The sequence below is a fragment of the Stegastes partitus genome, unplaced genomic scaffold (genome assembly GCF_000690725.1).
Source record: "Stegastes partitus isolate 25-593 unplaced genomic scaffold, Stegastes_partitus-1.0.2 Scaffold838, whole genome shotgun sequence".
NCBI classification, from domain to species: domain Eukaryota; kingdom Metazoa; phylum Chordata; class Actinopteri; family Pomacentridae; genus Stegastes; species Stegastes partitus.
The window spans coordinates 124,039-194,255 of NW_007578569.1; the positions used below are offsets into that span (position 1 = coordinate 124,039).

The following is a 70,217-nucleotide window of genomic DNA, read 5'->3' on the forward strand; positions in this document are numbered from 1 at the left end:
AAGAGATGAGATTGAATCATCCGTTTGCATGGAACACACACCATTAACCAGTGCCCGACACACACACACACATATCTGAATGCTAACTACGTCAGCCCCTCCCACAGCCAACACAATCGACGGAAAACTCTTCTAAAGAGTCCATCCCCTGATGGTCCCCTCAGCTGTCTGCCGGTTTGATGGCTTTTTGTGGCTCTTTGAACTCACATGCTTCTATTCTGTCTGCGACCATAAACTGTACATCAGCACACATCTCTGAGCTTTATCTGAGAGAAGCGGGCTAGTTTTATTATCAGCTGCATTAATCAGTGACTAACACACACATGAGAGCAGCGACATTGTTCACCTGCACAGTGATCGTTCTGACTGATAGATGCAGTTTCTGGATGAACTCGCTGCTCGTTCTGTCATTTAAATCCCATCCAGCTTTTCTAAAATTCTGTCTTGTATTTTTCTGGGTTTTTTTTTAGCTCACCGTGAAATTAAAATTTTGGTAAAAATGCAGGACATTTCCTTCTCTTTTAGAGCACTTTAATTAATTAGGGTTCATTCCAGCAGCTGTCAGAACGCTGAGCTGCTGATCCAGACATGCAAACACTTGTTTATTTAAATTGCTTTAAGTTCCTGGATCCTAGAGAAACACTCTTTCGTCTTACCTGCACTGCTGTGGATGTACAGCACCATGACAATCAACTGGATTTGATCTGATTTGATTTCATTTAGGTTAGCTTAGCATTTTTTAGGCAGTTAAGTGCACATGCATGAACGTTTACGTAGGTCGGGCCTGTCTAATGACTGGAAGGGACCAGATTAATCAGTGTTTTGTTGCATAACTTCACTGCAAATGTAACGCATGTCTGTGCTTGTTCTCCTGTCATTTCTGTCGCTCTGGAGAGTAGCGTTGTCCTTACTCTTAAACAAACTGGGTGCCTGATGGTATTTGTAGTTTTATATGAACGCAGATGCTGGTTTGGTCATAATGTGAATATGTTCAACGGATATAAAATTTTAATACAATACATCCATCATCATCTCTACACCTTAATCCTCACCAGGGTCATGGGGGGCGGAGCCTATCCCAGCTGACTCAGGGTGAAGGCAGGTTCACCTGGACAGGTAACCAGTCTATCACAGGGCTACACTTAGAGACAGACAACCAAGCACACTCACATTCACACCTACGGACAATTTACAATCACCAATTAACCTCAGCATGTTTCTGGACTGTGGGAGGAAGCCGGAGAACCCGGAGAGAACCCACGCTGCACGGGGAGAACATGGAGACTCCACGCAGGAGGATCCCGGGTGTCCTCACCGGGACGTGAACCGGAGACCTTCTAGCTGTGAGGCGATGGTGCTAACCACTGATCCACCTGCAGCCTGTAATACAATACATGAATACAAAAATGATGTCATGTCTTTCATGTCATCTTACGCATACATAAGTAATCTGGTTGGCCCTAAACGTAAAATATAATGAACATAATGCCCTGAATAATACAGAATACAGTTTTTTGTAACACACTACGTACATACTGCATTTTGGCCAAATCAGTACGTATATTATAGTATCGTAGGTGGCTTGTGTTCATATAATGTATATGTTTCAGTTTATCGTTTCAAAAGTCTTCACCTGAACAGATATTTCTTGCTCGTGTGTATAAGATTTTTCATAACAAGCTTATTAAATGGGGTTCCAGTGTGCTGTTAAGGCCACATTTCTTCCTGATTGGAGACATTTCTTACACTTTGTTAATACAAATGAGTACATCATTGGGTTGAAACTACCCAGTAAAAACACAGGTGGAACTTTATGATCAAAATTCAACTTAGTCATAAATTTAAGAATAGCTGATGCAGCCCAATCCGACCTGCAATCAGGAAGTCGCTCTGAACAGACAAAAGGCAAACTGCTGCTGTTCACTTTTATCAAAAAGCAGTTTCTTTGTTTCTTCTTGTTGTGCTCTTTAGAAATCATTCCTGTGCCAAGCATCACAAATTCATTTTGGCAAGTAAAGCACAATCCCATCTCCCAGTTAACACTAATCACTCATAGCAGCCCCACTTTTAGCCAGGCAAGTTTTTCTGCAAGTTCACAGAGCACGGTCCTTTCACGGAGAGAGACGGCCTTGTGCAGCTTTAAATACACATTTGTCATAAAGCTACAATGACAGACGGGTTAAAGAGAGATTTTAATTAAGTCTGCGGTAATGGAAGCAGATATTGGCACACAGGAATGCGTCTCACTCTTCCAAAGGCCTTGACATTGTGTGTAATCTGAGTTTGGAAGTGTCTGCTGTTACCTGTAGCCTCCCAGCACACTTTGCTGTCGCCTTCATAACCAGATATACGGATTAAACACCCGTCTCTCTGTGATCCGTCCATGCAGCAGCTGTCTCCAGCTCTGTTCCTGCCGCGGAAAAGCACTTTTACTGCTGCGTTTGTGCAAATCTCAGGCGTCCACAATTACAGGGACAGTTCACATATAGTACTTAGGACGAATGTTCACTCCCAGACGACAAAAACTCGTAGATAGAAAACAATGACTCATAATAGTTTTTTTTATTGCCTTTTGTTCACTATGTTTTATTATTTTTTTGAAATTTCATGTAAGTCCCTAGACTTCATAGAGAATGGATGTAGCCTCCAGGTCTGAAACGTAAAGCCAACACACAAGTGGATTAAACCTGCATTCTTTCTAACAACCAGCAGGGGGCGACTCCTCTGGTTGCAAGAAGAATTCTGATTATATTGAAGTCTATGAGAAGTTGACCCCACTTATCCTCAGATGTGTCACCTCAGGAAACATTTTCTTCATAAGTTTATGGTCTCAATCGCTGGTTTCACGTCTCCATCAATGCGGCATGATGTTTATTTTGTAACTTATTCTCCCATAAAGAGTAAAATAGACAACAAAGCAGGGTAAGCTTTTGAGTATATTCATTATGATGCAGCTATAGAACGTATGTATTTTGTTAAACCAGTCCCTGTTGTATTGTAGGTGGAGCTAAACCAAGAATCAACAATGTCTTATTAAAAATAGTGACGATGAAATGGACCAACAGGGCAGATAATAGAACAGGTGGAGTAATAAACAAGGCTGATGGCAGGTTTGTGTCCACATCCAGTGACTCAGACCACTGGCGCATTGATTTGAACAAACTGCATGTTCGCTTTAATTTGTTCCAACTTGACTCTCTGTACAAGTGACAGCCTGAACATGTCGTGCAAATTAGCGTTAAAATTTCAAGCAGAAGCTGAAAATTCAGACTTGATTGGATTTCAAATTGTGAGCAGAATAAATGCTTAAATATACAATGGGTCCCACCACTGAGTTAAGACACGCTTAAATCCTAGTACACTTAGCAGCATGCTTATCTCATGGAACATAATGAATGTTGAAAAAGGGATCAAATGTCTCATACAGTCGGTCATACATCGCTACGACGGGCTCCAGTTTGTAATGCACCATGGGTATGGACAGTGCATCCTCAGCCAACGCCCACCCTGGAGCTTCCACGTTGCTTCTACACACATGGCCCAGACCTGTTTGGTCTTTTTTGAAAAATTAAAACGTATGCACAGTAGTTGCAGTGTCATTATATCTTGACTTCTTTAGATGGGACAGAGACAGGAAAGTGGGGGAAGGGCCTGCAGCAAAGGGCCATGAGTGGGACTTGAACCCATGACCATAGCCCTTATACATGGGACACCAGCTCAACCAGGTGAACGATAGCAGCGCCCCAACATAGCTTGATTTCTTATAAAATTGTCAGTCATTCTCTCTCATGAGCATCTCCATGAGGCCATCATTGTAATGAAGGTTCGCTCTCTGTACAGTTGCTTCAGAATAATGTGCACTTTAGAATATATTTTAAATGAATAATGTTTCTGTTTGTCTTCTGTCAATGATCCATAATGTCAAAGCTACGACATGTTTTTAGAAACTTTTGCAAAAAGTCAACAACTGAAATCAGTCCTTTAAAAGACCCTTGATCAGTAGAAGTCAGTGTAGGTTACTGAGAGGAGCTGCTCGTTGTCCATTCAAAATGACAATAAATAAACACAACAAACTTGACTTGATTTCTCCCTGATGCTGAACACACAATCATTTAGCTGCCAACAGCATGACTCAGAACTGGTTGTGTAAGAGTAAAGAGATGCACAAACAGGAGGAGAGAAATGACTGAATCTTTTACTTCTGAAGATAACTCCTCATGTGTGAGGCCTCCGTTTCATTTCATCAGCAGTGGAATACTTTGAAAAGCAGGAAAAGCTGCTGATCCTCCATGAGAACTATTTCTGTCTCCTGCAAACCGAGCAGCACTTCAGAACAATGTCTCAAAAAAGCATTTAGACTTCCAGGTTTAGGTCTTACATCACTGACAGTGTGCTGGACGTGGACGGGCCGTGATCAGAACCAGCTGGGTCTGGCAGCGCCTTCCTCTCCATCTGATGTGAACTTTTTAGTGAGGTCAGAATCAGAATGAGTGAAACGAGTCACCGCCGCTCTGTAGGAAAGACCACATAGAAGATGTAAGTCATGGCAGGCAGTTTCTTATTGTCTATTCAACAAGAGTAATTGTGGTTGTGAATTGTGAAAAAAAAAAGATTAACAAGGCTTACTGTTCGTTGTCTGGCTGCCTAACAACAGCTTCTTTCAATGTCCTCAATGAGACGTGTCGGTGGTTTGAAATGAGGCAGCTGCACAGCTGAATGTGTGGAGCAGCCAGCAGACCTGCTCCCCACCCGGAGAGGACAGCGTATGTTCTCAGCCACATTAGGACAAGACAGTGATCTTTAAAAAGAAATGTTCTGCCTTTGCCCATCAGCTGTGTGTGACTGAAGTCATTCTCTGACTAAGAAGGAAGAGCCAGGAGACAGGAAAGCAGATGGAGACGAGAGTTCATGAGGACGCAGTCACGTTCTGCAGAGCGCTCATAAATCTGACCATCCATCAGTAAAAAGTAATCAAATAAGATTACAAATAAATGATCAGAGATGGCAGAAGTACTCACATTCTTTACTGAAGTAAAAGTAGAAGTACTGACTCAGCTCCTTTACTCAAGTAAAAGTAAAAAAGTACAGGTTCAGACATTTACTGAAGTACAAAAGTCAAAAGTAAGAATGAATTTTTAGCTCCGATGACACGCGATGCCTCTTTAGACAACTCTGTAAAACAGAACAAGCTTTAAGCACACAGCTCAGGACTGTTTGGATCCTCAGAGTTCTCTGGATGGAGACGGGCCCTTTGGGTCTCAGAACCGGTCCTGCAGTGCTGAACAGCCTCTGGCAGGCAGCTGAGGCAGGCAGGCTGTGCTGAGCTTCACTGTTGGTAAAGATAAAGACGTCTGTTGTTACGTCTTCTGCGTCACGTCTTCATCCGCCGAGGATGAAACACGTAGCGAGCCCGTTTAGAGAATGTACGGAGCAGAAAGTCCAGATGTTTGTGTTCAGATGGAGGGAGTCAAAGGAGAAAGTCGTCAGAAACATTAATACTCAAGGAAAGTACAGATACCTGCAGAATGGACTGAAGCACAGTAACAGAGTATTTGTACTTCATTACTTCCCACCTCTGAGAATGAGCAACACTCAGGTGGACAGACAACGAAGCAACAGACCAGCAGTCCTGTGTTACATTTAAGGTTGTGTTTTGACCTCTGAATTAGATGTTGGTTTGTTTACAGTCTGTTTCCCGTCACATCAGATGTTGTTCTAACAGTCTAATTGTTATCCAGCATTGTGGTTAACCAAGCTATCCCAGCGACTTGTTATTTCTATTTACTGACCGGTGACTTGAGTTATGAGTGTGAGGGCTGCACTTCCTGAGCTAAACCGCATCAGTCAGGTTCAAGAGGTCTCAGGAGACAGCAGAAAGCTGGGGCCAGCTCATGGTCTCTGATGAGGACTTGGTTCACTGTCGGTACATGTCAGTTTCATACTGAATGTTTTTTTACAGGATACAGCAGCTGGTTCCAGGTTGGACTGCAGCACATAGTGATGATTATTCCTGAGGTATTCTCAGCACAGTGGGCGAAAACAGCACATGATTTGTTTGGGCGCTGTCCATAAAAAGCACTTAGCTACAAATCAAAGCAGCTCCACCAGCAACTGCTTCAGTTACAGCTTTTTACCTGAGAAATCACAAAGGTGTGGACGATGCTGAATCTCCTCTCCCAGTCTCTCATAAACATCTATTTGGAGCGCCATTTGGTTTCCTGGCTCGTGTGCATTTGGCACAGTGGCAGCGTGTTGGGTCCATATGTTCTCAGAGGGGTCTGTGCAGGCCCATGTTCACTTTGGCAGAAGACTGAAGCCTGCAAGCTGACAAGATTGGTGCTTTTAGTTTGTTACATGTGAAATACTGGTGCTCTTAATCCATGTTGTTGAAGCTTTCATCAGTACACTGCAGTTAACAGACAGAGCTCTGTGGCCATGGTGTTGACTGATTGTTTCACTCAGGATGTGTTTTCTAGCTTTTAATAGTCCTTTACTTTTCCAGTGTGAAGGTTTACAGAAAAACATCCAAAGCACACCAACTTAAACTATATCATCTACTGTCCCATAACTAGTCCGTGGTGATGTTACATTCCAGACCTGCAGCCTTAACTGGATCCAGAAAGGCTATGATGTGGACCTTCCCCAGTATTCCAGGTTTACTAAACTAAAAATTACATAAACTAATCTCATCAATAAACCATGGTAAAGCACACGCAACTTGAGTGTGTAAATATTCATGTGTGTGTGCCATGTTGGGAACAGCAGACTCAGCAGTTAGGATGTGAAATGAGGCCTTGGAACCAAAACAAAGAGCTAAAACTAAAATAGTGCTTAAAGCTGAGAGGAACTGCAGAGTTCCTCATAATCCTCTGAGGGGGATGCGCATTCTGTTTTCATCAGTTTTTATTAGTCACGTGATAAAATATTAATCAGCTTTACACTTAAACTGGCCTGTATTGTTTGTGTGAACGATGAAGGGAAGCCAAACACTGACTGACCTTTAGGAGTTTCTGTCCTCGCTTTGTGCTCATACTGCTGTGACTCCAGCAGCTGGATGGACTCTGATATCAACAGTTTCCCTGAGGTTTGCACCAAAGGGATCACTAAAGTTCTATTCTATTCTATTCTATCCTATTCTATTCTATTCTATTCTATTCTATATGACGTCCGCTGGCTGTTAGCAGCAGAAAGCCAAAAAGCTTGACCAGGCGAGATGCTGACAGACTGAGCAGCGTGTGAACGATTTTCTGTCTGTCGAGCATTTGGCCGTTTCCTTCAGTCTGTCTGTCTGTCTGCCTCCTCTGTGTCTTGCATCTGTCTTTTTTCCAAATGGCTTGTTGAGTGTTCATGATGTTGGAGGGAAATAATGAGGTCTCGCTGAGGTTTTGCTTGACCTCCACGCTGTTTGCCATGGTAACACACACACACATGGTGTACCTTGTCTTGCTGTCTACCTTCCTGCATCTTCTCCTGCCCGTCTGTCCGCCAGCCTGTCGGTGTCTCGGCCGCCTGCTGACTGCCTGGCTGTCGCTGCCACACCGACAGATTTATTGGCTGCCTCCCACCTGTGCTCTGACAGCCAGCAGAGAAAGAAGTTGAGTGTTGACTCAGGTTGTCAGTTCCTCTCTGCTCTTTCTGTCCCCTTCATTACCTTCATCCGCTCCACCTCACCAGCAGCGAAAATCAGATGGGAAAGTATATAAATCCTGTAAAAACAAAACGGATATAGGGTAGAACCAGTGTGAAGCTGCCACTGGGCAATATTTGGAATTCTGATTTCCTAGAGATGATGAAGCTATTACCTGCATAACTGGACAGAACCCCCGTCAGACCACTTATTGCTTGTTCCAAACCCATTTTCCAGCCTGTCGGAAGTCATCGATTTGCCAGCTTGGAGCTCTTCACACTCAATCACTGGAGCTTTTGTGACTAGAACTTTATACACAATCAGCTGTTGAAGAAGGCTCTGACGGCAGAGGAAGGTTTCTGTTACGTGGTGAAAGCTCGGGGAGGCAGCACTACAGAGACCTACTTGTAATGCAGAGCAGCTAAAACGAGGGTTACCGTCACCTCCTGAGGGAAATATCTGGCTGGTTCAGGCTCCAGCGCGGTACTGTGCTGGTGCTATGCAGAGCTTTGTACATCTACCTGTTGTAACTGTCTGCTAATACTTACAGGCAGTGGCAAAAATATGTGGAAAATGTTTCGGCTGCTCTTGTTCGTGTTTGTGCTGTTGTTGGTCCTTTATTCTACCCCAGTGTAGCCACACTCTCAAAGAGAACCTGCTTTATCGTCTGTTTTACTCCCAGTGGGAACACATTTTACAAAATGAACATCATGCTGTTTTAAAGGAGACTTGAACCAAGTGATTGAGACCATGAACTCATCAGGAAAGTTTATACTGAGGTAATAAATTGAGTGAGAGGAAGGGTCATTTTCTCATACAATCAGTTATTTCTGCAACCAAAGGACTTGCCCTCTGCTGGCTGTTAGAAAGAATGCAAGTTTAAATCACTTCAGTCTTTTATAAACAGTCTATGCTTTAAACCAATCAGCATTCGACCTCCGTAGAACATCACTGCAGAGGGTCAGCGAGCTGTTGGCTTGTTGGAGGACTGCTTACAAGTTCGTCTCTGTTGACTCTGCTTTGGTTAAATTTGTAATCCTTCACTTTGCATATTGTGCCGAGATCTACACCGATGATACAGAACCATAAATCTGCCATTAGCTGCTAAATGCTGCGCTATATTCACCTGCTAGTTGCTAACTTCGTCTGCTGTTTGGTGCAGAGCAAGTAATGTTGCTCTAGGAGGCAAATGATGTGCATGTACACAAACGAGCTGCATATACATGAATGTGTTGCATAAACAAATGCAAAAGGAAAACACTGCATATCCAGTCACACAACAGAAGTGCCCTCTATAGGCCTCTAGGGGCAGTAGTGAGCTGTTCACCTGAGAGGCAGACAGGTGACGTGAGTTGAAGGAAAAGCTGCATGAAAAGGTTTGTATTCTCTGGTCTCCATGAGAACACAGGGAGGCGGCAGTAAAACAGCCCGTCAGCACCAGATAATCACAGTGACTGGAAAGATAAAGACGTAAACACTGCCCCTAGAGGCCTGGAGCACTTCTGTTGTGTGACTGGATGTGCAGCGTTTTGTTTTTGCAGCGCGTTTCTCTTTGTGCACATCATCGGCCACTGGAAGAATTTCTATAAAACTAAGATAAAGAGCTAAATGCATGCAAAGGATGTGCATGTGCATCCTATTTCACTTTATTTCTTTGTTTAATTAGCTTTAATTTAGGCATTTTAAATCATAAGAAAGCAGCTGTTGCTGTTCCTGTTTCCTGGTAGCGTTGACACAACTGGAACCTTTTCTAATGCCAAACACTGCAGATATCTAGACATCATGTCAGCTTTTCTGTTTGAAATGTCATCAGTGGGGATGTGAAAAGTACAGCAAGACAGTTTTAGAGTTTTATCTGTTCCTCAAGCAGGACTACGGCCCTGGCTTCCTTCTTGTCTTTCTCCATTGCCCCTATTGTCTTCCTCTTGCCCTTGTGTTTTCCTGTGCAGGGTATATATGTGGTGTTTAATATGATGACAGTGCAGTGCTTTTTCACTGGTCTCCACCAGACCTGCAATGCTGTGCAAACAGCTGTGTTAATGTTTATCCTCAGTCTGAATAAGAACTCTTTCCTTGAAGCCCTTTAAAAGTCTGTTTTGTATTTCAGCTGTCTGACTTCCAGTTGTTCACCCAGATGGGAACGTTAACTTCAGTCCTGAAATATTAATGCAGGCTGGAACTTACAATCAGGGTATAATGAAGTTTCAAAATTAATCTCAGCACTTCAAAAGCACTTGGATTCATATTCTTTCTCTGTTTTAATCCTAATCTTTTTTCCTCCATCCTCTGACTCCTGCGTCGTGCCCTCTGTGCCAGGTCCAAACTGTACGCTGTCCTCACTGAGCAGAGCGACCCAGAGGCTGTTGCTGGCTTTACACTGACTCCATGTGTTCACAGCACCCAAAGGAGAGCCGAGGAAACAATGAAACTCCCATTTCTAAAAATATATGAGATTATGACAGAACCAGCGGCGATGCTGTGCGAGCAGGAGACAACACAAGATCCAGGAGGAAAGGTGATTCAGGCGGATTATGCTTGTGATAAATTTTAATGATCTGCTCTCAGAGGGCTTAGAAGACACTGGCCCTTTCTGAATTTCTGGGTCCAGATGGCGGAACAGAGCTCCTGCCTTCAATCTTGCTTCAAAGCACTCAGAAATAGAAAAGGCTGTGGACTGTCCACTCTCATCTGTGTACTGGTTTAGGAACGTGATCCTTCTTCTTTCATTATGCAGCCCAGTCATATGAAGCCATGTGGTGACGCAAAGACGCTCAGATGTGACCTTTGCTGTCTGTGTCTGTGATGTAAATACCAAAACTGCACGCTGGCGCAGATTCTCACCCGTCATGCTTTCAATGCATTGGCATGTCTGAATATGAATGCACAAGTCTATCAGAATCAGAAAAAGGGGGGATTGATGCTTCGCCATTTCCATCTCCAGCCCGGCCTCCTCCACACGACAACGCCGTCATGTGTTTGTGACTCATGTTTATTCCCAGTGGACCAGTGACCTCTTGTAGCCGTGTGAATAATGGTATTATAAACTGAGCCCCATTGCTGCCTGACACAGATAAAGGCACTTTGTACACATCAGCTCTCGCCTGATCTCCATGTATTTTGTAGATGCGTTGCTGGGTGGAGGCCTTCTGCTTGATCACACTGTGACTTCTTCTGCACATCATTAAGTTAAAAGATGATATCTATAGTTTGCACGATAATGTCAGAAAATCTTTTCTTTAAAGAGGACATCACAGGGGTTCTGTGTTTGAACACTTCATAGGCAGCATGGTGGCGTTGACGGACAGAAGGCGGGTTCCTCCGGTGATGTGGAAAGCTCAGAACATGCTGCTCTATAAGATACAGAAACCAAGTGTTGACCACAAACATGTTTTCTCCTGGTCATGTAAAAGTGTGGCATAGTAGGAAACGTTTCTGCTCTCACAGAGTCTTCAGGTTGGAAGGTTGGGGAGACGTTAGTTGTTCTGTGTGGGACCTTTAGGTTTGGACTGGCCGATGCCTGGCTGTACGTTCAGCCACCAAAACTGCTGTGTTAGGCTTCGGACAATATCAGTGTTTGGCTTGAAATATACTCTTCTAGATCAGTTTTGTAGATGTATTAATGTGAAAAGGCTTTTATATAGTTTCTTTTTTTTAGGGTAGATATTTATTTGACGCTCTCCTCCAGCATCTGAATCTGTGTCATTTAATATACAGCCGTCCTCTAATGTCTTCATCCCCTTCCGTTAAAGAAAAGGCAAAATTCACAACAGTCACTCAAATAATAAAAATAATAATAAATAAAAATTTGCTAAATTATAATTTAGTTGAATAAGACGTTGATTTTGAATTGTGGTTGAAAAGAATAAATAAAAAAAAACAAATGTCCTGGACCAATGAGAGGCCTTTGCTGATGAGCAGCGGACCAATGAGAGGCCTTTGCTGATGAGCAGTGGTCCAGAACACCTGTCAACAGGTGCAGAAGTCTGACTGAGAGTTACAGGAAACACCTGATGGCAGTGATTGGCTCAGAGGGTTGATCAGGTAGATGTTAGTTACGGGTCCCATCATGCTGGTTTGTTTGTTTTTTTTATATTTCTGTTGAACCACAATTCAAACCAACGTCATGATTTTCATTAAATTTTTATTTATTATTACTTTTGTCACTTTCAACTTATTCCAGCTGTTTTTCCGTCTTTAGTGGGAGGCTGTGAACACATCTGAGGACGACCGTAGAACCGTTTGGGTGGAAAGGATCAACAGCAAAGAAATAAAATAAGTCAAAAAGATATGTTGATTACACATGTATTAAGGAATCATAAACAAAATTTAATGTGGGAGAAAATTTGTTTTCTTCTGAACATAATTGAAATTATAGTTTAGTTGTATTGGAGCTTAATATTTTGGACACAGGGTTCACTATCTTCGCAGCTAGAAGGACGCCGGTTCACGTCCCGGTGAGGACACCCGGGATCTTTCTGCGTGGAGTCTCCATGTTCTCCCCGTGCAGCGTGGGTTCTCTCCGGGTTCTCCGGCTTCCTCCCACAGTCCAGAAACATGCTGAGGTTAATTGGTGATTGTAAATTGTCCGTAGGTGTGAATGTGAGTGTGCTTGGTTGTCTGTCTCTAAGTGTAGCCCTGTGATAGACTGGTTACCTGTCCAGGTGAACCTGCCTTCACCCTGAGTCAGCTGGGATAGGCTCCGCCCCCCATGACCCTAGTGAGGATTAAGGTGTAGAGATGATGGATGGATGGATGGTTCACTATCTTCCCAATTCATTTATGATATTGTCAGTTTTTTAAGCAAAAACTGGAAATTTTTGGTGCTAATAGCAGCTTTTCCTTTGACAGTAAAATGAAAATCATTTTGGTTTCCCTGTTCAAAACAAACTGAAGACACATGACTACTGCTGCTTTTTAAAACTGCACTGTTTACCATATTTCTAAGATGAAACAATGAATTGTTGAACTGAGAAAATTAGTGAAGTCCCACCCCATTGATTCTGTCAGTATTCATATATGAAAGAGAAAAAAGGAGAGATTGCTCATTATGCGACCAGTCAGCCGTCAAATTACTGTTCTCCCAAAAGCCAGCCTTGTGCTGTTTCTTCAGCAGCCTGTTACCATCTATAGTTATCCAACTTTCATCGAGCCCAGTCGTGACTGTAGTCATAATAACAAGAGTGGAGGACAAAGGGAAGTGGTGTAGGGATGGAGCCATGAAGACCACGGATATATGTAGGAGGTTGGGGTAGATGGATGGGTTGGCTAAACATTGGACTTTATCATGTTCACCACTGTTCATCCTCAGCCTCAGGGTTATTATTGTAACCATGACCTGTAGCCTTTTTAGCCTTTCCTCTGATCCTAGCCAAACAAGGGAACAATATGTGTTCTAACTGGATGTATTTAAAGCCAGGGAGAGTGACCGACATAGTCATTCAGGTCGGAGGACTTGTTGCTATTCTTATACACACACCATCTGATAATAGTGAACGGCTCCAAAGCAACTAAACTAAGCGCCGCGTGAGTCACCTGCATTTCTGTGATTCAGCCACTTGACAAAGTACAGCAGGAAGACACTCATGTGGGTCGCCCAATCAAGACGGAACAAAGGACAGGATGCTTGATGAGAGGACGATGCAGCAGCTGGTAAGTGGTGTCCAGCCTGAGTCATGGAGAGAGAGCAGCACGTTTTCACATCAACACTCCAGCGGCTGATTTCCCTAGCTCCTCCCCTCTGCTTGAAATTGGCCTAATCAGTGTAATCAGATGCTGTAGTGATTGCTCTGAATGTGACTCTGCATAAATGCAGCTCCAGATGGCACATGATTAGACAAAGCTCCAGAGCAAGACGATTGCAGGGGAGTCGGCGACGTCTCTGGAAACATGTCACAACTGCTCATTCAGACTGAGAATCGTGTTTAGTGTGGCATCGGTGAAAGATCCCCCCTGCTGTGTTGTAAGGTAGCCGTGGGCAGACATAAATCGAAGCAGCATCAACCTCTGTGCTACCTCTGTAAACCTTGTTGCACAGGAGGCGAAGGAGAAGATTTTTCTTTCTCACCTTCTCTGTCACAGAGCTGAGGAGAGGTGGAAAGATACACCAGCTGACTGGGTGATAAATGATCTCCGAGGTCGACAGAAACTCAGGCACACAGGCAGAGGAGAAATAAGGACAGCCAATCTGCATTAAGACCGTATTCGAGTATATAAATCTCGGCATAATCTGCCTCCCCGCCTTATTTACATCTCATGTCTGAAGAGGATTCACCTTGTGGATCTTTTTCAGGAAACAAGTGGGTGGTTTCAGATCTTTCAGAGGAAGGGATCAAGCAGAGAAATGAGTTGGTATGACGTGGATTTGTGGAGATGCATATGAGGCCGGACAGATCACACTGAGATGCAGTCAGACAGACACGAACACAGAGAGGATGATGCAGGGACGGAGGTGAAACACAGTCCAGCCCTGTGGTGATGTGCTGAAACGAGTCAAAAGCGCCATTTGCAGAGATGCAAAATGAAATTCAGGCAATGACGACGTCCCTGTGTGTTTGTACAGACTAGTTTTGTGGGGAGGAGTGGAGGAGTAGCTTGTGACTCACCAGATATTATTTGAATGGTGATAATTAGAAGTGTGAACGGGCATCAGACTATCAGCAGGGAAACGTTGGAACTGTTGGGTTGCAAATAGATTTCTGGAAAAGTTTCATCCAACTTTGCTCTCATTATAGTAATGCTTCATTAGGACGTACGTGTTTTGTTCATGCCCAAGAATGACAGAATGAACGTGTCAACAAGGCACAGAAACACAGGAGGGCTTCAAAGACCACACCAGTGTTTTTGCATGTTGAAGTCAAGCCTGCTTGCTTATTTCCTTACTGCCAGACATTTCTCCAAGCATGCAGTCATGTTTTAGCGTTTGCATTATTGTGTGAGTTTGTTTTGGTTTATAGACACATGTTAAGGGAGATATACTCAGCAAAATGTCAAATTCACTGTAAAGGTTTATCATGAAGGTAATTTCTAGGGCAGGGAGTTCCTCCTTCCATAAATACATGAATAGTTCACATTCATGTGGACCAGCTGCAGCATTACAGTTCTGCTTTAGGCCATGAGGTCTTCATGGTTTACACATGGTTGACGCAGGCTTGTACAACAGACAGAAAACACCCACGTGGTTCTATTCATGCTACAATAGGTATATGTCGGTCCTGTATGCGTACAGTTGTATAACCCCTCATACCAAACACAGAAAAACACACACAGGGATGTTTCTGAAAAGATGTGACGTTGCATTCTTCACAGCAAAGAGCATCTGGTTCCAGACTGGCCTGTAGCACCGCGACAATGTGGTGATTGTCAAAGTTTACTGAGCACAGCAGGTGAACGTAGAAATTTACAGTGTTTTTGTACCACTGAGGAAAACCAGTCACAAGTCAAAGTACAGCAGTCGACTAAGTCTTTGAATGATGAATTATATATGTTGGAAGCTGAGAATCAAACAGTTTCATAAGATAAGATCACCTTGTATTGATCCCTCAGCAGGACATTTGCATTGTGTTGTTTATGCCAGCAAAGAGGAGGCTGCAAAAATGTAGGAAAGCAAAAAGAAACACAATTTATACAAATAAAATAAACTGGAAATACGTAAGTACTGTTGATGTTGTATTTGCTGCAAACACCATGTTATTATCCATCCATCCATCCATCCATCATCTATCTATCTATCTATCTATCTATCTATCTATCTATCNATCTATCTATCTATCTATCTATCTATCTATCTATCTATCCATCTATCCATCTATCTATCTATCTATCTATCTATCTATCTATCTATCTATCCATCTATCCATCCATCCATCCATCCATCCATCCATCCATTGTCTTCTTCTTATCCGGGTTTGGGTTGCGGGGGCAGCAGGTGGAGCAGGTCGTCCCAGACCTCCCTCCCCCCGGCGATGCTTTCCAGCTCTTCCTGGGGAATCCCGAGGCGTTCCCAGGCCAGCCGGGGCAGACCCAGGGTCTCCTCCCAGGTGGACGTGTTCAGAAGACCTCCAGAGGAAGCCTCCCCGGAGGCATCCGAACCAGAGGTCCAAACCACCTCAACTGGCTCCTTTTGAAGCGACGGAGCAGCGGCTCTACTCCGAGCTCCCTCCGGATGTCCGAGCTCCTCACCCTATCTCTACGGCTGAGCCCAGCCACCCTGCAGAGGAAGCTCATTTCTCGTTCTTTTGGTCACGACCCAAAGCTCGTGACCATAGGTGAGGGTTGGGACGTAGATGGACTGGTACTCTCTTCACCACGACGGTCCGGTACAGCGCCCGCATTACTGCTGACGCCGCACCGAGCCGCCTGTCCATCTCACGCTCCATTTTCCCATCACTCGTGAACAAGATCCCGAGATGCTAAAACTCCCTCGCTTGAGGAAGCAACGTCTGCAGACGTCTACATGCAGCCCAAAACTCGTGGAGTATCTGCACTGCACAGAAACAAAGGGTCCAAACAAATGCTTGTTCAGGGGACAGAATGCACAAGGAGCTTCTCTGTCATCCACACATTTCTAGTTCACCATTTAACAGAGTTGTAATTGAAGTCGCTGCTGCAGGACTTTGGAGGAGCTTTGATTTGTACATACTTTCCATAGACAGAGCCCAACACAGTCTCCAGAAATCCTGTGCTATGTCCACATACTGGGCTCAACATACTTCAGGAATAATCACTGACCCGATGCTACAGCCCAGACTGTAAGCAGCTGCTGTATCCGTCTGCGCAGACCAGCGTGTACGGGCAGTTTTCAAACTGTGGAATCGTCTGCGCATATGGGCACGGAAAGCATCAATTGGCCCTTCAGTATCATGTGGACATCTGCACAGGGGTCTGCTCCACATGGGTAGACAAAATCTATGTCACATGGACCCTACAGACACATGCAGCAGAAAGTGTTATTGATCTTTACATGTTAATGCATAGTTAGTCTCTTAGACCTGCTGAGGTTAATTGGTGATTGTAAATTGTCCGTAGGTGTGAATGTGAGTGTGCTTGGTTGTCTGTCTCTAAGTGTAGCCCTGTGATAGACTGGCTACCTGTCCAGGTGAACCTGCCTTCACCCTGAGTCAGCTGGGATAGGCTCCGCCCCCCATGACCCTAGTGAGGATTAAGGTGTAGAGATGATGGATGGATGTTAATGCATCAGTAGTAGTGACTGTATAATATGAGTACTTTTGCTTTTGAAACATTAAGATAACTAGTAATGCTTCTGCACTTTTACTTAGAGTTTAGAATTTGTGGTACCAGTGCGCTATGATGGAACCTGTCAGACGCAGCAGCAGAACTAACTGTTGAACCTCAGTCTAACAATATAATGAGGTCTATATACGAATATGTCTGCAATGACCAAGCAAGCTGTCTGTCCCAGTGTGTCTCTGGTTGCTGTCCAGACAGGGGTGGAGGACCTCAGTTGGAAGCGTGGGATTCTGGTCAGATGCCAAACACATCATGAGCTCTCTCAGACCTCATATGCTTTTTATTTGCTCCCAAGCAGTCTAGCTTGTTTTGTTTATTGCTTTAGAATGAGGAGGGCAGAGTGGTGTTGGAAACTCTGCTGGCTGGTGAACCATGGGAAATCTTCATGCTGAGGACGCATCGGACGAAGGCCAGAGACTGCAGATGGCCTTCAGGTTGACATGTGCGTAACTTTACTTCTCTGGAATCACGTAAAGCCAAATGTGTTTCCGTTTCCTGTTGAGTGCAGCGACACACTTCGTCCAGACATTCGGAGCTGAGCTGGGAGGAGGGAGGAGAACATGGACTGGAACGATTAGATCAGTGGTCTCAAACCACGTGTAATGGAGAGCCGAGGGCATCGCTGCACCAGCTGTGTTAACTAATTAGCACACTTACACTCAGAAAGGAGGAATGGGCTGCTGCAGAGAGTGTGGGAAGTGGTTTGTAACCACTTACTCAGACAGTGCGGGGCAGCCTCATCGGCCTCAAGCTGCTTTTTTAACCACTTCATTCACATTTACATGCAAGAAGTGACTTTCTAATAAAAAAACAAGAAATAAATACAAGGTATGTGGGGAATAAAGGTGGAAACAGACTGTTAGAAAATGGCATTTTTATAAAACCCTCCATCTACATCACTGGACAAGTAGCTACAGGTAATCTATGTCCGTCTTATTGTCGAGAAAAGAACCATCAGTCAGTAAAACTTCATTTCTGTTGCACCTTTGTACCGGTTAGTGCAAGTGATTTGCAGATGACAGACAAGCTGATAATAAGATATTTGAGCGCTCAATAGAATCAATGGTCACTGATCCACATGTGATGTGTCGACCAGATGGACAGAATGACGGCAGTCTGTCCTGCTGGATGTCACATCAAACGTCACCTTTCCTTTGTCAGAGGGACAAACGGCTGCAGTTACATCATACTTCTGAGATGATGCAAAGCACATTCCCCACATGAGCCCTTAAGTTGAACATTTCAAACTCAAAAATGAAGCCTGCTGGCGGGAGTCTGGAGTCAGGAGTCTGAGAGGATTTAACAGTGGAGCCTTTGGAAGCATGTTTGAAGTTTCATCCTGCTGTAGCAGTGAAGGCGTTGACCAAAGCACTCAGTCAGGACATCTGCACGTTTTAGTTTTATTTTAGGATTTTTATTGTCATTTTGGTTTAATGCTCAACACATGAAGGGTTTATTTGCAAAAACAAATAACTCCATGTTTGCTTGAGATAATATCAATCAAACTGAAGTTGAGTGACTCAGAAGAAATGACATGACACAAGTAGAGATAAAGTTTGATGGATGTTGTCTCAGGTAGACGATGGAGCAGTGGCTTATCTGAAGGTTTGGGAAGATGGAGTTCTCTGTTTTTGCAAAGTAAGTCTTCATCTATAGCAGAGGGGATATCTACGTTTTATAGTAGGTTGTCATAAATAAGTGGATTTATTTCACTTTTCACTAAATTTGGGTTTTATATTTATCATTTTTAGACTTTTTTTGCTCAATTTCCTGCCCTGACCACAAATTGCTTCAGAGAAAAAAACTGAATTCATTGTCTGAACTGCACATATAAGTAATTGCAAAAGAAAGTCCAGCAACATGTTGAAGCCCTCTGAGACCTTCACTGCATAGTTCTCAGTGCCATCACACAGAGGAGTGTCCACGACAGACAAACCCAAAATGATGTGAAAGAGGCAGAAAGCAGATGAGAGGCGTCCACACTGCTGACATGTCGTCTGTCACGTCGGGCCGGAGGCTGAACAAACAGCTGCATGCTGTTTATTAGAGGATGTAACATACCGTCAGCTCTTTTTCTAATGGCTTCATTTTGTTTGTAGACGTCTAATGGGCAGTTTTCAGAATGAGGTAAAACCAAGAGATCCAACAACAAACCCATTCTGTGACTTTATGGATAAACCTTCACAAATTCTTGGAAATGAACTTCATCACTAAGAGGTGACTGTTGTGTGTTATGAGTTATGATGTAAAAGGTTTACGGTCCATGTGTTTGTCCAAAAGCCAAATAATTATTGAACATTTTAACTGAAATGAATGAATTATGAAGTGAAACCTGCTGACCGGCTCTGCAGCGCACCAGCGTACATCCACACACCGTGTAGAAGAGGCTTCAACACCAGGTGGTCAAAGCAGCACATAAGCTGGCGTTGACCCCATGGTGGAGAGAAATAAAACATGGTTAGTCTTGATGCAGAGGTGAGTGAATCAATAGGCTGCTGAGTGAATCTGCTTCACATCCAGCAGAGCAGCCATGCTTCGCCTTCAAGGTTATCTCGTCAATAATTAGAAGCACAACAAACCCTGTTCACTGTGACGGACACATGCCTTTTTTTAGAGCAACACCTCCTTCTGCTGGCAAATGTTTTCCTCTCTATCTAACAGACATGCTTCCTCCCCCCCACCCGCCACCCTTCATCACCAGCTTGAGCTCCTCCTGCATTCAGGGCCAGAGCCAAGAGGGTTTCCACACTGGAGGCCCAGGCGGCTGCAGCACAGCTACCACTGACTTATGTCCTCACCCTAATGCAATCCTAAATGTAATATCAACAACTAAAGAGTACATTTTGGGCTAGCTGTCTCAGGTTGTTTTTTAATTATTAAAAAGCTTATTATGCGGTGCTTCTACATGGAGCTCATTCCTGCATAAAGATAAGAGAAAGTAACCAGAATAACTGACTGTTGGATGGACAGTGACACACAGGAAGTAGCATAATGAGACCTCTGTGTCTGGGAGTCTTCATTCTGCTCATATCGTCATCATGGAGCTGTCAGCTGGCCTAAAATACACTTTCTAACATGTTGTACATTTGACATCTCTTCCATGTGAGCTGGTTGACTGAACTACAGATGTTTCAGGGAGGACAGAGGTGGGATTCACTTTTTAAAAAATAAGAAATATTCTCCAGTTTAGCCTTCTAAACTGCTCATTTGTAAATGTCACATCTTGGTGCGTGAAGAGATGTTTTTAACTAAATACTTTGATTATGAGAATAGTTTTGAGCCTTATTAAGACTGATTAAGAATCTTGTAGTACCTAAAACTACTCTGGTAACCAGAAGTAGACTCTACATGCAGGTTTTGTTGAATTAAAACCAGGCTGACTTGGACATTGTGGTTGGAATGGGTGGTTCAGCAGCAGCTGGATAATCCAGAGAGAATCTGAAGCTTGACTTGTTTTTATCTTCATGGACATTTGGTGTTATTTAACTTCCAGCTGCTCTTGTACACATTTTAAGTGTTCCATTTTTTTTTAATAGTTTCATTATATTACTACTTTTGCTTTTTAATGTTATTGTCATTCTTGTCAAAGTTTCTTATTTGTGTGCCCATATGTTGTCTTATTTTGTAAATGAGACCTCTTTACCTCAATTCAGTTCAAATAACTTTATTTATCCCCAAGGGGCAATTCAAAAGCTCACTGAGTATTTAATATTTAATATAACAACATCAAAAAAATAAGCACAATAGAAAATAAAACACAAAATGAACAAATAGGTTCAGGACGGATTTGGGAGCTCCAGTGTGTTCAGCACCGTCCTGCTGTGATCTGACGCTGCCTTGGCTTTAGGGTGGATGTAGACCTCCGAGGAATTCCCTGTCAATATATCCTGAGTTCAAATAAAGATTTAATGGATGTATAAATGACTGAGGAGGCCCTTCAATTTTTAATCCTGTACAGAGTGAAGGCTGCACATACAGACCCAGCACAGGCACAGCTGATGTAGAACAACCTTCTCATGGCTGGAGATATGGCCTCTCACACACCAGCAGCTGCTGTGTGGGTTATGGCCTTCTCTGAGGAAAAGCTTCACATACAAAGATCTTCAAAGGTAAACGGGCCCTTTTTCAGAAGAGGAGACTTTGCTGAGTGCCCTTAAACCAGGGGAGGTGTTAAGGGCAATTCATGCTGAGCACTTGTGGTGTGAATTTCATCATCTCCCCAAATCTGTGAAGGTCTGTGCAGACTCCTCTGCAGGCGTCCACATGTAGAGCAAGATCTGGGACTGACCAGTACGCTGACTGCATATGTGCCAGGAAAACAAATGGTGCTTAAAACAAATTCTTGTTCTGAAGAGAGGCTGTATGAGGACGTTCTTGGCGATCCGCTCCTTTATTATTCATCATTTGAACAGTTGCAATGGAAGCAGTTGCCTGTTTGGAGATGCTGTGTGTGCCCACTGAGCTCGAAACAAGAAAAATCATGTTGACATGATGCATAGAGGCCAGTCTGCTACATCCCATGAGCCTGCAGCAGACTGTTGACTGTGTCTCAGGTAATAGAGCGGCTTGTCCACTAACCTCCAGGTTGGTGGTTCGATTCCTCCACATGTCAAAGTGTCCTTGGGCAAGACAATGAACCTGAAGCTGCTCCTGCTGGCAGGCAGGCACCTTGCATGGCGCCATTGTGTGTGAATGGATGAATGAGAAACACATTGTAAAGCGCTTTGAGCACCACTAAGGTAGAAAAGTCCTTAAACTACAAGTGCAGCCAGTTTAACACATACCTAGTATGAACAGAACCGCAGCTGTTGGCTTTCAAAGTCCATAAGAGCAAAGATGGGAAGTATAGTTCAATTCTAGATAATGCCCGGCACCAAAGAACGACACCCTCATGTCACCAGTCTGAGCTGACATTTGTAGGTGGACAGCAGCCAAATCAAACCAAAAATAGTCCCCAGTGACAGGCGACTGTCTGGAGGCCTCAGCAGAGTGACTAAAACATATTTTGAGATCTAAAATTGACCCACACTCACTGCTTTGCTTTGGGCTGCTCTGGCCTAGATTCCTTCTTTAGTCCCTCTGGTATGTGAGCAGATAAATATATTCAGCTGTTAACTGATAATAAAAGTTGAATCTCACAGTCTGCACAGCACTCGCTTGTTTCTGTATAAACCTCTGTCCAGCTTTGTGCTGATCAGAGCTCAAGGCCTCCGCTGTAGCTCACGTTCTGCAGATGTATAGCCAGAGAGGAAGCAGATTTCCTGCCAGGAGATTAATCCTAAATATCCTACTTTGTGTGTGTCCCTGAACCTCACATTCATGTGCATGTTATTTGTGGGTAATAAGTGGCACTGGCACTCATCTCAAGTGTGCATTACAAGTATTGTTTCATATGTAAGCCAGAAAAAATAAACCGTTTTTCTTTCTTTATGGACCAGACCCCAGATGAGCCCTTTGTGCTCAGCTCACATAATTCTCTGCCAAATCCAAGCAGCCCTTTGGGTTTATTTTTAAGTCTGACCATGCAGTTGGAGAGAATAGCTTTAAGTGTTTTGCTGCTCTGAGGCCATTTTCTTTCCCCCAACTACGGTTTCTTCGGCCCTTAATCCCCCGAGTGTCTGTGCATGTTTGTCTGTGTGTCCCCGGAGGTCCGCTGAGCTGCAGTCGACTCTTTATGTAGTTTCCATTAGCGTCTGAGTGCAGTGCACACTGGACTGCATGCGGCGTGGACATTTTATGTCCTCGCTTTGTGCTGTCAGATCCTGCAGGTTTATTTGTTGGAATAATGGTGCTGATGTGGTCAGTGTGACTTCTGCACTTTGAAAATGAAAAATTGGATTGAAACTTGTTTTCAATGACTTTACATGAATATTTGTCGGTCAGGTTCATTTATAATTCATCACCTTTGGGTTGTTGCTTCAGAATGACATTTTGAACCGAGTATCTGTGTTAGACCGGCAGTAGGACTGGACCATGAGAGGATGGGGGCGTCTATGTATTCTATAGCTTCAGACCAGGCAACAGTTTATCAGCTGTGATATAGACAAGCCATATAATCATCATTAACAACATGATTGAGTGTTTAAAATGTCTGTTCCTGTGTTTTGCTTGTATGGTTGGACTGTACCATCAGCACTCGGGTGCCAGCCACAGACTCAGCGTGTCGTGCATTTAACATTTACCACATCTGACCATGACTAACTGATGGGCTGCACCATTTTGGGAGGGTTTAAACATTCAAGGACTGGACTAACACACACACACACACACACACACACACGACCTCCACTGTGTTGTCATTGTCCGTGCTCAGATCATACGTGTTTATATTGCTCTAACAGGTTCCCATATTTCTATTTTATTTTATTTTATTTATCTTTTTCTGCACTGCATTCTTTACTACTACTTTACTACATGTCTGATATTTACAACGTCTCAGGCGTGACCCAGGGTCTCCGCATGTCGCTCTGCACACGGCCTGGTTGATGGTCATTGTTGCTGTTGCGTGTGCATTCTGGATCTCATTTCAAAGCTGTATATGGCTGAAATGACAATAAAGAACTTTACCTGAGGTGTTCAGGTGTTCATGTCACCTCTGTATCTTTACAAAGCTTCTTGTCAATTTGACAAAACAATCCAAATGTAAGATCAGCAGACCTGCTGATTCTCGTGGTTTTGACCATGAGCGCATACCGATGCACCATCTGGATCAGCACCAGGATGGACATTTACTGGTGTAAGTGGTTTGGACGTGACTTCACCAACTATAGCCGAGCACTGAATAAAGCGTCTTTTACTGTGTTTATAGTTATTAGTCTAACCGTATCTTTTGATCAGATGTTTCCTTACATTTAAATCCACTGAGTTTCACACAGCGAGCATCACAGCATCTCCAACCAGCACCAGAACTCCGTGACAGCAAAGAGACTTACATACAATGTAGGAGACGACCGTGTATTAAACCAACGAAAGTTCATCACAGGCTGTGAAGCAACCCATTGTTCAGTGTGTGCTGAGCTCTTCACTGTGAATAAATTACAGCCAATAGGATGCAAACATAGAAATGGAAACATCCCCACGGCGCCGCGCTTTGAGAAGTGTGAGGTTGCAGGTTTTACATGATGAGTGGAGGTGGTTCATGTTACAGTGTGTGATGTTATTGTTTAGGATTAATTTGGGAATCTATGGGCTTGGAATGAGTCATCACTAAGAGTCTTAGTGCAGCACACTCGTTTAATATCCTGACAATTTAAGACATAAATAAGATGAACAGTAACGGGAAACAGAAAACCTTCATCGGGTATGTCACCAACACAGAATAACCCAAAGCAAGCAGGTTCTGATCTTCTCTCTTTGTCTGTCTCCAGTCTGAAGGCGGTGCTGTCGGCCCCTCTCTCCAGCGGGGCCTTGGATCTCTCCGGCATCCCTCTGACGGCTCGGGACATGGAGCGTCTGGGCGCACACCTGCAGCGCCACGCGTCCACCGTGGTCAGCTTGGAGCTGGGCTTCACCGAGCTCACGGATGAGGCTTTCCTCCTGCTCCTGCCCACGCTGGCTGTCCTCCCACATCTGGAGACTCTGGCTCTGAACGGAAACAGGCTGACCAGGACGATTCTGAAGGAGCTGACTGATGCCCTGAAGGTCCGAAAGACACTTTTGCATATTTTTAAATGTTAGTGAAATGCATTCATAATGTCGTGTAGTGAAAGCTTTGTGTTGCTGCCGTACATGCTGGCAGTCACTGTGGCAGAACAAGACCCACAGCAGTGCTGAGGTTCAACCTGCTGCACGCCTCTTTAACCGACTCAAGTGGTTTCTGGGAGTTCTTTCTTACCTTTTTGTTCACTGTTGGGTTCATTTTCACAGCACAGCCATGGAAGTAGAGAGAACTGTAAAACATCTGTCGTGCAGCATCACAGTTATAATCCACAAACCAACAAAACACACATTTTGGCATTTTCTGTTTCACAAAAAAAAGTTTAAGAACAAATGGAATTAACACCGAAACAATTCTCCCAAGTGCATCATGTGGTGGCTCTTCACACGACAGACGGTTTTGCTTTTGCTTACATTCATAATGTGTTTCCTCGTCACTGTGAACAGGCTGCAGCAGAAACATGACTGAGGCCCTCCAGGCTGAGGAGCATATTATTATGTTATTTTTATATTTTTTAGTATTAGTCACCATGATCATCATCCTCGTTTGTATGAATTGTTGATTTTTAATAGATTTTTTATTGAGATGTAAATGATGAAATACGGCGATTTTAAGCAACACCACACATACGTGACACATTTCAAGGACGGTTAGAAAGTTGAAAATCAGATGATTGTAGAGTTTCTGACTCTGATAAATGGTGTAAGTTTTTTAGAAGACAGCGGCCTTTCTAACCTGCCGATGGGTTTGAGGTTTGCTTTTGTTTTTTTGTGGAAACAATCTCGACAGAATTAATGTCAGTCTTGGTCTTTTTCGACCAACTATTTTCAGGCACAGGAAATAAACTAGGGAACGACACTGATGGGCACTAACACGTTGTTTTTTCCACCAAATCTAAAGAACCATGAAAAGTCGGCAAACTAGTCTAATGATAGACTGAAAACCACACAGATCTGTCACACACCAGGAAACAACAACACACAGTCATTCTTTAGTCTCTTGTACTCGGAGCAAACATTTGTCCTTCTGCAAACATTGTTGGCTTCCTGGTTCCTTCATACAGTCTTATGCAGTGAGTGCTGGCCCAAACACTGAGGATTATTGTTTGAGATCTTGTGGATGAAATGTATTTGTGTGTAAACACTGGTGTATCCGGGGAAATCCTCTCCACACTGATCTCATGTGTTTGCAGAAACAGAGATAGTGAACATGCGGCTTTTGTTGATATGTGAATATTTTCTGTCTAAGGATCCGGGCAGCTTCCCGAGCGTGACCTGGATCGACCTGGGCAACAATGTGGACATCTTCTCCCTGCCGCAGCCCTTCCTGGTCAGCCTGAGGAAGCGCTGTCCCAAGCAGGGCAACCTGCCCACCATCCTGGAGTTCGGAGAGAGCCAGGCCAGCGACCCTCCCGAACGGCTGAGGGGACTCGGGGAGGAGGAGGAGACGGACGACACCAACCGGACTGAGAGCATGGGCGAGCTCCGGTCGGAGGTGGAGGAGGAGCTGGACGGAGAGATGGAGATAGAGGAGATGATGGAGGAGCTGCTGGACTTTGACAGGGAGGTGCAGGGGAAGGAGGACGAGGAGGAGAGCATGTGGACGGTGGGGGAGCAGAGGAAGGCAGCGGGGAGGAGGAGGGGGAGGCGAGTGGAAGAGGAGGACGAGGAGGAGGAGGAGAAGGAGGTGGTGAGGAGAGTGCAGCGGCTGGGGAGGAGGCCGGTGATGGCGGAGGACGATGACGACACGCAGAGCCGCTCCTCCCACCTGTCCTACTCCAGCCAATCGCAGCACTCCTCTGGAGCTGTTGAGCCAATGAGAGTGGAGGAGGACGACCTGAGCGACCAGTCAGACCACTTGACCTGATGGCTGCTCCCCGCTCTGCTTATATTTCCTTTCCTGTGTCGAGTCCTGTGTGGAAGGAGGCGAGAAAAGACTGAGTGCGCCTCCAGAGGCTGCAGTGCTGCATGTAGCCCGTAACATGGCACTGGACACTCTGAGCTGTGAGCAGCCGCCGCGGCCTTCAGACGCTGACAGTGACCACTGAACCCAGCTGACTGGATCCCCAACAGGACGTGTGTTTGATCAGAACTGTCTGTTGTTTCAAAGAGACTGAGGGTACATAGAGTAGACATTATATCACATGAGGCTTTTATGTATAGAATGTTGATCCTTATTCAGGTCCTTCCTCCTTGTAATCCTGGTAATACCTACATGTGCCTGTAGCACATCCCGTTACTGGTTAACCGTGTGCTGCTGCTGCTGCTGCTGCTGCTGCGAGCCAAACTGAGAGCAGAAAATAAAGAGATGCACATAAACTAGTCAGGGCCCTTCAACCTCACAAAATGTTTTTTGCCAAAAACTAGCAGTGTAAAATGTCTCCCTCCCACATTAGCTTGCCAGATGGATCAGAAGACAGGCAGGAATCACAAGTCAAGCCATTTGTGGAAATCGGTTAAGAAATGAACAGATGCACCGGGTTGGCAGAGGTGGAGGCGAGGAGAGGAGGCCTGATGATTGTCAGAAGAGCAGGCTGGTGTTGATGTACAGCAGATAGATGTGATAATGTCACTTCATGTGTCCCAAAGCAAAGTGCTGAAATATTTAGTAGCCTTTCTTTCCTCATAATCCAGGCCATGTTTCACGGTGCTGTGCACTCACATGCTTACAGTGCTGTGTTTACATATATATCAGCTATGATCGCATTCACATACGCTGTCCACCGGACTGTTACAGCGAATTATATCCTTATGCAGTATGTAGCTCGTGCTTTCCCTCCATGTGTCCCTTAGAGTCTGTGCAAAGCTTTAACAAATAAACTGTATTTTTGGATGTACAGTATATATATATATAAACAATATATTATTTAATGTGTCCAGGGGCGATTGTTTAGATTAGCAACTTAAAGAGGAATACCACTGAATTCAAGTATTCATATTTATGTTTTTTGTGGTGTAGAGTAGCAGTTTAAATGTACCTGAGTAACTGGTAGAAGCTGGATAAGAGCTGAACCAGACTCTTAGTTTGTTGTATTATAAAAATGCCTGAGGTGTAAAGGTTTGATTGTCATGGAAAGGAAGACTTTGTGGAGACACAGAAGAAAGCCTCCCGCTGAAGCAGCCACTCATTGATAAATGCAAATATATTTATTTTCCAGACGGTTGCCCCGGGCGATAATACATTCACCTGTTAATGTGTGTGGAATAAAAATGAAAGCTTTTTGTGATGTGCACAGGCTTTGCAGTTGCATCACAAATTGAAGGTAACCCAGCTGGATGCGTGATGGAGGCACCTTGTGTCGCTGGCTGTGAGGAATTACGCCAACAAAACCGCTCTGCACAGCAACGATGGCAAATGAATTCACTGCACCTGCTGACTCGAGGTTTGCATTAAGAAAACCAAAACTATTGTATTGTTTTGTGATACAAGTGCAGGCGGTTGTGTACATTTTAAAGGGGCTTTGAGAGGTCGGGAAAAACAGCTTTGATGATAGACGCCTTTCCACTGCAGGAACTCCGGGCAGAAGGCAGCGCAGACGTACAAACACCCTGTGATTGGCCCTTTCACTTTGTGTAGGACCTCACAGCCGGCACAACAATAAACAGCAGGTACCAGACGTAGCTCTTGTTCTGTGAGCATGTAGGAAACAGAAAATGGACCTTCTTGTATGTTAGTCTATGTGATGAAGTTGACAGTGTTGATGGTGATGTTTAAGAGCAGACTGCTGCACAATGAGGACGTCAAAAGGTGCTTGTTGAGGTTTTTGCTCAGAAGTACCCACCCTGGACTTTCTTCTCTTCCAAAGTCGGCCCTGAAGGGGGTTCTACAGGGGCAGTTCTTCAGTCTGGGTAGAAGTTCAGGTCCTAAAAACAGCCTGCAAGTTCCTGCATTGCAAAACTAGTCTATGTCGAATAAGCTTGAGGCTCCAAACAACAAAAAGCCTTTTCCACCAACTGTACAATGAAGCTTAATGTAGTATTGTGTTGCAAAGTGGAGGTCACTTCTTTAGAGACAAAAGGCTAGAGTTAGGGGTGAGCTGAGCTGAAAATACAAGTTTCCAGTTAAACCTTTTAGTATTATAAAAGTAAAGTGTCAGATTTTTAGCTCTCGTATTTCACTAAAGTCCCTTATCTTCACCTTGAGCAGCTCAATGGATTCTGAAGATCTGTGAGTTCTTTTCAAGTAGGATATTTTGCCATTTAAAGAGCAACGTGCAGGTTGGAAGGAAAATGAAGCAGAAATTAGATTTTTGAAAAAATGTGTTTAAATATACACACACACACAACAGCCAGTAGTTTCTGTAGCAGAGTTTTAAACCTTCCTGCAGCTGATATGTCCAGTTTAACGATAAGACATTTGGATCACAACAGTAGTTTTGACACGAAAGAGGTCAAAATGTGAATTTACAAGAGCAAATGACAGACTGCAGGTTTGTAATTATGAGCCTGCTGGGTGTCAAAAAGACCAGGAATAGGAGGAAGACAAATCCTGACCTTCAGTGAGAAAATAATTAGTGGTGTGAAGAGACCCAGCAGATGTCTGGATGAGGAGCCGACATGTGATAATGTGCCACATCAAAGTGCAGTGAAGTTATCACACATCAGGATCTAAGAGGACTGGTGTTGTTGGTCTTTAGCATCGATTCTCAGCCATAAACTAGTCCACCAAGATCTGGTTCATCTAACAGAAGCCAGTCCTGCACTGCCACAGAGACAGAATGAGCTCGGAGACAGTCGACTACTTTAGAAGTTTTCCAACATAAAATTAAACTTACAGTGTTTTTGTTGAACTGGATCTCCGTTGCTGCCACCAGCACCAGTACCAGACGGCCTGAAGCTGCTGTATGCACCGAAGAACCCACAACAGCTATCAGCCTCACGAGGTCCAGACTTTGACTGATCCAGAACTTCATTTGAATTTCTGCTGTTATGTTTCATGAAACATATAAACTTATGCTTTTACTTCTCAAGTGATAGTTTAATGGCTGCAGGTGGATCAGTGGTTAGCACCGTTAGCGCCTCACAGCTAGAAGGTCGCCGGTTGGCATCCCGGTGAGGACACCCGGGATCTTCCTGCGTGGAGTCTCCATGTTCTCCCCGTGCAGCGTGGGTTCTCTCCGGGTTCTCCGGCTTCCTCCCACAGTCCAGAAACATGCTGAGGTTAATTGGTGATTGTAAATTGTCCGTAGGTGTGAATGTGAGTGTGCTTGGTTGTCTGTCTCTAAGTGTAGCCCTGTGATAGACTGGTTACCTGTCCAGGTGAACCTGCCTTCACCCTGAGTCAGCTGGGATAGACTCCGCCCCCCATGACCCTGGTGAGGATTAAGCGGTGTGTAGATAATACATGGACGGATGTGATAGAATTATGAAGCATAAATGGATGTATTTATGTGTTTTTAAGAATCAACCTGCACATTGCTTTTTCAGTAAATGGACACCATCTAAAAAGAACTCAGCTGATTTAGCGCCGTGCACTATTGTGCGCCGTCAGACTCACCATCACATGATGAGAAGCAGAGATATCGTTTACACAATTCCTTAACGAGACCCAGTGCCTACATTACCCTTGATGCAACTCAACTGCCAACAGTTCAGGCAGAGATTCAGGTGTTTTACGCCCGTTGCTGCTGATGTTCCCTCAGTCAGAGATAAGCAGCCGGCTGCACACGTCTGGTCAACTCACTTCTTTTTACTTTTCAAATTTGTTGTCTTGAGACTCAACTGATGCTGAGGGATACGTGATGAAATGTCAGACTTCATGCAGCTTCCTCTGGAGCTCTAACACACAGGCCTTTTAATAATGAGAAGAAGCTTTGAAAGTAAGACAAGCAGCCAGTTTAAAGTAATCTAAAACATGTCTATTAAGTATCCCGAGTTCTCACAGAGAATTCAGTCATTTAGTGGAGGCAAACTGAAATGAGCTGGAGCTGTTCTTAGTGTCTGTTTGAAACTAATCTCTGGTATCTGGTCATGATGTGGGAATCTTGATAGCCTTGCACCTCATTAATACAAACCAGCCACCAGGAATTCAGTGGCATTGCATTTAAAGCTAATTACAAAGAGAAACATCCCTTTAATCTACCTTTACAATAAGCTAGTACTCTATAAAAATCACTTTAACAAACAGCTCACCACACTGAAGCTTTTAAACAGAGGCAGACAGGTCGTGATGCTGAAGGTTGTCCTTGAAAACCACAGTGATTTTTTATTTGTTTTTAGCAGGTCAAGCTCTGTGGAAGGACGTCCAGTATTGATTGTTGTACACTGAGTCCAGATGGGTGTGTGTGTTCAGTGAGGATGACTGGCTTCATGTTCTGGTTCAGACCTGGTTCTTGGGCTCTTGTGGAAGCTCACAGACTCTGTTGTCAGGTTGACTGTGGCGGTACCATGACAGGCCTGCAGAGAGTGGAGATGAGAGGCATGTGTTTATAACGGGCTGATGCCACACGCGTGTCCATGTTTATGTTCAGGTCAAATCAAAGGGAGACGATCACAACCAGAATTAGACCGACGCACCCGCAGAGATGTGGGCTTTTATTTTGAAACCTTTATTCCAGAAAATGCTTGAAAATTAAGATAATTCAGACACATTTTAACTGGTTTCAGCCCCTCTGTTGGTCTGTTGTTATCAGAAACTCACATATTGATCCGATTCCCTCACTGCAGTTCTGTTATTTGTCCAGTTCTAAGTGTGTGTTGTTGTGTGGTGTTCTCTCCTGTGCCACCCTCTCTGCTCAATGATTAGTCCTTCCATATGTTCCAGTGGGATGATCGTGGTGCTCACCTTGGAGTTGTAGAGCAGGTCGGGCTATGAATGCTTTAAGTGACCGCATGATGCGAGGCTATCTTGCTCAAGGACTCTGCTCATTGATTGTGAGATGTAAAAAGAAGCATGGTAATGTGAATCTGGAGGCATTAGTGTCTGTAGCCTTGGATTTTCTCTCTCCATGATGTTTTCCTTCTGTACGCATTTCTCACTTTACCTCTTTCATATTCTCCATACATTGTCTTCCCTTTTCCCACAGCTCTTTTGTTTTCATGCCACTTCATCAAATGGATCTGTTAAAAATACTCTGTTCATTCATTTTAATTCAAGAGAAAATTGTAAAACCTTATGATTTGCTGTTTGGCCATGGATCTTACCAATAAATTCTATGATTGGAAAATAAATGCTCCCTTTCTTTTACTTTGGCATTAGAGTGTTGTGACTGCTGCAGATCTGTGGATTGGAGGTGTCAGCTGCTTACAGTGTGGGTGTCCGGGGAGCGGCAGAATTATACAGACCTTGATGTGAAGGAGGATCCGCCAACACCACAGCTCTGCTATTACTGCGCTAGAGGAGATTTACATACAGAAAATGCCTTCTGTGCTTAATGCATCTGTATTTATTCCTTTATATGGACTCACTGTAGTAAATCATGCATGAATGCTTTGATAAGAACAAGGATTGGGTTCAATGAAGGCAGTCACGATATTAGATTTTCCATCCATCCATCATCTACACACCACTTAACCCTCACTAGGGTCATGGGGGGGCGGAGTCTATCCCAGCTGACTCAGGGTGAAGGCAGGTTCACCTGGACAGGTAACCAGTCTATCACAGGGCTACACTTAGAGACAGACAACCAAGCACACTCACATTCACACCTACGGACAATTTACAATCACTAATTAACCTCAGCATGTTTCTGGACTGTGGGAGGAAGCCGGAGAACCCGGAGAGAACCCACGCTGCACGGGGAGAACATGGAGACTCCACGCAGGAAGATCCCGGGTGTCCTCACCGGGACGTGAACCACCGACCTTCTAGCTGTGAGGCCACGGTGCTAACCACTGAGCCACCTGCAGCCTATTAGATTTTCACTGCACAATAATTGAGGCCAAAACAAAACATGATAGAGATAGCAATGTGATATCCAGAGAAAATAGGAAAAGAATTATTGAAATAAAATACCGTAAAATTACGGAAGCCGAGAGCGGTCGTTTTCCGCTACTGTTCTTTCTTCGCCGTTTTCTCGAGATAACGAGATAATTGGTGTTTGTGTTTGCCCGCTCGTGCCCGGTCCAGTCACCAGCGGGGGGCCGGAGGACAGACGAGACCGGGCACGAGCGCTTCATTGTAAGCTGTCGTGACCGGTCAGCTGTTCTCATGACACGTCATGTCGGAGTTCCCGGTCAGCTGTCGATATAAGATACGTCACACCAGGAAGTCCGACAACTTCTGATGAAGGCTGAAGTGACAGCCCAAACTGTCAACGGGATAATTATGTCGTTATCTCGAGAAAATGCTGCTTTAAAAATGTGCGGCCATGACCGCTCTCGGCTTCCGTACAAAATATCATATTCTTCTTTAACTTTGTTTATTGTAAATGAATTCCATTTAAAATGCAAGTGTAGGGAGGCAGAGAGTCTGTGACCGTAACTGCATGTTGTTTCTACACTGGAGCGTCAATAAGAGTGACAGGATATCATTACATGTGTGTTATTAACACAATTTAAATATCATAATTTTAAAATATCACTCTTGCCATATGCCCAGTATGCTGCGACAATCCTGCAAAGGCTGTTATTAAATCTCCCTTTTTTTCATTAACCAAGTCATTGTTTAAAGGTCACAGTTTTTCCTCTCCTCGCTTCTCCGAAAAACAAATACAATGAGAAAATCAAAGTTTTATTTTGTTGTACATAAACAACAACAGCCTATGATGTAGTGTTACTCAGAGAGGAGAGGTCATCGATGTGTGTTTAAATCACCCAGAAGTGGAGGCTTGTGCATAAACAAACAAACAAAAAAAATGACAGTTTGATTAGATGGAAATGTAATATTATAGAACATGTCTTTATAGAACTGTTAGAACTGCTGCCTGTATGAGGGCACTTCTAAAAGTTCTCTGCCTTCCTCAGAAACAGGGCATTACTGTATACTATAAAACCCTACGTCACTGCGGTATAGAATAGAACAGAATAGAATAGAAAGTCTTTGTTGTCGTTATACAAGTACAATGAAATGTAAAGAGCTGCTCCCGAGGTGCACCAGCAACACACACTATAAGGTTGTACACGACTGAGTCTTTGTACAACCTGTGAATCTATAGACATGGTTGAAACGCTATAAAACACGATTGGTGGTAGTTGGGTTGAGTGAAGTGGAGTTGTTGTGAGGTAGATTATACATAGAAGTGATTCAGTGCAGGTTTAAGTTGAGTTGTTTTAAGTCGCTTTAAGTTGTTTGAAGCAATCAAAGAGAAAAGAAGCACAAAGCTTGGAGCTGGCTGCTGTTGCTCCATCACAGTGAGTCCATCCACACAGCACAGTTAGCAGAAGCAGCGGCTTTGAACTGCTGCTCCATGAACTTTACTCACCAGACCTGCAGAGTCTAACTTCTATCTATCTCCCAAACTGAACTCCCATGGGCATGGAGATCCATTTTCAGGGTGACGATGAAGTCATGCATGCTGTTGAGGAGAATCTTGAGGTTCTAGATGTGACTGTGAAGAGATACTAAAGCTTCAACATCGGTGAAGCAGTTACACTGAAGTTAAAGGAGAATATGTTGAACAATAATGTAAGAACAGTCTTTCTCTTGTGATGTTTTCGAGCAAGGCGGGGAATGTTTTTTGAAGTGCCCAGGTATCCACTCCTCACACTGCAGTTGTAATTATTTGCTTTTGTTGCCAAATCCAAGATGAGAAAATCGATGCCTCAAACCAGCGTTTTTCTGAGTTTTTAATGATCTTCTCTGCTCCTGGACCTGATTGCTGCCTTTGACACGGTGGATGTGTGATGAATGTCTTGAACAGGGTGTCCAGCAGTACTGTCCTCACATGAACCTCCGTTTTCTGACAGACAGGAGTTTCTCTGTTCACGTGGGTCAATTTTCTTCAACTGCAGCCCTGTTTACTTGTGGGGTCATTCAAGGTTTCACTTTGGCTCCAACCCCTTTTTCTGTTTGTATATGGCCATTGGGGATCATTCGTTGTTTTGCAGATGAAATACAAACCTCTCTGCCAGTAAAAATAAAACCAGACTGCCTAAAAAATAAAACCTGGATGGATCTAAGCTTTCTCAATCTGAACGAAAATTAGACTGAAATCATGATGTTTGGTCGACCAAACCTTCTGAATGAACCTGCCACCACTCTAGACTCTTTGACTTCATACAATCAATCTTTTGTGACAGTACAATGGAGTGATCTTTGACGATGCTTGAAATTCGTCAGACAGATCAGAGCAGTGATTAAAGCTAGCTGTTCACAATTACATTTATTAGTCAAGGTGAGGGCCTATGTGAAAAAGTTATCCATGACTTTCTTAGCACTAGGTTAGACTTTTCCAACTCTTTGTATGTGGGTTTGTATGTTGGGTTTAGATCAGTCATTGCATACAAAATGCACATCACATGCAAAGAAGGAAGAAAGCGTGATCACATGCTCCAGTGCTGTCCTCTCTCCACTGGCTTCCTGTCTGTTCCAGGACTGATTTGAAGATTTTCTGTTTGTTTTTATGGATTGCAACGGATTGGTTCCACTTTATTTAGCAGAACTTTCTGCATCATTACAGCCCAGTTAGAGCACTGAGGTCGACCAGCCAGATGTTCTGGGATATTGAGACACAAAGGTAGAGGTCTTTGAGCCTGGCTGCTCCTAATCTCTGGAACAGTTGACCTTTTTCATGTAAGAACTGCTCAAACTCAAGAAACTTTTAAGTCACTGCTGAAAACCCACATCTTCTCTTTTGCATTCAAGTAGAACCTGACACACTGATTCAGTGTCGTAACGTGGAGCAACTTTATTGTCTTCTTGCTAACATTTGTCTTTTAGTAATTGTGTTGAATAATTGTTGTGTAATTGAAATTCATGGCCTACAATATTTTAATTGTGCACCGTTTCAGTTCAACTCCTGTAGGTTCTAGAGATACTTCATAAATAAATTTAAGAACTTTGCTATTATTACTGCGCTGGGTAGAGTTGGGAGGTTATTTATCCTAGCTTAGCATAAAAATTGGAAGCAGGAGGGAAAGAGTACACAACTTCCTATGAACCACAAATGGTCATTTCTACATTTCTTTTTGTGACCCAGATAAAACGAGATACAGCATATGAATTATTGAGCATTAGAGATGTTAGGTAAGAGTAAGTTTGGCTAAGGCTAGCTACTTCCAGTATTTATGCTAATCTAGGCTAATCTCTCCTTAGCTCTACATCCATACTTATGACACAGACATGAGAGTCTGTTTTATTATTTAATTCCTGGCAGGAGAGTAAAAAGACTTTTTTCCTCAAAACATTGGTAAATGTTTAATAGCTTAAAAGTCTGAAATAGTATTAGTTAGTACCCAGTGTAAAGTGACTGAGTGAGGTGTATAGTACCTAGCATAAATGTGCAGTAAGTTGATGGTCCTGTGAAGAAGAAAATAGCTTTTGTTTTTTTCTAGTGTAATAAATGACGTCTTATGGACAAAGGCTCTGAACGTGGATGTCAAACCGCCCCAGTGCGGCACGTTGTAACAGTGTGTGGCTGACACCTAGTGGCTAGAGTTAGAAACTGCAACTAACCCGGTATTCTTCCCGAGTTAAAATTGCAAGAATTAATTTGCGAGGTAATAAATAATTGTGGGCGCAAAACATGAAGTGTCCGCAGTGTAATTTCCGCTGATCTGGCGCAATAATGATGTAAGCTGCGGGTTTCACAATAACGTGAAGGACAGGCTGTCAAGTGCAACAGAGTTAGTCCGAGCAGGGGAAGCGGTTTACAGACATTACCAAAATAAAAGCTCACAAATGTGTCTCTTTTCTAAAATAAACTATACGTCCAAGTACTGCATTGTAAACGACAGCAGTGTCGTATAATAAGATTTAGCAAACGCTGCTGTTATGTGTTTACTGTATTTATCAAGCGTGTTTGTGAAAAGGTGTGTTGGTTTTATTTTGGAACATGAGCAGCTCGACGCTCGTCCGGTCGCTTGACACATCAGTTCGTCACATCCGGTGAGTGGGGTCTTTTTTTGTTTTCCCGTATCCGCCATTTCAGTTTTTGAAGTTAGTTGTCATCGGCGGCTGGATTGTAGCTGGAATTGTGCCGCTAAAAGCTCTTGTGTGACTGATCGGGCGGAGTGGTGACTGCAGGCCGAACAAGAGTCGCTCTGACACCGCGGCTCAGCTCCGGTATCGGCGGATTGATGCCCAGACGGCCAGCTGCGGAGGTCGCCTGTTTACTAAACGTGCTCTAGGCGCTAAAGTTTTTGTATGAGTTGAAGGCTCTGCTTGTGGATAACGGGAGGGAGAGCAGGGAAGGCCCCGGTGAAGCCTCGGCTTTGGAGTGGTTATCATGGCCGGAAATTTTGACGCGGAGGACCGCGGCAGCTGGTACTGGGGTCGGCTGAGCAGGCAGGAGGCTGTGTCTCTGCTGCAGGGACAGCGGCACGGCGTGTTTCTGGTCCGGGACTCCATCACCAGCCCCGGCGACTACGTGCTGTCGGTGTCAGAGAACTCCAAAGTCTCGCATTACATAATTAACAGCATCAGCAACAACCGACAATCCGGTCCAGGTAAGCCAGCGGAGAGGGGGCGTCGGTGTGTGGAGGTGCTGATGTGACCATTCTTGCATGACTTGCACCAAAGCAGATGCGCAATAGTGGCTTTCCCAGTCTCAGTGTGGGAGTGTGGCAGGCCAGGCTCAGTGAAACGTGTTCCAGGCTTATTAAACACACCTACGATGTTGGTGCCCAGACTGAGCGCCCGCTGCACGTTATCCAGCACATTGTTGGAGGAGATGAGGTGCTGACGGCCGGTTCTGTCACCAGAGCCGCCGTGGTGGGCGGTGTGACTGTGGCCTGGTGCACCGCTCCGATCAGCTGAACCCACCACTGGGACACTTGCTCAGAGTGTCTCATGTGTGCAGGTGGTGGCAGACTTTTCCCAGATGCTGCCCCTTCTGCCTTTTCTTCGTCCTGTATTTGAGCTGCAGCACATTATTGGTTGTATTTCCTCATGCCTGTTTGTGTTGTTTTTTTAAATACACAGGCCTTTTTTTTCTTTTCTTTGAAGGAACAACACAAACATGCATTGGGGAAAAAATGTAGAATAAGGAAACAAAAATACTTCCTGGTCATTCTGGAAATCACCTCCATCATGCTCGGCTGCATAAATAGCCCAGAGTTCAGATCAGCCTGATGTGAACATGTCTGAGCAGGTGTGCTGTGTTTTACATACCAAATGATATCATTTTGTGTTTCTGACTCATCTTTTTCGTGCATCTTCCTCATTTCTACCAGGTTTGGCTCATCCGAGGTTCCGTATCGGTGACCAGGAGTTTGATGCGCTCCCTGCTTTATTAGAGTTTTACAAAATCCATTACTTGGATACAACCACCTTGATAGAACCCATCAACAAGTCCAAACATCCAACCTTCCTGAGCAGTGGCCCTGGCGGAGGCCCCCCACCGCGCCTGGAAGACGAGTATGTCCGAGCACTTTTCGATTTCCCCGGCAACGATGAAGAGGATCTCCCGTTCAGGAAGGGCGATATACTCCGAGTTCTTGAGAAGCCAGAGGAGCAGTGGTGGAACGCCCAGAACTCTGAAGGCCGGACGGGGATGATCCCGGTGCCATATGTAGAGAAGTACCGACCGGCGTCCCCAAGTTCAGTGGCAGGGCCCGGCGGGCCTGGGGGTGCGCCGGGTGGGATGGGGATGCTTGGGAACTCTGACGGCTCTGCAGCCCAGTCTGGTGCTCCACTGCTGGGAGACCCCAGTCAGTACGCCCAGCCCACCCCCCTCCCAAATCTTCAGAATGGACCTGTGTATGCCAGGGCCATACAGAAGAGGGTGCCCAACGCCTACGACAAGACTGCCCTGGCCTTGGAGGTAAATACAGATCAGAATCAAGTCAATACTTTATTTTGACGTGCACCGGAAAACAGGAGACAGTTAGGAATAAGGATGTAGGTCCAGCCCTTCAGCTTATCAGGGCTGAGCTCACATTCTTTGGCTTTCTTTCCTTATTGTGCTTTTAGTTATTTCTTCCTCTGTATTTGTTGAGCCGGGTGAGGAGGAATCCGGGCCAAAAGGTGCTCAGCCAGTTGGGTTTTCTTGATAAACTGGTCGTTTGATTTCTCTTCCTCACAGATCAGTGACATGATGGGTTAACCGGCACAAGGTTTGTCCGTAGTGGTTAGTATCTCATCCTGGTGGACTTAAGCTGTTGTCAGATGAGGGGAACTTGGTCTTTCACCTGGATTTGAACCTAATAGGGTACCCAAATCTGAAAACGGCCATTAGGCGCTGCTTGCTGCTCACAGTGGCTGGGCTGTTAAACTGTCCGGAAGTGAGAGCGGGGCTCCCACGGAGCGGGTCATTGGGGGAAGGAAATAGTTTGTGTTTGGGAACAGCACCATTTCCTCTGGTCTCTGTGAAGCCAGGAGTCCAGCTGAGCCAGGAGTGGGACTAAAAGGCAGGCTGGGCTGAGTGTGCTCTCTTCACTCCTGCCCTGCTGCTGGATGGCATTACTACAGAGACTAGCACAGATCCAGTCTTGGTCCTTTTAAATCTGTACTGGAGGATTTGTCTTTCTCCAGCTCATTTTTCAGCTCGACAAAACTTTGAGGTTTTGAAGAGTTTTACGTGTGAGTGAGGAAATCTTTTGTGTGAGCTGCTTTCCACCACTCCCACCTGTGCTAGTCTTCTCTGGGTTTGGCCCGGTGAGGCAGGCTGTTTTCTGACTCTAGTCGGGTATTAGTGACTCAGCATGACAGGACTGGACAGTTAATAATTAGCTTACGTTTCCTTGTCTCAGTAAACCCACAGATTGTGAACATCTCGCTTTATCTGAAGCAACTGAGACCAGCCTGCAGTGTGTAATTCCTGTTTCATGCAGTTGTTTGCAAGTTTTCCTGAATTGCTTGTTTCTAAATTTCAAGGCATTAAACTTTTCAGCATCATAGAGTTGCAGTTTATTATAAAATTGGATTTAAGCTCTAATTGCAGTCTTTGCAAAGCTCAAAGTCTATGCATATAGTGGGAGATAAGGGCAGAGCATAATAACATGAACGCCTGTGCAAATTTGATCAGGCCACATCAGAAGCCCTGGAGCACATTAAGGCTGCAGCTGATGATTATGTCCATGATCAGGCTGCTTTGTGGGCTATAAGATGACAAATTCTCTTCTAACAAATTCTTAAAGCCCATTTTCCACCAGGTATTAGCATGTTTGCATAAAGATTTTAAAATGTGACAGATGGTGAAAACATTGTTTTATTAAAGGACAAAGATGAGCAGCAGAGTTTGACATGTGAGAAGCTAGAACCAGAGAGTGCAGACTTGTTTGAAAAATGACTAAAACAGTTAATCAATCATGTGAATAGTTGATATTTGAATTGCATAACATTGGTGTCAGTGGTATTGTTTCTCCGTCCTACATGCGGTGCAGACGGGGAGTCCAGCACCTTCCAGTACTTTGTGAACAAATGGCTGTGATTGGTTATGTAATGATGATTGTTCCTTAAAGGTAGAGTTTGTGATTCACTATTCCAGTGTGTCTTGTGCACATCTGTGCTTGTGCACAGGACCGAGCGAAAGGGACGCTAACTAAATATGCTAACAAGCTAAATCTCAACAATCCTCCTGCAGAATCACTCCAGAGGTGAAGTGTTTCATCCTACATGCATTGCTTGGGGATGTCCCGAGCAGAACCTCAGCTCTGAGATTTTTTTTGTTCTCGTTTTGCTTTAAATGTCTTTCTCCAGCTCATTCAGCCATCTGCTGACCAAAGATTTAACATTTGCTGGACCTTTTGTCATTGCACGTCAGAGGCAGCATCTTTGAACAACTGTTGCTCTGCTAAAACACCAAAACTGTTTCCTGATGTGATCGTTTATAACGAGTGACCCACAAAACACGCAGCCAGCAGTTTGAATTAATGATATCCACAAGCAGCAGCAAGGCTTGGAGTTAATGCCATCGTTTTGATATCACAGAAGATTAGAGCTGAAACTGTACTCGTCAGTTATTTTCTTAAGTCAATTTTCAAGCACAGATGGTGAAACATCTCCTATTTCAGGTTCTTAATTGTGAAGATCTGCTGCTGTTTTTGGCTTATATGATGTTAAACAAAATATCTTCTAGAAAAATGTGGTTTGCTAGAGAAGAGTTGTACACCTTACAGTAAATGTTAGCCATCTTGGTTCTTACCATGGTTAGAGTTTTTATTCATCTGAAATGTTGTTCTTTCAGTCTTCTTTTTCAAACGCATTTCAAAACTCAAATACAGTAGTGACTCGATAATCTGACACTAAATGTAAAACCTTCTTTTGTGTCGGATTGTTAAGGATGGGATTATCGAGTCACGACTGTACGCTACAATCACTTCCATCTCCTACAAGTTGTAAATAACACGTTTTACAGATGATCTTCAGTTCGCCTTGTCATGGTATTTCTTAAGCTAAAGTTCCAGCTCTTCTTGAAGAGTTCCTGTACTTTGTTTATATAATGCACAACATCTATTGGTGCAACAAAACAACCTGTTTGCCTCGTTCACTTTTAGTTGCACTCCTACATATGATGGTGTTGTATCCAGACGTGTCCTGCCAGTCACACATTTAACACAAGCAGGACTGTGAGCGCTGCTAACAGCTTATCAGACTGATCCTTTGCTGACTTTTCAGTCGTCACTCATAGACGTGAACTTTGGAGCTGTCTGTTGGTCCTTGTTTGCTCAGGTTCAGTGACACAGGAGCAGCCACTCCTCTGCCTGTGCAGGTCGACTGTAGTCACACATCCTTCCACCCAGCTGCTGCCCGACAACCACCCATCATTCTCACACTGTTGGCTAATTGTTTGGAGTATTTCTCCGACAGATTGTGGAAGATGATTGGTCAAGGACAAAAAGTAGAGGGGAGCACAAATGGTTTCACACATTTCCTAATTTCTCTTTTTCCCTATCAGCCCGTTTAGAACTGCAACAGTGAATCAGTTGTTCAACAGAAATGAATAATGAGGAATTATTCAGAAAAGTAAATTGTTCCCTGGTTTTAGCCTGGTGCTGCTTTTCATTGACATGCTTTGCAGCAACAGCATGCCTTTGGACTGGTGTTCAGATAAAAGAGGCACACAGACGACACAAAGAGAAATTTTGGCTTTTAGGTATTTTTTTTTTTTAAAAACACTTTATAGACTAAACAATAAATTTATTAAGCAGAAAGAATAGTGTATATACTGGACAGAAGCTGCATATCTGAGCTGGCCTTTTACTTGCTGAATTACTGAAGTAATTGAGTGATTGCTGATTATTTTCCTGTTTTTTTTCATCTCGACGTGACTTCAGTGAACTTGGGAGGACAGCGGGTTTTGTTGGTGTGAGTTGGTTTTGCTGCCCTCTCTGACACAGTGTGTCCTCTGCCTCCCCAGGTGGGCGACATGGTGAAGGTGACCAAAATAAACGTGAACGGCCAGTGGGAGGGCGAATGTAAAGGCAAGCGTGGCCACTTTCCCTTCACACACGTCAAACTGCTGGACCAGCACAACGCCGAGGACGAACTCAGCTGAGAGCGGACAGCCGGGCCGCTACCTGGACACTAGTATTAGACCCTTCCTCCCTCTTCCTCTCTCTCTTCCTTCCTTCCCATTCAGCACACCCACTCGCTCGCCCCCCTCACGTTGTCTCCAGCTTTTACCTGCTCCAAGTACAGAACCACTGAGAACAAAACCGGCCCCCGTTGGACCCTTGTACTGCACACATCCTCCATTTCTGCCCGCCTAAATAATGGCGCCTGCCCTCCTGCTCCTCCACCTGCTCTCCCTGAGTTGGATCATATTCTCTACTGTGGAACACGGAAGACAAACTGGATCTCCGGCTCCATGGATATGGCAACGCCCTTTAGTCCTCCCTCTGTCGTGTCGCTGCCACGGACACGTTATCAACACTCACTCCTCAGGAGACTCCTCGCCTCAGAGTTCAACCACTTCCTCTTCCTGTGTCGGAGCCAGTAGATAACTGCTCAGCACTGTGGCATTTTTCATCCTCATCCGTCATCACGGTTTCTACGCTGTAGCGTCACTCGTGCTGCATTCATGTCGATTGGAAATACAGTCATAAGCTCAACAGTAACAACACAGTGTGTATGTGTGTGATCTTAGAGGAGGACAGTCTGGATTGAGATGCTTGTTTGCTGTCTTGCCGAGAGGGAAGTGAGAAGATTGATTCCCAACTCATGTGCAAAAAATCTATGAAGGTGCAACCAGGAGAGGTTAGCTTAGCTTAGCATGGCCTGAAAGCAGAGGGAAACGGCTAAATGTTGAGTTGTTTTCTTTACACTTTGGATTAAGCAAACTGGATTTGACATGTTAATTAGTGAGCTTTAGGAGTTCTAGTGTTACCTTTGGACTGAGCCACTGGCTCCTGCTTCCAGTCGTGGTGCTAAGCTAACTGCATGCTGGCTCTAGTTTCATATTGAGTGTACGAGCAGCAGAGTTCTCATCTGAATCTCATCAAGAAAGCAAGTAACCATATTGACCAAAATATCCAACTATTCATTTAATCCTGACCTTCTTTTACACTTGCAGTGCATGCATGTCGTAAGTGATGAATCTGAACACAGTACATTTCAATCTGCCATGGCAGCATTATTTCTTCTACGTTTGCCTTCCATCTGTCCAGACTTCTGTCGTTGTTGGAGTAGTCGGGGTCTTCACGATGTTCATTCTACCAGACAGGTATGGAGGGGATTTGTGTTTCTTTATATCGCAAAATGAGCGTTTAAGTTGTGAATAATGTTCTCTGGCAGTGTTTAAGTAAAAGGTATTTTGAAGTTTAGAGGTATGCGTCCACCAGTGGTCTCATTGGACATGAATGCAGCATTTCTTTGGGTTAAACCAAGACTGTGAAGGACGGGAACAGCGAGGCTCCAGTACAGCATTTTAGAGAGAAGATAAATCCTGCACCTCAAAAAGAAATGAAAGAACTCGGTCAGCTGGAGGTGTACAGTTCTTCTCGAGGAGCAGACCGAGGACCAGTCCAGCATTCACCCCACCCACCCTCCCACCAAGTATCACATGGAGAACATAAAACTGAGTTAAGACCAGCAGCTAGGAGCGATTTCATGAAGTTATAGCCATACAGCAGGCACCTACAGCGAACCAGAGAAACTGCAGCACTGTTGAGGAGGTGGCGACAAAGCCAACACTACATCCTCTCACCTCCCAACCTGGCTCACCTTAGCCCCCATCCCCCCGTCACCTATGACCAAGTACCACCAAGTAGTCTTTTGTAAGAAAAGAAGAACATATTGTTATGAAATGATGTACTATGTGATTATCATTACATGCTAAATATTGTTTTTGTTATCTTTGTAGTTTTCTTCATAGCTGGTTTTGTCGAGGGGGGAACACTTTTTACTGCTGCATGTTGGGAGGGAGCGATGGGTCTGTGGTGCAAAATGGAGGATCTGACTCGGGGTGGGGCACATCTGTTTGCCCCCAGCCCTCACAAGGCCACATGTGTTCTCTCTCTGCGTCTGATGTACATGATTGAAGTTGAACAGAGTGAATGTAGGCTGTCCACCATGTTAGCTAGTACTGTCTCCTCATGTTAGTGCTCCATTCAGCTCACTGAGTGTAACTTAGCAACTCACTGCTCTGTGTTCAGATCTTGTCAAATGTGTCCAAGAAAAGACTAAGTGGTATTATTTGGTACCTGCCCTTTGTTTTTAGCCTTTTAATAATCTTGTTGCCACCTTGCACCGGTTAGTTCTTTCCTTTGTGCTTCCTCAGTTAATCCTCTACCACTCTTTTATTTAAAGCCTCATCCAGTTAAAGTGCACAAGCCAAAATGGACTTTTCCTTTTACTGTTTTATCTCTTCCCTGTGCCATTTCTTCATTGCCAAGAAGTTAAGTTGTAGTCCAAATGGCCTTTTTCCCCTTCAAAAGGTTGTTTTCTGTTGAGATTGAATCAATCTACTTGTTGACTCCTGACAATCATCACCCTGGTGTATCATAATGCACACTGGCTGGGAGTGTAGCGTGGACCTCTGCCAGAGTGAACCTTGTCTACTTACATTTGACCTATGAGAACTCTGTGTCTCTTCCAAGTGAAGGGTTCCTCTCAGATGTCCTGGTACAGTATTTCTGGCCAGCACCTCACGTCACCTTTAGGTGGCACTGTTACAATAGAAAGATGAGGTCCTCGCTGAAAGCGTTCTCTGCCAGTGCTTATGAGATTAAAGGAGATGAAATTTGATTTTTAACAGAATGCACTTACTGCTTCCACACTGCATTGATATGTGCTCTCCTTTTTAGGGTTGTAATTATCCTTAATTGCTCCCACACATTAGTCTCTCTGACCTTTATAGCTTTGCCTGACAAGCTCTGTCCTGCTTTCACATTTAATTTTCAAGTTGGCCGTATCCCAAACCCATGTTATATATAAGATCTACTGTTTAAAAATATTTGGCTGACGTCTTGGAAAAATCTGGTCTAGGAAAGTAACATTTGCATTTACTGCCAGCTTTTGACACAGTCCATTTTTCTCTGTGTAGTTGTGATCAAATCATTCTTCTTTGTCACTCACACTGCACATGGCAGGTGCTTGGCTACATAAATCATTATCTTATAAATTGGGTTGCTGATGAAACCACCAAGAAGTATTTTTTTAGTAACCCTGCATGAAGTCATTCGTTTCCTTTCATGCAAAGGAAGGGGTGGCAGAATGCCAGTGGAAATTGTGTTAATATCAAAATGTGCCATTTTATTATAACACTATATTCTTTCAAGACAATTGAAATTACCTTTTTATTTTCTGTAGCATGTAATGTGTTAATATACTAGTAAATAAAGTCAAACCCATGACAAATGATTTGTGTAGTGTATTGGATTTTTTGTGTGCTGCTGAATCAGGAGGCTCATAACCGCTATCACGGCTGTTTTAATTCATGACCACAAACCCTTTTTCATTCATGCTACATATGGCAGTTGCCTAGCTACAGGAATGACTGCCATGCATAGTACTGTGACATATTTTTAGTAACGCTGTATGAAGTCAGTGTACAGTAGGAGAGGATCCAGACATGTAGTGTTCATGTGGACTCCCTTATACATGGTGGTACTGCTTGCAAAAAAAGAGAGAAAGACTGAGTCTGTTGCTTTTGGCAGTGAAAAGATCTTTCAGAATAAACTACATATTAAGGGGCATGAATGAAGAACATCACTGTTGGAATTAAAATTATACAGAACTTCCTAAATATCCTTGACTCTTACTTATTTTTAATGGTAATTACTGGGTAACTAAAAGTGAAATGTATTTGCATTAATGTATGGGTTTTCCAATACCCTTCTACTAAACATCTATGCTTCCATTAAAAACTGCTGACAGAAATCTGAGATATTATTTAACTATTGACTAAAGTACCCGGGTTCTCCGGCTTCCTCACACAGTCCAGAAACAAGCTGAGGTTAATTGGTGATTGTAAATTGTCCGTAGGTGTGAATGTGAGTGTGCTTGGTTGTCTGTCTCTAAGTGTAGCCCTGTGATAGACTGGTTACCTGTCCAGGTGAACCTGCCTTCACCCTGAGTCAGCTGGGATAGACTCCGCCCCCCCATGACCCTGGTGAGGATTAAGCGGTGTGTAGATGATGGATGGACGATTGAAGTACACTTCAAAGGTAAGTTAGTTTATGAATGTATAATTTAAGGATGTAAGTGTCGAGGTGATGCGTAAGGCCCCAAACAGCATAGTTAGGACTATCTTAACGAATGTGCTCTGAGTGGCAGGTGATCAAAATGTCCCTTCCGTGTGCCGTTCTGATGTAACAGCACTTTCCAAACCGTGACTGAAATGAAATGAATGAAATGAAATGAAAAATACTTTATTCATCCCAGAAGGGAAATGCAGTATTGTCGATATACTGTCTATTAAAATGTCGGTTCTCCTAAATCACACAAGTGTTTTCTCAGCAGTCATGCACACAAGTCAAGAATGGAGTTGTCACCGTTATAGATACCTTCACATGACATTACCTTGACCTGCAGTCCCAGCAATCTATCCAGTTGTTTACGGTCTGGTTTTCTCTACGTTCCTTGTATTCCTTTATTCCCTGAGCCTGGTTCTGCTGGAGATCATACCTCCAGCAGAACCAGGCTCAAGGAGGGAAGAGTCGTAACCTCAGTCTTTTAATTAGTCAGGTAAATTGTTAAGCTATATAACATTGTAGGCTCTTAACCTTAATTTTTTAAATCAGTAAAGTAACTCTTAGGCAAAATAATAATATATGTTCCTAACCTTGACATCTAAGTTAATTTGTGTTATACTGTACATAATAGTGTCTAAAGCTGAATTTGAAAACTAGTTTGATAATTTGTTAGACTGCATACTATTGTATGGTCTTAACATTTAAGGTAAATATGTGTTTTATATAATATTGTAGGGTCTTAACCTTCATTATTAAATCTGTCAGGTAATTTGTTAGAATATGTAATAACATGGGTTCTTAACCTCAACTTTTAAGTTTGGTTAATTTGCATTTTGTATACAATATTGTTGATTCTTAACATTTAGGATGGTCAGCTTAATTTATATTCTATGTAATATTGTCGGGTCTCAACCTTAAATATGTAAGTCAATTAGGTCCATTTCTTTTGTACACAGTATTATTGAATTTCCCTTCTGGGATGAATAAAGTATTTTTCATTTTTTTTTCATTTCATTCATTTATTATAGGGTCTTCACTTTAATTTTCAAGTTACTCAGATAATATGTTAGACTAATACTGTAGGGTCTCAAAGTTTAGGTTAGTCCGTTTAATTTATATTATATATAACATTGTATAACCTTAATAAATGTAGTCAGACAATTTTGTATTTTACATGGGATTGTATGGTCTTAGCCATGATATTTAACATACTCAGGTACATTTACACAATAAATCACACTGCAGGGTCTTACATTTAGCATTTTAACTTGCTAGGTAAATTCATACCATATTCAGAGAAACACATGTTTTTTAAAGTGCAGAATGTAAATATCACTAAGCATGTACTTGGAGCCTTGAGTAAAGGGTCATTGTGGGTTTGTTTAGTTTTGTTTTTTAAGACCGAATTGCTGTTGCTATGAATCCTGTAGACTACGATCACTAGGATCAAAAATAAGTGCGGGTTTAACACACTGGCTGCAGATGTAATGAACCAACTCATTCAACGGTAGTTACTGTTTAAACGAGCTTACCGTCGCTCTGCCTGCTGCTCTCTCTACGGAAGAGAAGAACCCGAGGACCAATCACAGGCGCTGATTCGTGTGCGTATGCGCAGTACCCGGATGAGGCTGGTCGCCATCTTTGCTCCATCCCAGCGCATCGCAGCCGGCGGGGCGGAACAGCACTCATCGACCCAGTCGGTTTCTAGGAACCGCCGACAGACCGGGCACACCACCGTGTTTATCACTAAAGACCTGCCGCTTTTATCAGCTAGTCTGCTACCCTACCTGCATCTCGATACACAATGGGAGAGCGAGAGGACCTAGTTTATCAGGCGAAACTTGCCGAGCAGGCAGAGCGATATGACGGTAAGGCACATTTTCAGGGCCGGCTCGGAGTGCTCGCCGCTGGGAGTTTTTTTTTTTTTCTGTGCGCTTGCTAACAGAGCAGCACTACACTGGGGAGCTTAGCCGTGGTTAGCTACAGGGCTAACTTAGCTTCTACCTCTATTTATCAGCGAACTCTTTGCTGACATGACATATGAGTTGTTGTTGGAGAAAACTACCGCGACGTTAATACTAGAGCCTCTGCCAGGAAGCCTTCTTATTTTCGGGGAACCACACGGTAGTGACAGACATTGGCTAACATTAGCGAAGGGGCTACAACAAAATGGCGGATTACTGGAGCGTGAGCTGTCAGGGGTTGCCTCCCCTGCACCATGCTAACTCTGTAGCTTCACACTTGAGCTCGGTTAGCCATTATGGCTACTCCGAGGGTGTCGTAATTGCCATGATATTAAGCTACCTAGTTTTACTTGATGCAATAAAAAAAAAACGCTAGTCGGCTTAAACATTAGATAGGCATAGCAAGATTAGCTACTTGAAGCCTGCCGTGTGTTAGCAGTGAGTGGGAGTGGGAGGGCAGCTGTTCGCTTTGTGGGGTGTTCCCCTTCTGCAAGCAGCCTGCACAGATCGATTGGCGAAAATGACTCCGTCTTCCTCTCTCTGGTTCACTCCTGTCAGCCTGTCATGCCATTACAGGCCTTGTAGAGGCTGTTTTTAGACGACAGCCTTTGCCACCGGTCATACGTTGCCCAGTAACGTTAAGTGAATGTACCATGACTCATTCACGGGATTTGGACCGAGTGTATTTACAGAGTGATTTATGGTTTACTGGCCGGATGGTAATCTGGCTGGAATGTATTCCGATTCATACTGTTATTCTGCAGAGGGTTGTCAAATTGTAATATGTTGTTAAAGGATTCATTTGTAGAGTGTGGAAAAAGTCGGATATTTTCAGAAGTGCTTCAGCCGCTGGCCCAGACTGTTCTCTGTTCTTTTTAGCCCACAAAGTTAGTCCTCATTATCAAAAGGTAATATCTCACCAGCTGTAAATGATGCCACACAACTGTAACTAAGAAGTGCATTACATGTAATTGATTTTCATGTGAATGTGTGTGCTGGATTGGTGCCAAAAGATAGGTGGAGGTTTGGAGCTGGTGGAGAAGCAGCCTCAGCATAGACCCTGAAAACCCTCCGTCATGTCACATGGAAACCTTGTCTTGCACGTTCTGTAAGCCGTAAATTATTATCCCGGAGCACAACCTCACAGGCGGCAGAATGCTTCATTCATTATACACATTTTTGCCGAGCCAAAGACTGGAGGATTTGTGAAACACGTCTAATTTGCCAGTTAAATTACAATATTTCTAAGTAAATATGCAGAGCTAACCCAGACGGACACCTGAATCATCAGCAGTGGCTGTAGTTCAAAGAAATAAGACGTTAGATGTTTGACTGTTTCTGAACTTCAACTGTGATTTAGTCAGCCGACAAGGTGAGATGCTTGACTGTTAGGTGTGCTCTGTGGATGCTCAGGTATTTAGGAACATTTTCTAAGAAAAACATTATTTTTTTAAAAGAAAGGGCTCAAAGGAGTGTTACACTTGCTTCCTCAACAGAGATGGTGGCGTCAATGAAGAATGTGGCTGGTATGAACGTGGAGCTCACAGTGGAGGAGAGGAACCTACTATCAGTGGCCTACAAGAATGTGATCGGAGCTCGGAGAGCCTCCTGGAGGATAATCAGCAGTATTGAACAGAGGGAAGAGAGCAAGGGCGGAGAAGAGAAACTGAAGATGATCCGGGAATACAGGCAAACGGTAAAGCACTCAATACAGGCTCAAGGCTCAGTATGTCACGTCATATCAATAAACAGATTTTGTATTTAGACTGTCTGCCAGGATCATTTGTATGATTTCGCTGTCTCCAAATGTGTTTGTCAATTCAAAGCATTTTAGATTTGCTGTGTTAATGTGTGATCATAAGCTCATGTTAATGATAAACACTGAGCAGCGACTGGACAGACTGCATCTGAGTCATAGTTGGCATGTCCTCCACTTTCACTTGCTTTTATGAAGGGAAATAAGAGCTGCTATTATTGTGGGAGAGGCCACAGTGTGTTAGAGAGATGGGAGAAGCAGCTGGACTGCAGTCAATAACCTAATGGGATTCAGCAATGGGTACACCTTGATTTCGTTAGCTGCTCTCTAACTCCCTGGGGGGACGCATTTCTTTTATCACTGTTTTAGCCTCTTTGGAAATAGTACAGCTACTAGCTGACCATGAGCATGTTGTTGCATAAAACTTAAAGGTGCTAACAATGGTCCAAAACACACAGACCCTCACTGATGTTTGCAGCTACACAGCAGCAGGAATATCATTTGGACTTAAGTGAGGGCTTCAGTAGTTCATGATCAAATTGTTCTGACTGAATAAATGTCTTTGTTTGCAGGTTGAAAATGAGCTGAAGTCAATCTGTGGTGACATTCTGGATGCACTGGATAAGCATCTAGTCCCTTCCGCTGTCATGGGCGAGTCCAAGGTCTTCTACAACAAAATGTAAGAGCTTTGTGGTCTAAATATATTTAAAAAATAGGCTAATAAATAGACTGGCTTTTACTGACACAGAATGTCAAATACATAAATGAGCAAGGTCATTGTTTTAATTCCCAATTCCAGGAAGGGTGACTACCACAGGTATCTGGCAGAGTTTGCCACTGGCAACAACAGGAAGGAGGCAGCAGAGAACAGCCTGGTGGCCTACAAAACTGCCACTGATCTAGCCACATCAGAGCTGCCACCCACGCACCCCATCCGCCTTGGCCTTGCCCTTAACTTCTCCGTCTTCTACTATGAGATCCTCAACTCACCTGACCGCGCTTGCAGGTTACTGTTTCTTCAATACGGTGTCACTGTCAGTGTGTGTCGTTCGCTTCATAAAGTGTGAACAAGTGCAATAGTTTTTCATAGAACTGCCCCCACAGAGTTGATTCTGCAGTCAGAAGAACCCCTGACTCGCTGTGTTGACCCCTGTCCCCTCCATTGCCATGTCCTGCTTTGGATTTAGAATTAAACTGGACTTAGCGACTTCAGGGCATTAACGTTGTCCCTGCAAAGCCATTTTCATGTGACTTTGGCTTTATGTCACATATACATAAAGAAATATGTAACAGCAGCTCTTTGTAGATGATTATGACCTGGGTTCCATCAGAAAAACCTCTGACACATGGGTAATGTAGACACTGTAGTGAACCAATGACAGTCTGAGGTTAGACAGCCAAGGTTTCATATGCAGCAAACCTAAGAAGTCATGCCTGTCTACCTGCAGGGTGGGGCTTTCATTCATGTTCCTCTTTAGATTCAGTGTTTGGTTTGAACATGTACAGCTGAATTACCCCAATATTACAGCTTGACGCTGTTGCATAAAGTAGTGTTCCAGTGCGGGAGCAAAGCTGCAGGTGAGGTAGCCCTATGAGTGACGGGGTGGGTGGGATTCATAGATTTATAAAGGAAGCAGTGGTATAGAGTTGAATTTAAGGAATTTTAAGGGAGGAAGTAATATTTTTAATTTAAAAAACCTTTGATCCACAGAGATTCATTTTTAGGGCTTTAGTCAGTGACCAGAGAGAAACTTTAGATCTGTTTCCTGACAGTTCAAACATACATGTTGAAGTATGAGGTGATTTCAACAGCAGTGTGTTTGCTCAGGTTGGCAAAGGCTGCGTTTGATGACGCCATCGCAGAACTGGACACGCTGAGTGAAGAAAGCTACAAGGACTCCACACTTATCATGCAGTTGTTACGTGACAACCTGACACTATGGACTTCAGATATGCAGGGAGAGGGTAAGACACTCACACACGGTCCTTCTTCTAACACCAGCATAATGTGTTTTACCAACGCTGTCTTTATGTTTTCCTTTGCTGCTGCTCATCTGTCACTGCACAGCCTCTCTTTTCAGGACTAGCTGCTGACACTGATGAACTAACTCACTCATCTCCTGTTACTCTCCTTTTTTTTAATACAGTGAGCAACTTCATTAATGTTCTGTTTTTGTCGTACTCATTGCTTGTATGTAATATTCCGCTTACATTCTTACTGAGCTTCGTGTGTGTAGCTTGTCGTCACGTTTTATGTGATATTCAAGTAACGGCAGCAGCAATGCTCAATTCTAAGACTGTCATGTTCATCAAAAAGAGTCTGCTACGACTGTATCCAGAGGCGGTTTGATAAAAATGTGTTTACTCAGCTTTGGGAATTGAACCATAGTGCAATTGGTTAATAGGCTCAAGTAATTGTTTGTAATGGGATGTGTTTTTATCCTGTCTCTACGTAGGACGATGTCGCTCCAGCTTTACTTTGTGTTACCTTAACTCTGCGTATATCCCTAAGAGAAATGCCGTAATACTGCTGCTGAAAGTCTGTCCTCTTACAGCGTCCAACCACTTTAAAAGCTGCTAAGCCACGGAGGATCAGAGGTTAATGTCTTCTCTGGTCGTTAGGTGCTTTTCCAGCAAATCTTCCAGGGGCTTTGTTGGAGGTGAAAGTTCCTGGATATTACCGCACGTTGTGTTTTCACAGCGGGGTTAGAAATCAGTAATGCAGGCTGTGTAATGACGCTGCAGAAAGCCCAGTAGACTTCACCAGTCAGTGGCCCCACCCCAAAACTTGTGAGCCTTGGTGAACACTGGGCGGGGCAGGGACTTTTTGGGAGGTGAAATTATTTGCCTGGAATTTGGACCATGTTTCCTCCTGTGGAAACACCGTTAGAAGAACCTCAAAAGGTTCCTGTTCCCCAGAGAACGTTCCTTCAGTGGAGACACACCTCTTGACATAAATGTGACACGACTGTGTAAAATCATAAAAAGAAAATGTAATAATAAGAATCGAAGTGAAAAGCTCCGGCATCGTTGTAAAATGCTGACGTCAGTTCAAGCTGTGAGGACGTCGGTCATGGTGCTCACTGTGTGCATGTCCAGGGTTAGTTTAGTGCAGATTTCCTGTGTGCACAGCGTACACGAGGATAAACTAGAGTCAACTCAGAGTCATTCTACCTAACAAATGTCACCTGCTTTCCTGCCTTGTCGCATTTTAAAATGGGGCTGAAAGATTTGAGGAAAACTTCAGATTGAGTTTTCTTTCCCTTTCATATTGTGATTAAATTTCTATAAATGAACACGCGCTGAATAAACTGTAGAGAGACAGATGGAGAAGGACAGGTTCAGTTTCTACCCACCACAAGGCCATGTTGGAAGTCATTTGTTTTTGGCGACCTTTTTACGCACATTTACTATGAATTCATGCTTATAATACTTGCAAATTGTTGGTAAACCAAATCTGACGTAGGTCTGCTGTAGATCTCTGACAACCCTGAATACTTCTTCTGACAGCTTCTCACTTCAGCTACTTGAGCTAATGTTAGCTTTGCAGACTGACAATACAACCTGGTTCATGCTCACAGATCAGGAGCTGCTCATTTAGAGCTTTTCAGGGGATAAACGTGGAACAATGTGATGGGCTTAGATATTTAGTTAGAAGATTCCACCAACTCTTGTCTAAAACCGTCTGTCTGCCAAGCTACTTCCTGACTGTTGAAGTGTGACTAGCTACCTGAAACTGACATGTGGTTATCACGTAACGCTAACAGGTTTATGCAGGAAAAGACATGCCACTCTGAGTTCTCTCACCTTCAGTGGAAAGACACAGTCCAGTCTTTCACACCGAAACATTTACAAGTCTCTCTTTCTTCCTTTGAAGAAGCGTTACAGAGTGTAGTCATCAGCATACAGATCGCTTATTGCCTCTGACAACAGGCAACACGTTGCTGTTGTCTCTCCAAGTCATAGAAGGATTAGCAAGTTACCGCTGCGTAAATCTGCCTCGGCTGATTGTCTTCGTAGCTGCTGAGTTGCCACTCCCTTAAGCTACAGCTAAAGCTTAAGGCATTGTTAGTTATCAACGATAAAGTAGTAGCTCGTAGCAGACATCTTTCAACTTGGATATAAATACATGAAATCATTCAGCCCCTTCAGATTCATTCTTCCTCTTCCTCCATTCATTGCTGCGAGCAGAGCATCCACACCTTCTTATTTCACAGTGACTCATCATCTCTCTTGTCTTTTTCTCATTCTCTCTGCTGTAGAGTCCTAAAGGAAACAAACCTGTTCGTTTCCCATGTTAACTGTACTTTGTAAGTGTTGCTCACCCACGCCTTGCTGTGTGTGTGTGTGTGTGTGTGTGTGTGTGGCTGCCTTGTTTCTACTCTCTGCACTAACGCTGCTTGAATGAATCTGTCCACTCACCTGTTGCTTTGTAACTCACTCATTCAGTCGAATCCTCTCATAACTTTCTGTAACAGGCTGTCCTTTTAGATCTTTCTGCAGAGTCACATACAAACTGCTCTTCTGGAAATTCTTCAGTTCAGCCTCACTCATGGTTGTATAGAGTGTGTGTCCACATAGTTGCCTGTTAAACCTGTGTGTACACCAGAGGTTTAGATCATGCTGTCGGCATGCTGGACTGCTTGCTCACTCTGAACAGTTCAGTCGCCCAGTTTAACAAGTGCCGTCTCCCAGTTATGACCTGTACAAAGTGTGGGTCATGAAGTTGAGATGGTGAAGCATTGGGCCCTCTCCAGTTAGAATATTTAGCTGAGGTTGTTCCTGTAGATGTAAACGCATGTCATCCTGTTGTGTAAAAGCTTCACTGAATGTTCAAACTCTGGTCACCTGGTTTGTTTCCTCCCCTCTCACTTTATCAGCTCCGTGTCACTTCTCCTAGCTACTGGACTGAATGACACAGTTGCACCATTTCACCAAACACCGGTGAAGTGATGTTTGGCATGCAGGTTTTTTGGACTGATGCTGCCCCTTGATACAGTTTCTACAGATTTTTTACCTCTGATTATGTTTCTACTTCACACAACTTTAAAAGTTCCTGCTGCCGGATGAAACTGCTCATCAGCAGGGATGACTGAAAGACTTGAGTATTTGTATTTTGTGCTGCGTTATATTTCCAAATATTGTTCTCTGTCATCCACTACAACTATTAGTCAGTTTGTGGCTGACTTCTTAAAGCCTCATGCTCTTAGAGAAGGGAACGTCCCATTGCCGTAACTGTCCTCAACTAGTTTTCAGTGCAGATCAGGTTGTTTTAATTTTCTAGTTAAAGCCTGTTTAGTTTTCTACTGCACCTAAATCTGCTTTATTCGTGCTAATCTGAAGCTACATGCACAGATTTCTACTAGATTCTTAATACAAGGTGGCTGAAACGACAAACCAGACTCACAAAAACCTTCAGAGTTTTTACAGATTGAACTGCCCAGCAGCATATAATGTAATTAAAACCATCTTCACTCGCACAGCGACTGTTTAATATCAGGGTACTTGCACATGATTGCATTAGTAATAGTAAGCCAGTCATATAAGCCCCGTGCCTGCATGACTGCTGTCCCTGCTGATACTTTAACACCTTTAATACTACTACATTTACTTGGGCACCTTCCTCCAAAGCAACTCATTTTTGCTGTAGTGCTGCTTTTGTAAAGAATCTGTTCTTTCATCTAACAGCATTACTGCTGTACTCACCATAAACAAGACTGTCTTGAGGCAAAGACGAAGGAAACAAGGGAGGAACCCACAAATGAAAGCTCACCACACCTGCAGCAGACGGCTGTTGATTGTTTTTTTAGTTTTGAGACCAGGTCCACATTAAACAGTTTAGATTTGAACACGCGTGTCCACAGCCGGCGTGTTAGTCTCTGCAAACAGCGACATGTACGTCAGACAACACTGCTTCAGGTGGGCATACGCTGAAGGCACATGAGCAAACTAGCAAAGAAAACCACAGAAGATGAGCTTCCACAACAACTTCCTGCTGTTTTCAACACTTTTAATGCAAGTCGATCAAAGGTTCAGGGAGACTCATTTTAAGGTGCTTTAAGAGAATTCGGTGAATCTAAGATGTCTGTCTATAAGGTTCTTTAAGGGACGGTCACCAGCTGTTTGATCCCCCGTTCGTTTGCCTCCCATCATGTTTTTACTCACTGTATGCTCGTTTGTACTGCAACATAAAATCCTCCTCAGCTATGGATGCAGCACAACCACAGCTAGAAGTACCAGCAACTCAACAATCTGTAAAGGAAAACATATATATTAAAAGTCCTAGAATCATCATGTCCACAGGTGTTACCAATACTGGAAAAATGGTGGCGCCACATGCTGTCGATACTGAACTCTTGATATTGTTAAAGCCTCAACAGCAGCGGTCTCAGACCCAACTTACCCTGGAGGTCTGGGTGAGGCTGCCCCGCATCAAGTATTCCACTAAAGAATGGTTTCAAAAAAGTACAACTGATCCAATCTCCTCAATCTTTATTCATAACAATTCAGAACATGAAAGGTTCTTCAGAACATCGGCTCCTCCTACCTGCACTTCCTCTTGCAGCTGAGCCACGTTCGGCTGGAGGCAGGAAGCAGTTGAGGCCCTCAGTCTGGCTTAAAGATGCATTTGCACTGGGTGACAGGATGTATGTTCCCTCCACTCAGTGACCCTCCTGAATCACGTTTCCAGTGACTAACGTTGCTAACTGCTGTCACGAGCCTGAGCTACGGCAGCCCACAGGGATAAAAATATAAAACGCCAGAGCAGCAACTGGCGTAGGTGTGTGTGTGAGAGAAATGGCTGCACTGACGTGAAACTTTGATGTCAAGTAGGGGGCCACAAAATATCATTGAGTCCCGTGAGTTTGAGACTCCTGCTCCACAGACTGTGCACATCAACTGTAGAAATGCATTTCACTCTGCTGAAGGGACCTTGCAACGACCTTCAGACAACAAACTCCTCCGTACAGCTCATGTGAGCCACGCTGTATTCATTTCATTAGTCGAGTGTGTTTTATTTTCCCCGTGTACACTACGATGCCAAACCACTGCATTCACGCTCCAGACTCTGTTTAAGTGTGGACAAAACCCAGAAACCCACCAGTGATGTGTCACCACGGCCCTCCACCTCCACGGTTCAGCCACTGTGGGCTCACGTATCCACCTGCCTGCCACTCAGTCACTGGTAAGGTTGGAGCCTTGTGAAGTTTTTACCCAACGATCACTGACAGGAAATCTTCTCTCCACCAGGCGAAGAACAGAACAAAGAGGCACTGCAAGACGTTGAGGATGAGGCCCAGTGAGACTATGCCACCAACAGCCAACAACTTGAGACCCTCCCCCCTCACCTCCTCACACTCCTCATCCCTCCTCCTCCTCCTCCTCCTCCCCCGTCTTCCCTCTCTGAGAGTCACCTTCCTCTTCCTCCTCTTCCTCCTCCCCTCCTTTCCCTTTTCTTCCACCTCTGCAGCTCCAGGACCCAGCAGGGTCACGGAGTTAACAAGTTTATTTTTCTCTTCTTTTTTATTTTTATATTAGCCCTTACATCATTCAAGTAAATACCACTTAATTGAGACAGGAAATACAATGTTAGAAAGACAAAGATAAAGACAGAGGTCCCTGGATTGTTTTGTGTTTTTTGTCCTGGTACAAGCGGTTCTGAAAATGTTATCTTTGTTTTCATTGTTGTATTTTTGTTTGGTTTTGCTTTTTTTTTTTTTCCTCAATATTTTTATCAGTTGCTGGATGTATTGAGAATTTTTCTTAATGTAATTACAGAAATTAACTTTTATTACTGATAATGTTGACTTAGTTATGGGAGCTATTTTATCTCTGTTTTTAGTGAAATGTCATGCAGATCATTTTACCTTTTTATGGGCAGTTTGGAAAACGACAAGTGCCCTTTTTGTTAACTTAGTTTTTCAAAGGAAGTTGGCAAAATTCGCGATATCCACGTGGGGCAAAGAAGTGCTGAACTTTTACACCATAGTGATTCTGTTGTCATGTTTTTGTAGTTGTCCTTGGACTGTACTTTGTGCTGAAATACTGTAACTGTGCACACATGCTGAATCTCTGAAGGTTGATTTATCTGTAGCTTGTGGTTTTAATGGGAAAAAAAGAAAAAAAAACTTGGGAGATTTCTCACTTGTGTAAAAGACGAGTCTGGATTTGACCCCGCTCTTTGGACAGAGAGCCCTAAAATCAAAATGGTCAGTGCTTGCATGAGTTAATAATGATTAATATTCTTTTCTGCTGCTTCACCCCTGCTTTTTACTAAAACTCTTCTAGGATCAGAGGGTTTCTTTCTTTTGCGGTTTCCTTCGTTGCTCTTCTTGTTTTGCTTCATTATGTGTAACTTGGAGCTGATTTGTACTACTGGATATCTGACTGGAGCCACAGACAGGGAATCTGTATTGTTCTTACTGAAACACAGCATGGAATTAACATTAAACAATCTAAATTAAACATTACAATTTAACTTGTGTTGGTTATTTTATGGTTAGCACCGTGGCCTCACAGCTAGAAGGTCGCCGGTTCACGTCCCGGTGAGGACACCCGGGATCTTCCTGCGTGGAGTCTCCATGTTCTCCCCGTGCAGCGTGGGTTCTCTCCGGGTTCTCCGGCTTCCTCCCACAGTCCAGAAACATGCTGAGGTTAATTGGTGATTGTAAATTGTCCGTAGGTGTGAATGTGAGTGTGCTTGGTTGTCTGTCTCTAAGTGTAGCCCTGTGATAGACTGGTTACCTGTCCAGGTGAACCTGCCTTCACCCTGAGTCAGCTGGGATAGGCTCCGCCCCCCACCACCCTAGTGAGGATGAAGGTGTAGAGATGATGGATGGATGTTTTATTTGCATTGAGAAGACAGTTGTTTTGTTTTGGGTGTGAACAAACATGGAGTAATAAATAGAATAAAATGTTGTGCGTGTTGTAACCTGTGCAGACCTTTAAAATCTGATCTGTACATCTGTGATCTTCATCATGAGTTACCCACACAGGTTATTTTGCAGCTGGAGATTTGGGAGTGGATTTTGCCTTTTAAACCTCTGACTGCTGTGTTGCCACAGAGCAGATGTTGCTCCTGGAGTCTGAGTTGGCAACTGTGTGCGTAATCATAAATTCATATGTTCTATTTATAGTGATTGAGAGACAAATGCAATCTTAATGCCGGTGGTTCTGCAGTGGATCTGCTGCTGCTGTGTGAGCAGCTGATTAGAACTCTGGTGACATCAACACACCAGCAGGCAGCTCAGAGCAGACATTTACAACAGATCACACTTAAATAGAGCCTGAGAACAAAGACAGTCCAGCTGGGCTTTTTTGTGTGTTGGCATGACGTTTTACACAAGTGACTCAAACGTGTTGAAATCTTGGTAACAGGATCATGAAATCCCCTTCAATTTAATACTGGGTTTCTTTTTTTAAGCTCTCACTCACACATGTTCAACCTGAGAGGGCCATGAGGCTTTAACCTTTCGCCTTCCTATTTCAGTGTCTTGTAACCTCTGCAGCAGTTGCAGCCGTTTCTACTGTTACATCATCCGTGGTAACAGCCTGAACTCCATGTCTGGCCTAAATTTAGAATCCCAGGTGAAAGTGGAGGAGCCTGTCAGACAAATAGCGGGCAGCTAGCAGCCAGTCAAAGTGACATCCTACCTGCAGCGTGAGGGGCCACAGCTGCCAGATCGCTGTTTGCATTTCCTGCTGAGGAGAGAAGCTGATCAAGACGTGTGATCGGGACAAGTGGGTGACCTCCTGACCTTTGATGTAGCTGGCTGTCATTCTCCTCCTGACCAACAGTTGGAGTGAAGACGCAGTCACTTGAAAACAAAGGACTGGATGTTTACATTTGTGGTGAATGTTGATGTTGAGTTTTTTTTTTTCTATAGAAGCACCAGTCTGTCATCAAGACCAACCAACAGGCCAAAAGTCTGCTAGAATTTTCAGAACCGATTGAAATCTGAAGGACAGCTTGCCTTTAAATTTACAGAACACATTCATGCTCCTCAGAGGATGAGCATTTTCCATTTCTCCACGTCCTAATCGTGCATATTGTATTGCTTATTGTGTGTATTTTACACTCCATTACACATTTTTAACCCATTCAGGACTTTGTACAGGTATAGTTTATTTATTTCTGAAGATTTTGTTTTAAACATTAAAAGAGGGATTTGTCGTGCATTTGGAACCAAAAATACGTCAACTTATCAGAGAATATATTTAACCAAGTATAGAAGTCTATAACGAATACCAACAACTATTTTACACATATTCTTTCTTGGACCCCGAAAGACTTTCTATGTATGGCAACATGAAAGTCCTGAATCAGGTGAACTATGTGCATTTGTACTCCCAAGAGGATGAAATAATGTTTCTAGAGACCTGTTCAGATCCTAACCAGGCTCCAGGACTGGCAGCGTGGCGGTGGACCAACCACTTGACCAAAGCTGAAATATCTCAACAACCATAAGACTCATGATCTTGACACTTGTTTTTTTTCATGTGTCACAGGAGTTCACATCCTGATATCCTGAAGGAGACATTAACACCTGAGTTTGGGTTATTAACGTCTCCTTCAGGATATCAGGATGTGAACTCCCAACTAGTCAGTCAGAGCTGATGAAGCCTCTTAGATGAGAGGTGGAACGTCTTCAAGGAACTTAAGCAGGTCCAGTTGCTACCATTAAACTACCAGAATAACCATGAGCTGGAGGACTGAGGACCTTCACAGACATGTTTCACAGAGGATAGACCCTACTGTCTTTGGTGTTTTGAGCAAAAATGTCCAGGCCACGGATTTCAGCGAAGCTTGGTACACACATTCAAGATCCCCATAGGATAATCCTAAAGACTGTTGTGATGCTGTGACATTTACTGCAGCATCTTCATGAGCACAATGAACACTCACGTGACCTTAAGTGACTGCTTGACTTTAAATCATCGGCATCGGTGTGGATTTCAGGGAAGATGCAGTCGATACGTGCCCTTCAATATTTAAAACATGTGCATAACATTTGTTATTTTTGCCTGAACTTTGAGTTTCCACTTTAAATTAATGCCACCAAATTGGTGCATAAAAGCCCTTAGAATGTAGGAACTTCATGAAAATATCCTGGGGATGAATGCCCAGATCCCTGCTGAATGCATCAGCAGCTTAGATGAAAGCAAGTAGGGGTCCTCGGACCCTAATTAACACCCATGATCACTGGGTTTTGATTTCATGTTGTCATTTTTCAATTTCAAAAGTCCCATAAGACTTACAGAGTGGCTGTACATAGGACGTCCTTTGGAATTATTCATGGTAGTTTTCTGTCTCCATGTCGTCAGCAGAAGGTGAGGCTGTGATCACAGTGACAGTGAAGCGTCACTGGGTGGTGACATGAATTACAAGTTCCTCTCTTTCTCGTCAGACCAGTTGAAACCTTCCATCCTTGTCTGGGAAACAGGCCAGAAGCTCCATAATGTATGTAAAGTATGTCATTTACATCACTGTATGTATGCCTGAGGAAACAGCTGATTAAAGAAATCAAGGCAGGCAAGCATGACCGGATGGTTGTGCAGCAGCTCCTCTATCGCCCTCTGCAGGTCAGATCTGTCCCTCACAAGAGATTCTGACAAATCACAATGCTGCTGCTTAATGCGGTGTTCATGTGCTGAGACGTGGGAGGGTCCAGGGATCACAGGTAGCAGGACTGTATCACAGAGTCTGTTGTGCTCAGCAGGGACAGTGGAGTCCTCCTTTTCTACATCAGGACATACGTAGTGGCATTTTGAAATGAAACCACAGACACATCATTCCCCCATTAGCTGTGACACCTTAGAGTAATGAAGAGACTACGGGGCCAGTGTTGAGATAACTGGAAGCATAATTTATCACTAACTTTTGCAGCTGAGCCTGTGTTGTGGCAGCGTACACGTCCATCAGGTACAGCTCACACAGCCAGAGAACCACAAACCAATGAGTACTCCTGTAACGTTAGACTAAAAATAATTCAGGTTTTAGGGTGAAATTGTATCTCTCAGGACTTAGTTGATGTATTTCAGGTCTATTTAGTGTAAAACTGGAGGTGAAAAGGAACCAACACTCTCAAACGTCTCTTTATTCAAGCAGTGCACAGAATCAACACAAGGTTGTGGGAGAGGAGCTCCCGAGTTAGACGACCGTCAGTATTCAGACATTTCTGATCACGTTGCCCAGCAAAGGATCATTTCTCCCCTATTTGGTGTAGGAGGGCAACTCTCTGGCCACCTGCACATTCTCACAGACTTTCAGATTCCTGCAAAACAGGCGATACAATCCTCAGTATTTTTCCATCGTTTTCCCCCTTTTCATGCTTTTTGCCCCATAAATGAATAAAAATGTAATAAGGAAAAATGCAGCGACATATTTTAGTGATTGGAGCCTAAATGCATATTCAATGCACCCGTTTTTGTATCAACGTCATTTAGAAACCTTCTTTGTAAACTTTAAACCTCATCCTGATTTGCAAGTTATTCTTTTAAAAGCAAACGCTGTTCCTGATTTCTCTCCTGATGCATGAAGTCTGTCTAACTGTTGCTCTTAATACATGGAATCATACAACGCATGATGACAAGAAAAATAAGGAGAAACTGTATCAGTGGTGTGAGTAGTGTTAGGAACACGGTGTACCACGGCTAAACCATTAATTATCTTAAAGTCATTCTCAACAGCATCACGTAACGAGGTTGAATTTCTCCTCCATCTTCATCATTGTCAGGTACATAACTGCAGCATCAAGTGCCAATAAGGACATAAACACCTCCAGCTGAGGCAGGAAGGTGATCAAGCACACTGTGGCCCTGAAGCATAGCAGCCCTCAGGTTGTGTAGCTCCTCCTGGAAGTCGGACAGCGAGGCATTCACAGATCCAGACAGATGAGAAGGGAGACAAGTCAAGCTTCTCACCAGTGGTCCACAACTTGTGGTCTTGAGGAACATCTGTGCAACAAACAGAGTCATGTGGTTTAACACTGTCCTCCTTCTGCGCCTCCGGCCAGTATGGGATGTTGCAGGGCCAGCGTCAGTCAGAGGGCATGACAGCAGCACAGCGGACAACCCAGTTAGGAGGGAGTTTAAGGTACATGTTATAGTCACATCAGATCAGTCTGGGGGAAGTGCCCATGACGTCTGCAACAGTCTGACATGGAGCACAGCTGCTGCCATTATTGGCCTGTGTTGTATTTTGATATTGCCTTTGTAAGTAGTGCAAGGAATGAGAATGGAGGAGCAAAAGGATGGAGGTACATATACAGGAGAAGAGTCCAGTCGTGTAAGATTTGGGGTATAACAAGTGATTTCAATCTCTGGTTTAGGACAGACTGGTCCAAAGACACGTTTCTCTCCTGTTTTATTAGTTGATTTAAGTTTTGAGAAGCTGTGGCAAGAACTTGCTCTAGGTTGGAGCAAATTTACAGTGGTTGCTAGGAGAAGAGTGTTAATCAGGACTGAGGGAGATGAGGATATCAGGAAACAACTCAGATATGTTCAGAAATGGTCTGGGCACTATGTGAGGGTTGGTAGAGGCACCTGGCATGTGAGTACACACATACTTAGCATGTCGATAGCAAAAATGAAGTGTGTGGATTGAAGAAGAGATTGCAGCCAACCAAATGTCATCAGTACAAGAGCTGTAATCAACAGATTTAATTGAAGGAACACGACAGGCAGGACGACCAAATAAGTGAAGCTAACATGATGCAGAAGGCAGCACAGGGTATCTCTTTGTTTGTCTGTGGTGTGCTAGCATACAACCTTGACCAGAACGATGTTTCAGATGAAGGTCCTGGTTGTTGAGATGCCATCTTTGTTCAAGAGTCCACAGGGAGAGAGCAGGGTTCCTTTTGCACTTCTTTCACCTCTAATGTCTCAGGGATGGTTGGTTTGTTCACCAGGTTTGAGACGAGCGTGCCGAGGGCAGCAGCTCCCCTTTGTAGCCTGTTCCCCACTGAGACTATAGGTTCAGAAGGCCTCAGGTACACTACCAACCAACTGGTGGCACTCTCCTCCAGGGAGTCCTGTAATTCCAGGTGGCGTGTCCATCCACGGACCCCCCCATGGTGGATCTGACCGCTTCTTTGGTCAGAACACTTTGATGAGGACGAGGTCACCTGGCTTAAGGTCACTTTCAGGTTCTGTTGTTGAGGTGGTCAGTCATGCTGATTCCTGGTTTCTGTCTCGGCGATAGGAACCTCCGTGGTCACCATGACCACGGCCTTCACGGCCTCCTCATCCCCACCAGCCTCCACCATGCCCACCCCATCCCCAAACTGGAGCTGCAGCCCTGCACTCTGGAGTAATGAGCCGCCGTCCCGCAGTGATAACAAACCAGTTTTTAGCTATGACTTTCTTGGCTTGTTTTACATGTGATACCGGGTTCACCAGTGTGCCATTTCCCATCCAACATGACGTTTTTATCCAGCCTGTAATGTCAGGTTTAAACCCCCTCATCAAGCAAGAATTTAATTGACAGTCATAGCGTGGATTATTGTTATTTCCACCATCTAGAAGTCTAGGAACTCTGCTATGTCTGTCAAATGCCTCTCTCAGCCTTGCTTCATAACGAGCCACAGTCTCACCCTCTTGCTGTATTACCTTGTCCAAAACCCAGCCATCCTGCTGTCCATCTGCAGGTCTAAGCCTCTCCCACAGGCCGGTGAACTGGAGGCCTGGTCCCTGAGTGAAGTCGTTGGCGTGGTTATCATCTGACTGTTGTCCAGTCAGTAGCCAGACTTCTCATTAGAGAACGAGTCACTTCTTTATAGTGTAACTGTTGTACTGTTCTTCCATTTTCACGATGAAGTGATTCACATCGATTTCAGGAGAACTTACGTCACACTGAGTCCAAGGTCTGCAAACCCCCATTGTGACTGCATCACCTTCAGCCCGGTGGGGGTGAGGATCAGGGTGGAGGCTTGTTGTTCTGCGTGATGTGGCGACCGCCTGGCCCTGTTCGGGGGAGGCCGCTGGCTGATGGGGGTTGTGGATTGGAGCGTTGAAGACCTGTACGGGATTTAATAAGACAGGAGCGCTCGACTCTACGTTAGCTCCATCATTGTCGTGTTCTTTGACTTCTTCCATCGTGAACACGAGCGTTTCTTTGTCTCGTCTCTGCTGGTCGCTGCTCTCTTCTTCGTCGACCTTCCTGCCCTGTTTGAGCCGCTGAGCCACATCTTTGCTCTCTCATCCTTCTTTCTTTCCGTCTCTCTTACACAATGTCCCTCACAATGTTTTCAGCAGGTTTTTTTTACATCCATCAAATTGCAATGTGCCGTCAAACCCATATTTGTTTCTCAAGCTGTTGAACACTTGAAGAATTGAACATAAATGTGAATTTTGCATCACTGGTCTTTGTTTTTACTCTGATTGGTTCCCATGGTTATTTCTCCAAACCTTCTTCTCTCCCTTTAAACTTCCTACGACCAGTTGATCAGTCATGCACTTATAGGTTCTTTATACCCTCCTTTTTATGAGCCTTTATGAGCCTTTCTATTGCTGATAAAGAAACAGACTTCTCACCTCACTTTGATCCCGTTGACCACTCCGTCCCTCCTCCCACTGTGGAAGGCCTCATTCTGAGTTTTTCATTTCATTTTGTGGTCTTTTCACTCCCAGGCCCGGAGGAGGAAAAGAAGGGCGCCGGGGATCCAGCTCGAGTTTGTGTAGGTGAAAAGGAATGAGCCCTCTCTTGAAGTCAGCGTCTCTTTATTCAGCAGTTCACAGGATCTCCTCACACAACAAGGTTATGAGAGAGCGATGTGCTTTCTTATCACATTGCCTACAAAGGATCGGTTCTCTCCCATCATAGGAGGGTAACTTCTCCTTAACGCCACCTGCACATTGTCACTGACCTTTAGACCGGGGCAAACCCAGAAATGTTTCTTGTAGGGGCAGATAGAGCCACTGAAAATCATGGGGTGGCACACCAGAACCAAAACCAACAACTGAGCTCCACAACAAGCCATAAGTATCTGGTTATATATGTTTGGCAATTCATCTTTCTAACAGAGTAGTTGTCCTTTAAAAAACAAATAAATACAGCTTCAATATGAAGTAATAAGTAGGGAATGACTTTCCTCAGTCCTCATCTCAGAAATAGTGTCATTACAGGAATTACTCTGTAAAGTACATTTAGTGATGCCCTGGTGTTTCTGCAGCCATGTTTGAGTCTCACTAGTCTTTCTTCTGGCCTTTGTAGTGAAGGTTGCTGCCACATAGAAGTCTTCAGCAACATGATATTTTACTGTCACATGTTCAGCTCACCTTTACCTTTCTGTCATTTTCATGCCAGAGCAGAAGCACTTTCTGCTTTTTACACACTACTGAATTAAGAAGACACTGTGTACTTTATCCCTGTGATGACTGAGTAGCACAGACTGGCATAGAGTGGTTAAAATAACTAAAAGTAAGGAAGAAATAATGAGCTAAAATAAAAGCCTGAAGTAACTGAAACTATGGAATAAATGGTTAAAGTAACTAAAAGTAAGGAGTAGTCGATACTGACATCTTAAAGCAGTGAATAAATTGTCAAAAGTAAGAAATAAATGGCCAAATATTTTTTTCTATTAATAGATAAATGGTTGAAACTGATAAAAGTCTGCGGTGTTGGTTGAGATGTCAGCCTCTGCCACTCAGATGTACACCCGACCAAACCAAAGACAAAGTTATGAGTTAATGAACATGAGCCTCGGTAGATACCACACAGGAATATGTCACATTCATCAGCATCCAGTTTAATATTTGGACTCATCAGTTTGAATTCCTCTGACTGGGTCTTCATCAGCCTGAACCGGTTGGGAACCAGAGCTCCAGACAGCTGGTAGGAAGGAGCCTCTGTGCTGCACAAAGCTCTTTTGTGAGCCTTTGTACAGCCGTTCTTCTGCTAATTGGGGTTTTGCTCGGTCGGGTTGTGCTGCACATCTTGTTTGCAGTGATGGGTCACACTAACAGAGCCTCACCAACCTTTCAGGACATGGACGGTTTCTTCTCCGGCGAGCTGCCTGTTGTAACATGAAACCTCAAGAGGGCAGCAAGTTCCAGCTGATTTGACAATACTTCACCCATCCTAAAATCATTTCCATATTTCCACCGGAGATGCTGCTGGAACATAACGAGTTGCAACCGTTGAACTTTCCATTCATTACATTTAAAGCCACTGCTGTCCAGAGGGTGTGTTTGGTTGCAGAGCCAGCAGCTCCCTCCTCCACATCTGCAGCCTAATCGGCGTCCTCGAGCTTCCTCTGCCTTCCTGTGGAAACTGGAAACTGCCACAGTGTGCTGTTGTCAGAGCAAGATTACTGCTCTCAGAGTGGGACCTGGGGAACAAACGTCAATGAAATATTATGAACTTCCTCCTCTGCTGCAGAGACAGCAGTTATAAATAGCGGGAGTTATTTTCAGGCAACACTTGTGAGATTTACTCAGCCCTGGTCTGATCTGGTCTGGGCTGAGCCTCCATGTGGGATCTGGTTACAGGACTGTACCACAAATACACAGCAGGATGAACCTGTGACCTGCAGCTCGCTCCGTCCTGGCCCACGCCCTTCAAATCGCCCTGCAGTCAATGCAGCAGACGCACATTTCAGTCTGTCGCAGTGAATCAGAGCCGATGAGCTGCAGCGATCTGTCAGGACTGATCCTGTGTGTGTGCTAAACCAGCATCCACCCACGGTATCAACAATCAGCACAATCACTGTTCATCACACACGTCATGGCTGTAGATCAGATGGTTCTGGCAGCGGTTCTGACAGCGGTTCTGGCTGCTCTGATGTAAGCCACAGTCGTTTCAGTGAGCTCAAGTGAAGCATCACTTCCACAGCGCCAAGTGCATGCATGTGAACTGATCTCTGAACTGGATGGTTGCTGGATTGTTTGTATGAAAACCATTCATGCTAGAAGAGCTTTTCATACAAATAAATGTCCTTATTTAAGTTCAGACACTTAACTAACAAAAGCGTTTCTGCCTTCATGGGGATATCTGGGATATGTGTAATATATATATAATGGAGTTTAGCTTGATGATTGTTTTTATCACAGCTGCAGATGGTTTTGAGTCAGATTTCCGGCTCAGCCTTGAAAACCCCGTGTTGCTGTCAGAGTTTGTGACAGGAGCTCCTCTGTTGTCTCACAATGACTCACCTTCAGTCTGTGGAAACAAAGGAAACGCAGCGACACACGCTGGAGGGAAGATCCTTTGTCATTCAGCAGCAAGACGGAAAAAAATGGCATCTGACCTGCCTTTCACTGCTGTCAGCCGTCAGACTTTAGTTTGTGGCAACGAAGGGAAAAAAGCAAAGGAAGTGAAGTGTCGTCTTCAGTGTGAAAGCGGATATGATGATCTGAACAACAAGTGTTTCTACAAAGATCAACATCCTCACTTCCTGGCATTAGATTTACTGGATCATCATGCCCACGGTGTTCATGTCTCTTTTTCTAGCAGCAATATGATCAATGGTCTGCACTTTTTTCTACTCTAGTGGCACTCAAAGCGCTTCACAGTGTGTTTCTCATTCACCCGTTCACACACACTCATACACCAACGGCGCCATGCACGGTGCTGCTGCCATTGGAAGAAACTTCAGGTTCAGTGTCTTGCTCAAGGACACTTGGACTGTGGAGGGGATGGAACCGCCAGCCTTGTCATTAGAGGACAACCTGGACCACCTGAGGCACAGCCGCCCAATAAACAAACGAACAAACCTGCTGCCTGCTGATATCTGTTAACAGCCAGTGACACGACTGGGATCTGTGCATTATTTTTCCAGTTGGATTTGAAGTTCTCAGTGTGGACATTTGTTTTTTTGTTTTTTTACCGTATCACATCAAATAATCGACTGGTTACCTGTCCAGGTGAACCTGCCTTCGCCCTAAGTCGGCTAGGTTAGGCTCCGCCCCCCGCGACCCTCGTGAGGATTAAGCGGTATGTAGATGATGGATGGACTTCCAATAGTCCATGTTTGTGGACTCTGCTTTTATTTTTACTTCACTTTCATTTTAAATGAAGCAACAACAATGTGCTTATCTTGGAAGCCTAAAACTATGTGTTCTTATTTTAAAATAGAATTGCTTCAAGGCTCTGTGTGTGTGTGTGTGTGTGTGTGTGTGTGTGTGTGTGTGTGTGTGTGTGTGTGTGTAGTCCACAGGCTTCCTGTTGATGCCAGGCCGTCAGGAATGCCTCCAGCTGGGGTTACAGGTCAAAGGATGTGTGTCTCTGTCTCTTCCCTTCTCTCAGCAGCAGCAGCCTGCGATGCCCGTCCATTCAGAACACAGAACCGGGTCGTGTGCCGCTCTCACACTGAACGATACACTCATAGAATATTCATGTGCAAGGCATCAAACTTTTTTGAGTTCTGCTGCTCATTTAATATTTATCAAAACATATGAGAGTGCAATCTGCAGCACTGAAGGAAACATAAAAGCAGCAGAGCAGCAGCATGCTGGATCTCTCAAATGTGATTTCAATTAAAGTATTTGGTATGAAAATGTCATAAAGCTCCTGTAAAATCATTATTACTGGGGAAGCATGCAGTCAGGTTTTAATCTTGAATGGCTTAAACAAAGAAATGTCCTCATTAAGACTGCAGTCACATCAGGACTCCCCCAGCAACCACATCTGTTCACATCAGGGAAGGTCATTAGGGGGCTGAAGGACGTGGCTTCACCTGGAGGCCAACAGGAGGAAGCATCTTCAGAAAGCACCTTCATCTGTTGGCTTTAGGAAGGGGCCCACCTGTAGGCTGGCTTCAAAGAGCACAGATGGGTGAGAGGTGCTTCCTCCCAGGACTCCTCATACATATGACTCAGGTTCACAGGTTCTGAGTTCAACAGAAACCGGGCTTTTTGTTCCTCTAAAGTTGGTTTGAATCATTTTAGAGACCCAAAGAGGTAGAAGTTATCAAGTGATGTGAAAATAAATTAAACTGAATTCAAATGACAAATAGGCATTTTTCCTGTCTTGTTATCATCTTGCAGCTCCTCAGATGGATCCTCGGTCCTGATTCCTACGTTAGAAGCTCTAAAGCTGTCCTCTCTGTGGCTCCCTTATTGCAGGTTTGGTCAGATTTCACCCCACAAATTATGAGGAATACAGCAAATTGCATGATGTGCACAAATAACTGGATGTGTCCCACAGGGCTGACCGTGAGCGAGCAGGACCGCAGGGAGGGATCTGGACTCATCTGCCGGGTCAGGAAGGTCGTCCCAGTGATGTCTGTTTATCTGTCACAGTGAAGCTGTTTACAGTCACACACAGCGATGTATGACCGCCGTGTCACGTTCT

The 70,217-nt window shown here is 44.0% G+C and overlaps 3 protein-coding genes across 5 annotated transcripts in view; all 3 read left to right on the forward strand.

Annotated features, from left to right (window-relative positions):
* The window catches only part of lrrc75a (leucine rich repeat containing 75A), a 74,004-nt gene extending 46,242 nt beyond the window's left edge, over positions 1 to 27,762 (forward strand). The window contains exons 4-5 of the mRNA XM_008292846.1: positions 24,241 to 24,514; positions 25,779 to 27,762. Of these exons, the coding sequence (XP_008291068.1) occupies positions 24,241 to 24,514; positions 25,779 to 26,396 (892 nt within the window). The 3' untranslated portion in view covers positions 26,397 to 27,762. The remainder of the gene's footprint in view (positions 1 to 24,240; positions 24,515 to 25,778) is intronic.
* Positions 27,763 to 36,566: 8,804 nt separating this feature from the next.
* crk (v-crk avian sarcoma virus CT10 oncogene homolog) lies at positions 36,567 to 45,371 on the forward strand. The gene is made up of 3 exons (XM_008292847.1): positions 36,567 to 37,075; positions 37,802 to 38,391; positions 41,929 to 45,371. Exons 1-3 carry the CDS (start codon positions 36,856 to 36,858, stop codon positions 42,064 to 42,066), a joined length of 948 nt encoding a protein of 315 aa, XP_008291069.1. The 5' UTR covers positions 36,567 to 36,855; the 3' UTR covers positions 42,067 to 45,371.
* A 2,487-nt stretch (positions 45,372 to 47,858) lies between these two features.
* ywhae1 (tyrosine 3-monooxygenase/tryptophan 5-monooxygenase activation protein, epsilon polypeptide 1) lies at positions 47,859 to 59,486 on the forward strand. Of its 3 annotated transcripts, XM_008292851.1 has the most exons (7): positions 47,860 to 48,072; positions 49,665 to 49,864; positions 50,497 to 50,603; positions 50,724 to 50,930; positions 51,753 to 51,889; positions 54,187 to 54,234; positions 57,176 to 58,403. In XM_008292851.1, the coding sequence occupies exons 1-6, from the start codon at positions 48,009 to 48,011 to the stop codon at positions 54,192 to 54,194; spliced, it is 723 nt and encodes a 240-aa protein (XP_008291073.1). In that variant the 5' UTR covers positions 47,860 to 48,008; the 3' UTR covers positions 54,195 to 54,234; positions 57,176 to 58,403. The 3 variants fall into 3 exon arrangements, with proteins under 3 accessions (XP_008291072.1, XP_008291073.1, XP_008291071.1); XM_008292850.1 differs by lacking the exons at positions 54,187 to 54,234; positions 57,176 to 58,403 and adding an exon at positions 59,476 to 59,486 and having other exon boundaries at positions 47,859 to 48,072; positions 51,753 to 51,907; XM_008292849.1 differs by lacking the exon at positions 54,187 to 54,234.
* Positions 59,487 to 70,217: the final 10,731 nt, after the last annotated feature.

Bases quoted from the DNA above. Each gene is read 5' to 3' on its own strand.
- ywhae1 (XM_008292849.1), top strand. From the start codon at position 48,009: ATGGGAGAGCGAGAGGACCTAGTTTATCAGGCGAAACTTGCCGAGCAG. The intron at 48,073-49,664 runs GTAAGGCACATT...CTTCCTCAACAG, and splicing joins GCAGGCAGAGCGATATGACG to AGATGGTGGCGTCAATGAAG. The intron at 50,931-51,752 runs GTTACTGTTTCT...GTGTTTGCTCAG, and splicing joins TCACCTGACCGCGCTTGCAG to GTTGGCAAAGGCTGCGTTTG.
- crk (XM_008292847.1), top strand. From the start codon at position 36,856: ATGGCCGGAAATTTTGACGCGGAGGACCGCGGCAGCTGGTACTGGGGT. The intron at 37,076-37,801 runs GTAAGCCAGCGG...CATTTCTACCAG, and splicing joins CAACCGACAATCCGGTCCAG to GTTTGGCTCATCCGAGGTTC. The intron at 38,392-41,928 runs GTAAATACAGAT...CTGCCTCCCCAG, and splicing joins AGACTGCCCTGGCCTTGGAG to GTGGGCGACATGGTGAAGGT.